Source organism: Oncorhynchus keta, chromosome 15, assembly GCF_023373465.1.
Source record: "Oncorhynchus keta strain PuntledgeMale-10-30-2019 chromosome 15, Oket_V2, whole genome shotgun sequence".
In the NCBI taxonomy this organism is placed as follows: Eukaryota; Metazoa; Chordata; class Actinopteri; order Salmoniformes; family Salmonidae; genus Oncorhynchus; species Oncorhynchus keta.
This window is the reverse complement of record NC_068435.1, coordinates 43,258,911-43,320,783: the sequence shown is the minus strand read 5'-3', so window position 1 is coordinate 43,320,783 and position 61,873 is coordinate 43,258,911. Positions and strand designations below refer to the sequence as shown.

The following is a 61,873-nucleotide window of genomic DNA, read 5'->3' as shown; positions in this document are numbered from 1 at the left end:
AGCAAACGCCCACAGATCAGCATCACTGTAGTACTATTACTTTAACTGAACGACTTGATTAGTTTAGTGTTAGCTAGCTACATAGCTGTCTTTGTATCCAAGATAATTGTGTAGTTTAGAGTGTAGTCTTGGAGTGATTATCTTAATTTACCGAGGTTCGCTAGCCAGCTATTTGTCGCCCTTAACGTAGGAGACTCTGCTAGCTAGCTAACAGCTAACCAACGTCTACTGAATAGCACTCAACAACCCGGTCGCAGTAAAATAATAATAATAATAATAATAATAATAATAATAATAATAATAATAATAATAGTCACAGGTAGTATCACATTTTCATTTCATTACAGTACAACGGTTTGATTTGTTTGATCGTTTGTAGCTACACAGCTAGCTACATAGCTGTCTTTGTATCAAAGATAATTGTGTAGTCTAGAGCGATTTTCTAGGTTAGCTAGCCAGCTATTGTCGTTCTTTAACGCAACGTAACGAGCCAGCTAGCCCCCCGAATAGCAGCACTGCAGAAACTATTATACTCAACGGAACGACTTGATTAGTGTAGTGTCAACAACGCAGCTACTGCCAGCTAGCCTACTTCAGCAGTACTGTATCATTTTAATCATTTTAGTCAATAAGATTCATGCTACGTAAGCTTAACTTTCTGAACATTCGAGACGTGTAGTCCACTTGTCATTCCAATCTCCTTTGCATTAGCGTAGCCTCTTCTGTAGCCTGTCAACTATGTGTCTGTCTATCCCTGTTCTCTCCTCTCTGCACAGACCATACAAACGCTTCACACCGCGCGGGCCGCGGCCACCCTAATCTGGTGGTCCCAGCGCGCACGACCCACGTGGAGTTCCAGGTCTCCGGTAGCCTCTGGAACTGCCGATCTGCGGCCAACAAGGCAGAGTTCATCTCAGCCTATGCCTCCCTCCAGTCCCTCGACTTCTTGGCACTGACGGAAACATGGATCACCACAGACAACACTGCTACTCCTACTGCTCTCTCTTCGTCCGCCCACGTGTTCTCGCACACCCCGAGAGCTTCTGGTCAGCGGGGTGGTGGCACCGGGATCCTCATCTCTCCCAAGTGGTCATTCTCTCTTTCTCCCTCACCCATCTGTCTATCGCCTCCTTTGAATTCCATGCTGTCACAGTTACCAGCCCTTTCAAGCTTAACATCCTTATCATTTATCGCCCTCCAGGTTCCTCGGAGAGTTCATCAATGAGCTTGATACCTTGATAAGCTCCTTTCCTGAGGACGGCTCACCTCTCACAGTGCTGGGCGACTTTAACCTCCCCACGTCTACCTTTGACTCATTCCTCTCTGCCTCCTTCTTTCCACTCCTCTCCTCTTTGACCTCACCCTCTCACCTTCCCCCTCCTCACAAGGCAGGCAATACGCTAGACCTCATCTTTACTAGATGCTGTTCTTCCACTAACCTCATTGCAACTCCCCTCCAAGTCTCCGACCACCACCTTGTATCCTTTTCCTCTCGCTCTCATCTAACACCTCCCACACGGCCCCTACTGGATGGTATCGCGCCGTCCCAACCTTCGCTCTCTCCCCCCGCTATTCTCTCCTCTTCCATCCTATCATCCCTTCCCTCTGCTCATACCTTCTCCAACCTATCTCCTGATTCTGCCTCCTCAACCCTCCTCTCCTCCCTTTCTGCATCCTTTGACTCTCTATGTCCCCTATCCTCCAGGCCGGCGCGGTCCTCCCTCCCGCCCCGTGGCTCGACGACTCATTGCGAGCTCACAGAACAGGGCTCCGGGCAGCTGAGCGGAAATGGAGGAAAACTCGCCTCCCTGCGGACCTGGCATCCTTTCACTCCCTCCTCTCTACATTTTCCTCCTCTGTCTCTGCTGCTAAAGCCATTTTCTACCACTCTAAATTCCAAGCATCTGCCTCTAACCCTAGGAAGCTCTTTGCCACCTTCTCCTCACTCCTGAATCCTCCTCCCCCTCCCCCTCCTCCTCTCTGCAGATGACTTCGTCAACCATTTTGAAAAGAAGGTCGACGACATCCGATCCTCGTTAGCTAAGTCAAACGGCACCGCTGGTTCTGCTCACACTGCCCTACCCTGTGCTCTGACCTCTTTCTCCCTCTCTCTCCAGATGAAATCTCGTCTTGTGACGGCCGGCCGCCCAACAACCTGCCCGCTTGACCCTATCCCCTCTCTTCTCCAGACCATTTCCGGAGACCTTCTCCCCTACCTCACCTCGCTCATCAACTCATCCCTGACCGCTGGCTACGCCCCTTCCGTCCTCAAGAGAGCGACAGTTGCACCCCTTCTGAAAACCTACACTCAATCCCTCCGATGTCAACAACTACAGACCAGTATCCCTTCTTTCTTTTCTCTCAAACTCTTGAACGTGCCGTCCTTGGCCAGCTCTCCCGCTATCTCTCTCTGAATGACCTTCTTGATCCAAATCAGTCAGGTTTCAAGACTAGTCATTCAACTGAGACTGCTCTTCTCTGTATCACGGAGGCGCTCCGCACCGCTAAAGCTAACTCTCTCTCCTCTGCTCTCATCCTTCTAGACCTATCGGCTGCCTTCGATACTGTGAACCATCAGATCCTCCTCTCCACCCTCTCCGAGTTGGGCATCTCCGGCGCGGCCCACGCTTGGATTGTGTCCTACCTGACAGGTCGCTCCTACCAGGTGGCGTGGCGAGAATCTGTCTCCTCGCCACGCGCTCTCACCACTGGTGTCCCCAGGGCTCTGTTCTAGGCCCTCTCCTATTCTCGCTATACACCAAGTCACTTGGCTCTGTCATAACCTCACATGGTCTCTCCTATCATTGCTATGCAGACGACACACAATTAATCTTCCCTTTCCCCCTTCTGATGACCAGGTAGCGAATCGCATCTCTGCATGTCTGGCAGACATATCAATGTGGATGACGGATCACCACCTCAAGCTGAACCTCGGCAAGACGGAGCTGCTCTTCCTCCCGGGGAAGGACTGCCCGCTCCATGATCTCACCATCACGGTTGACAACTCCATTGTGTCCTCCTCCCAGAGCGCTAAGAACCTTGGCGTGATCCTGGACAACACCCTGTCGTTCTCAACTAACATCAAGGCGGTGGCCCGTTCCTGTAGGTTCATGCTCTACAACATCCGCAGAGTACGACCCTGCCTCACACAGGAAGCGGCGCAGGTCCTAATCCAGGCACTTGTCATCTCCCGTCTGGACTACTGCAACTCGCTGTTGGCTGGGCTCCTGCCTGTGCCATTAAACCCCTACAACTCATCCAGAACGCCGCAGCCCGTCTGGTGTTCAACCTTCCCAAGTTCTCTCACGTCACCCCGCTCCTCCGCTCTCTCCACTGGCTTCCAGTTGAAGCTCGCATCTGCTACAAGACCATGGTGCTTGCCTACGGAGCTGTGAGGGGAACAGCACCTCAGTACCTCCAGGCTCTGATCAGGCCCTACACCCAAACAAGGGCACTGCGTTCATCCACCTCTGGCCTGCTCGCCTCCCTACCACTGAGGAAGTACAGTTCCCGCTCAGCCCAGTCAAAACTGTTCGCTGCTCTGGCCCCCCAATGGTGGAACAAACTCCCTCACGACGCCAGGACAGCGGAGTCAATCACCACCTTCTGGAGACACCTGAAACCCCACCTCTTTAAGGAATACCTAGGATAGGATAAGTAATCCTTCTCACCCCCTTTAAGATTTAGATGCACTATTGTAAAGTGACTATTCCACTGGATGTCATAAGGTGAATGCACCAATTTGTAAGTCGCTCTGGATAAGAGCGTCTGCTAAATGACTTAAATGTAAATGGCACAGGCTGGGGAATATCGCCGCCCCAAAGCAGAGCTGGAGGCAGCGAAAGCTGAGCGGTGGCGATATGAGGCAGCACGGCAGTGCGACAGGTACGAGAAGCAGCCCAAAATTTTCTTTGGGGGGCAGACGAGGTGTGGTACTAAGCCAGGTAGCAGACCTGAGCTCACTCCTCGTGCTTATTATAAGCAGCGCATTACTGGTCAGGCACCGTGTTATGCGGTTAAGCGCACGGTGTCGCCAGTACGTGCCCATAGCCCGGTGCGCGATAGGGCAGCCCCCCGAAAGTGCCATGCGAGTGTGGGCATCGAGCCAGGGCGTATGGTGCCTGCTCAGCGTGTCTGGTCGCCGGTGCACAGTTTTGGTCCAGGGTATCCTGCGCCGGCTCTGCGTACTGTGTCTCCGGGGCGCTGGGAGGGTGCAGTGCGTCCTCTGCCTGATCTCCGCTCGTGCCGGGCAAATGTGGGAGTGGAGCCTAAGGGAGAGGTGCGTGTAGTAAGCACCAGATCTCCCGTGCTTACCCACAGCCCGGTTCAACCTGTGCCTGCACTCTGGAGGGTCCGGGCTAGAGTAGTTGTCCAGCCTGGGGAAGTGGTGCCAAGGTTGCGCACCAGAGCTCCCCCACAGCCCGGTCCTTCAGGTGCCTCCTCCTCCTACACACTATGTTATCTTTGCTCGTCCTGGCTCCCCTTCTAAAACTTCTCTGCTCTCCAACCTTCAAGGTCTCTGCAGTGCGGGGGAGGGCTCTTCTGCCTGCCTGTGGCTGTTTTTCACATTCCCAAATTTGAACTACATGCCTCACTGTTTGGCTTTCTAAACTCATGGATTTTCTTTTAGAAAGAACATGTCTATGAGCGGCTTTTCTCTAAAGTCCATAATCAATCTATCTTAATCCTAACAATAATCCTAAATCATCATAGATGTCCTATATTCCTGTTAAATATAATACTATTTACAAAACTTATAATCTAATAAATGCTAACCATATTAAAAATCCTTCCTACACTAACAAGCCCTCTCCTTGGGGACCCTCAGTATTCTATCTGACAATAACATGGATTGAATATGTGTTGCAAAGTGTGGAATAAAACTTTGGTCATGGAAAACAGAGTAAAGCAGAACAAAGCATTTTTATAATCCATCTGGTCCTCTCAGCTATTCCTATCCTGCACCAGGTGGGCACCATGCCACCCTTCACGACAGGGAGAACAACCATACATGGGTCATCCTCAGTCAGTCTCATCCTCCCCTGAAAGCATGCTTCACCTCAGCCTCTCCAACTGGAGCATCAAGCAAAGGCATCATGCCTGAAGCCTTCACCACATCTGTAACAGACTTCTTAAAACACGGTATGATGCAAGCAGCACATCACATCAATAACAAATAATACAAGAATTAGGGTCAGAAATCCAGTAAGCACCATACCAGTGTACTTACCTAACCAGGCTCCCAACTAAGAATAGTCAGACTCCTCCACCCCCGCCATGGTCCTCATCTCAGCAGATAGTGCATCAAGCCCATTAAGGCCCTTAGATATACTACCATCTGGACTGGTGTTATTAGGAATATACGTGCAACATCGTTCACCGAACATCTTGCAGGCACCCCCCTGACTAGCAAGAAGCATATCCTAAGCAAGTCTATTCTGTATAAGACAGCCACAAATTGTCCCTACCATCAAAACCAGTCTCCGTGCCTAATTGATCAATAGCTGAATAGTCTAACATTAATTACCTGAATGGGATGTTTAACACAGTGGTGGCAGGTTCGGTCCAGGGGTGGTAGAGGAGTGTGTCTGGCCCTGGTTCGTCTGGGACCTCTGGTTTTGGCAGCACCTTAATAGAAAACACACCCATCGTGTCTGTCCCGGTCCTTTGTAGTCCGGGGGTGTAAGTGCCTGCATCAGAGAGCTTAATAGTTTTGATGGTTAGTAGGATTTCATCACCTTTACAAAGTTCAACAGTGCTCCCAGGTTTCCCCCATATCATGGAAACCCTATCCACCTTTGTGGGAACCCCTATGCCATAAGGATATCCTCTTCTCCAATCCCAGAACTGTCCCAAGTTGGTTATTACGTAATCCCCATACGGACACCGTCCCCCATTACACAGGTAATGTCCCCCGTCTTTTGACACTCCTGTACACGGGTGTTAAAACCAAACAAAAATATCTCAATTCCTTCCCTGCCCTGTTGGCTCAAAATATGTTATCTTCCCCTATTTATTCTCAATGATAAATATGACTTTCTCTCTGTTACAATACCAAATCCCTAATAGCCCATTCAAAAAACTTAACAGCTAATGTTATAAGACAGAATCCTGAACCATTTGCGGTTCAAAAAGTAATTCTAAGCCCTCAACCAAAACTGCTTCATTTCTAATGAATTTACCTCAATATGACCCCATTCATTATACAAATGACTCTCCCCTGAGGCTGATCAGACCTCAGAAGCCAGTCATGATAAGGTCAAAAGGTCATACCATATTAGGCATAAAGAACCCTTTATCCTTACAATAGAAATAGTCACCTGTATAATTCAAACCCATAAAAAAACATCTCATAAGGTTCCATATGTGAGCGTGCCTCTTTAAAATACCCTTGCACTAAAACAAATCGTTCTAACAGTTGTTTTATATATATATAATTTGCAGACCTTTTTCAATTTGGTCGTTTAAAGCTGCTCTCTCCCCCACTCTCCCCAAAATTATAATCCCAGGAGGCCTCTAAAAGTGAGACACCACACCCCTAACTATCATTCACTAATGCTACCTCGAATCAGAAACTCAATAAGTGAACTATAACTAAAACCTAATGATAATTCCCCTTTGACTCAAATCATTAATCATAAGTTTTAAACATCGTCTACGGATATGTTTACTTAAATGACCATGCTACCTTTAGATACAATTAACCCGATAACATTATTATCCAATGCATTACTTTTTCTCTCTGCCGCAAATGTCATACATTACACAGTGTAAGGAATCCGTAATTTAATCCCAGATATTTAATAAATATGCATTCTCATTCCCTCATGGCTCCTTTAATTGACTTACTTTTGGGTAACTCCCATCCGTCCCAGAACAAAGAGTTCTACCTAAACCCGCCAGAACACACTGTTCAACTAAGTTAAATCAAACCCTAAAATTGACCATAACCAGTAAACAAATTAACAAAACACTTTTATATCAACTTCTGAAAAGTTACTCGAAACCTCGATCCACACACTAACAGCCATACGATTTGCTCCGTTATCCCCAGTGACAAAAGTGCCTCGCTAGTGATGTCATCAAACGCGCTCAACCTGCCAATTCGTAGCGACTTCAAATGAATTGTAAATAATTCTTGTTCGATTAACTAAACCTTATTTATCACAACTGTTCAAATCCTGAATTATAATTTACCACCCCACCCAACATCTCTAAATTCGCAAATTTTATAAAAGCTTTTCGATGGGCATAAATTATAATTGTCTCTTTGTTATCATTTTAGAACCCATTTTGCTCTAAGTAACTGTCTCGTCTTTGACTTAGTATTTTCATTAACTCTCTTCCCAATACGTTATTCACTTGTCTAATTACAAACTCAGACCAGCATTAGTGAGTGTACGCCTTTAAAATGCCTTGTCTCTGGGAACAGGGAAATCCCCTTAACCCAAACTTTCACTCCTACAACGACACCTAATAATTCTGATGATCCCTTCACATCGTTTGTTTTAAAACTCTTGAGGTATCATGTAACTTATTTTTCTATCTTCGAATTGTCGTCCCACAATATTTTTTCCCACTGTCATACACTCAAACCAGTGTGATTGACGTGCAATGTCCCTTTAAGATAAGACATTTTATTTGTTCCCCGCAATGAGAACGGAAAACAGATACTTTTTAGAATACGTTACTTTTTGTTCAAATGCACTGGCGTTACCTTAACCAAAAATCAATACTCGGAAAAACAATCACAACTTTTTACGATTAAACTATTCTTACCTAATTTAGAGTCCAAAGCGTTGCACTATATAGCCCCATTGAGTGTCTAGCAATTCCGTTGCTGGCTATAGCCACAACTCTGCCTGCCTTTGTAAAATATATATTCCCTATTCAGATTGAGTTCAGTTTTAAATTCTAATCATCAGAGTAAACCCAACCAAACTTCTCAACTTACTATACCCTAACATTTAAACGTACCATGTTTTTGCGTTAAACTTCTCATATGTCAATCGATTCATAAATAGCTATAACGTCCGAATAGCCCGAAATTGTATCGCATCTCTCCGTTATCCCCTACATTTAACTTTAGGTAAATACATTTATTTAAATACTTCCACCAGATCATTTTAGGCGAAATAGCGTTTTACGTCAATTGTCTCGCCATTATTTTTAATGACTTCTTTTATCAATTCTATCTAGAACACATAATATCCGTTCAGTTATATCTTTTGCAACACTGGCGACCGTATTTTTCAGGCAAAACATGCAAATAGGTCAATTACGATCTAAAAATCAATTTTAGTTAAAACGCCTCGGCCGGGAACCGAACCGTGGATTACCGTTGGTGAGACTGTTGCGCTCGCCACTTTACTACCAGCACTATGAATTTGACCGAGACTCTCCGCAAATATACCCATTTTTACAGTTATCTGTATTTGTTACTCCGACATCTAGACAACAGAAAATAGCCCCAATTTAACACCCAAAGTTTTCCCTCAGTTAGAATTCTCGTTTTCTGCACGTCTCTTTCTCTTTTTTGCTTCCGAAAGCCAAACTCCGGCTGTGTATAACCCCTGTTTATTCTGCTTTTTCACATTATTACCACATTCAATGTCTTATGTATCTGTTTTATAAGGGATTCTAGCTTTCTACATTTAGACGCGTGCAGTTCATAAATTTGTAATTTACCGTTAGTTACAAAATCATTTTTTTTTTTTTTGATCCATCTTAGACATTCCTTTGAAATCGATGTTTCTCTTGTCTTTCTGTGCCATAGAAGACTTTTTGCTCGTCTCCCCATAGTTCTGGGGCTTCTTTCAGGCATTTCTCCCCATTCTTAATCCTTACCGTTACTAGTAGCAATGTCTTTAAACACTTATCTATGCCTTTCTATATAATTTTAAATTCTATGTGCGTGCAGTTCTATAAATTTGTAATTTACCGTTACTTAGTTACTTCTAGTTACTATCCTGTCTGCCTATGTGTGTGTTCCTTTAAAAATAATCAGTATGTATTTTCCATCCTGTGAACCGCGTCCATAGAAGACTTTTGATCGGACATCACATTTCACCCATAGGATATTCCTTTTGGGACTTTCAATCGTTAATGTCTCGAATCTCACTACTCTAGACTAAGTTGACCTCTCCTGTGAACCACGTCTATAGAAGACTTTTGATCGGACATCACATTTCACCCATAGGATATTCCTTTTGGGACTTTCAATCGTTAATGTCTCAATCTCACTACTCTAGACTAATCACTTATCATTTGATATTAATTTCTTTCAGCATTGTACAGGTTCATTTATTCTGTTCGCCTAGAATTACCCTGCCTTCTCACCAAGCCTAATTTATCCTCACCTGTTTTAACATATCTATCTGCTACTTTCCACAGTCAGCTTCCCATATACAGATAGACTATTAGGTAAACTTTATTTAGGTATGTTTATTGAATTATTGGCCATCCTATTTGTACGGAACAAGCGTCCTAATTCTCCAATGCGTACTATATCACTCCTTAATAATCCTTCTGGCTTGCAAGACCAGGCTTTATTAAGCTCTAGTTTATTTGATGGTAGTGCCCTTTAATTACCTCAGGTCAATTTCAGACCTGCTTCCTTTTGATGTGCATCGATATCCTGGTTAATATTTCCCCAGGTAGAAACCCATTTTATTTGTTCGATGAATATTCAAGCACCTATTATTGATCAAAGGTTCAACTCCTTCATAACATTTTAATCAATAAATATCCTAAATAATCCCTCCCAAATTTGAGAATAAAAGCTACTTTACCTGCTGCCGACTGGGATAAGCATTGTTCGTTTGAATCTTTGAGTCACCCTCTCTGTCCTCTGTGATAATAAAACGCAGGCCTGTTTCAATTTTAACCTCAATTCAGAGTTCAGGTCTTTAGTAAAACACCATGGGAGTCAAACTCGTCCGTGCACGATTTTCAGCGTATTACAGAACTTCAGATAACAGGTAGAAAACGATATTTAGATCCGGCACCTCGAAGGACCAAATTGATAGAGGAATAATGTCCTCTGGTCTGATTATAAATTCCTTTATGTTTTAATTGCCTAAACCAATTTCTTTGCTGCAGCACTCGTTTCTAATTCATTAATTATGTGTAAGTTCATTAATTATGCATGAAGTAGATTGAGACCAGTCTTAAAAGCCAGGTAAGAGCGTTTAATTCCAGAGAGTACTGAAGCATACACATTTTTCCACAGGTTATAAACTGAACATGACATCATCAGTTTCCCACCCTCTCTCTCCGACTACACACCCAGGTTCGATCCCAGGCTTCTCACAAGAGCCCATTGTTTATTAGGTCTGGAACATCTCCCAGACATTTCTTATCTGTCTGAAAAGCCATAGCATCGCAGAGGATGCATGATGCCCTTTAACCTCCCAAGAGACACAGACAATTAATTCGTTCTGCTTATATTTTCAGTAACAGCTTAACCAATAACTTTTACTTTTCATACCATAACATAATAGTATTAGAATAAATGGTTCTAATCAATAATGTATACATAATTAATCCTCTCAACCACAATTTCCTCTAACATCCGAAGAAAAAATAGTTTTTTCACAGTCATCCAACTCGGAATTGCAACTCTGGAACTCAAGCCTCTTTCTGGAACTATGACTTTCCAACCTTAAGATCACTGACGTCATGATTTGACCTCGTATTTTTCAGTGTTCCTAGTTGTCTTGAAAGCACCATACAACTCCATGGTACCCTTCAACAGCTCATATGTGTGAAGCTGGATTCATTTCTCTCGTTTGCATTCAAACCAAATATCGCTCCAGGTTGGATGTGACAGCAGAGATGAGGACCAGATAAGAGACATTATGCCAGACCAATTCGCAATTGACAGTCATAGCCCCACATTAAAAGTATGTAATGGTGAGTTGAGAAGACAATCAGAAATACTATTACAATGTTTTTGAATTGACCGTCATAGCTCCAAATAAAAAACTTAACATTGGCTGTTAGTTTAATCATTTTAGGCCAAGGTGCAGCGTGGTGAGCGTACATTTTATTTTATTTATATAAAATGTCACCAAGAAATAACAAAACAACCGTGAAGCTTAACTTTGTTTGTGGCACTTAGCCCTGTTAACTACCCACAATGAAAGGAGGGGAAAAGGGCTACCTAAGTATGATTCCTAATCAGAGACAACGATAGACAGCTGTCCCTGATTGAGAACCATACCCGGCCAACACATAGAAACACAAATCATAGAAATAAAGGACATAGAATGCACACCCAAATCACACCCTGACCAAACCAAAAAGAGACATAAAAAAGGCTCTCTAATGTCAGGGCGTGACAAACGAGGGACAGATAGTTCGTGGAAGTATGCCTTATCTACTTTGAAAAACTTGTCAAATTATTTAGTCAGACAGCTCTGTAGGTTGTCGGTACCAGGTGGCTTGTCCTTATTGATAGATGGCAACAATTTTTTCACCTCTTAAACACCAACTTTCCAGAACTCAAAACTACAGTTCTTGTAATTAATTATTTGATGTTACGCATGAATATGAATGCTCAGTGTTTGTTCTTTGCATGTCATGCCTAAGTATGCTAATCGTGTCAACAAAAAAAGTTATTAAAGTGGTTATTTTTGTTAAGCTTAGTTAAGTGATTTCTCAATTTACTGTATGTTTGAGAATCTGCTGTTTTATCAGACTTATTTGCTATTCCCTTTGCCTCTCCCCTCAGCCATACAGTTTCAATTCATCATCTCTCCATGGGGAGTTGGCGGTGCCTATCAGTAACAGGAAGGAGCAATTTCATAAATGCTTCAAGTTTGTTGTAGTTTCAAGTCATAGACTGTTCTCTCTGTTACCTCACGGCAAGCAGTACCGGAGCGCCAATTCTACTTCCAAAAGGCTCCTTAACAGCTTCTACCCCCCAAGACATAAGACTGCTGAACAATCAATGAAATGGCCACCCAGACTATTTGCCTATACTTTGCTGTTTATTATCTATGCATAGTCACTTTACCCCTATCTACATGTACAAATTACCTCAATTAACCTGTACCACCGCACATTGACTCACTACCAGTACGCTCTGTATATAGCCTCGTTATTTTATTGTATTACTTTATTTATTTAGTAAATATTTTCTGTACTCTATTTTCTTAACTGCATTGCTGGCATTTCACTGTTGTATTCGGAGCATGTAACAAAAAACACTTTATTTGGATACTGCTTTAGAGAAGATGTACACATGCATGATTTATTTCCTGTTCTGTTTGTAAAAACCCTGGTTGGTTGACTGATAACCTGAACCAGATTGCAGGCATCAGTTACTGTAATGAATACTCAGGGAGAAAAAGGTGTAGATTCACGCTCAGTGCGAGGCAGGTGTTTATTCAGCCTTCACAGAAGGGCAGGAATTGTGGTCACAGGCAGGCAGTGGTCAAACACAGGTAGACAGTCAAAAACAAACAATACCTCACAACCATACAAACAGAAAGAACTGAACTAAATAGGGAGCTGATGAGACCAGGTGAGAAACAAACGCAAGTGAAATCAATAAACAACTGAAGGACAGGGCTATGTTCCAGAACACAAAGAATCAGGGCTACGTTCCAGAACACAAAGAAACAGGGCTACGTTCAAGAACACAAAGAAACAGGGCTACGTTCAAGAACACAAAGAAACAGGGCTACGTTCAAGAACACAAAGAAACAGGGCTACGTTCCAGAACACAAAGAAACAGGGCTACGTTCCAGAACACAAAGAAACAGGGCTACGTTCCAGAACACAAAGAAACAGGGCTACGTTCCAGAACACAAAGAAACAGGGCTACGTTCCAGAACACAAAGAAACAGGGCTACGTTCAAGAACACAAAGAAACAGGGCTACGTTCCAGAACACAAAGAAACAGGGCTACGTTCCAGAACACAAAGAAACAGGGCTACGTTCCAGAACACAAAGAAACAGGGCTACGTTCCAGAACACAAAGAAACAGGGCTACGTTCCAGAACACAAAGAAACAGGGCTACGTTCAAGAACACAAAGAAACAGGGCTACGTTCAAGAACACAAAGAAAAAGAACACAAGGTTGACTAAGAAAAGAAAAGCAGAACCTTACAGTTATAGCTTAAAGCTTTTTTTTGGAGTAGACAGCTTGATGACAACCAATCAATTTTTATGTCACCCAGAATATATACCTCTGTTGATATCACATACATTTCACACATATAGTCCAAATACTGACTTTTAGCAACTTCCTACGAGAATAGGCTTCACATAAGGCAGATTAACCTGTAGCCATCATGTGAAGAGATTGTCTCTGAGCCTAAAAGGAATATGACTCTGGACATACACTGAAAAAAAGAGCATGTAAAGTGTTGGTCCCATGTTTCATGAACTGTAATAACAGATCTCAAAAATGTTCCATACGCACAAAAAGCTTGTTTCTCTCAAATGTTCTGCACACATTTGATTACATCCTTGTTAGTTAGCATTTCACCTTTGCCAAGATAATCCATCCACCTGACAGGTGTGGCAAGTCAAGAAGCTGATTAAACTGCATGATCATTACACACTTGCACCGTGTGCCGGGGACAATAAACAGGCCACTCTAAAATGTGCAGTTGTCGCACAACACAATGCCACAGATGTCTCAAGTTTTGAGGGAGCGTGTAATTGCAATGCCGACTGCAGGAATGTCCACCAGAGCTGTTGCCAGAGAATTGAATGTTAATTTTTCTACCATAAGCCACCTCCGTCGTCATTTTAGAGAATTTGGCAGTACGTTGAACCTGCCTCACAACCGCAGACCATGTGTAGGCATGCCAGCCCAGGACCTCCACATCTGGCTTCTTAACCTGCGGGACCGTCTGAGACCAGCCACCCAGACAGCTAATGAAACTGTAGGTTTGCACAACTGAAGAATTTCTGCACAAACTGTCAGAAACTGTCTCAGGGAAGCTCATCTGCATGCTTGTCATCCTTACCAGGGTCTTGACCTGACCGCAGTTCGGCGTCGTAACCGACTTCAGTGTGCAAATGCTCACCTTCGATGGCCACTGGCACAGTGGAGAAGTATGCTCTTCACGGATTAATCCTGGTTTCAACTGTACCGGGCAGATGGCAGACGTGTGGGCGAGGGGTTTGCTGATGTCAATGTTGTGAACAGAGTGCCCTATGGTGTCGGTGGGTTTATGGTATTGGCAGACATAAGCTATGGACATGAACACAATTGCATTTTATCGACGGCCATTTGAATGCACAGAGATACCGAGGTGAGATCCTGAGGCCCATTGTCGTGCCATTTATCCGCTGCCATCGCCTCATGTTTCAGCATGATAATGCACGGCCTCATGTCACAAGGATCTGTACACAATTCCTGGAAGCTGAAATAGTCTGCACACCCAGTTCTTCCATTTCCTGCATACTCACCAGACATTGAGCATGTTAGGGATCCTCTGGGTCGACGTGTACGACAGCATGTTCCAGTTCCCTCCAATATCCAGCAACTTCGCACAGCCATTGAATAGGAATGGGACAACATTCCACAGGCCATAATCAACAGCCTGGTCAACTCTATGTGAAGGAGATGTGTCGCGCTGCATGAGGGAAATGGTGGTCACACCAGATACTGACTGCTTTTCTGATCTACACCACTACTTTTTTTTCTTTTTAAGATATCTATTCCCAGTCATGTGAAATCCATAGATTAGGGCCTAATGTATGTATTTCAGTTGACTGATTTCCTTATATGAACTGTAACTCTGTAAAATCTTTCTAATTGTTACATGTTGCGTATATATTTTTGTTCAGTGTATATAGAAACACCTCCTTCATTTGCATTTCTATCTTTCCTGTGTAACCATGTATAGCTACTACTGCATTAAAGGAATTGTGTGTGTTTCAGAGATGGCTAGAATATAAAAATATTCTGCTGTTAGTAAATTGACAATTTCATGAACCTTGTTTTGCAGGCTACATATGTTAATATGGGTTATTTTTTTGTTCATTTATTTTGTTTTTAGTACTATTCTGAAAGGCTGATCTGAGGTAGACATGGGTTGTCTTGCTGGAAGATCCACTTGCGGCCCACTTTCAGCCTCCTGGCAGAGGCCTCTAGGTTTTTGGCTAAATGTCCTGGTACTTGGTAACATTCATGATGCTGTTGACCTTAGCAAGGGCCCCAGGACCAGTTGTAGCAAAATTGCCCCAAAACCTCAAAGCTCCACCACCATATTTTTACAGTAGGGTTGAGGTATTTTCTGCCTATGCATTGTTATTTTGAATGACAAACTCACTTAACTTGGAAAGGTTTTTTCGCCTGGTCATATACATATGATGTGTTGTGCATTGAAGTCCACAAGCGAAGGGAAAAGGTGAGAGGAGGAGAGCATGTAGATGCGAGACGTGGCTGCTATGAAAGGGAACTGTTTTTACCTGTGATCAGGGATGTATTCATTCCGCCGATTGTTGAAAAACGTTCATTAAATAGAAGCAAACGGAAGGGGATAAACATACCTGAATTTGTCCAATAGAAACTCTCGTTTGCAACTGTTGGACTAATGATTACACCCTAGATCAGCTAGATGTAGGCACGAGTTTGCATGGCGGTATTGAATGCGTCACAGTCTGTCCATGTGTCACTGTCCATCGCCTCAAATTTTTCTCTCCACCTGTGTGCACCTACGTTGTAAACTTTCATTCATAGGCTAGGTTGTGGCAACCTCATGATGGGTATAGGGAAGATTACAATGAACTGGGTGAATGGAATATGAAGGGTCCTCCCTCATCTTAAACGGCACCGACCGCCACTGCACTGTATATATTAGTCATAAAAATGCACTCTCCAAAGCCACGCTTTTTCATTTTACTTCTTTAATACATTAAATGTATCACACCAACGTGAACTTGAAAACAAGATGTATACACATGTAGATAATTCCAAGAGTCGTAGATGCTTTTCTGCAAAGTAACTTACAGTGTACAGTGACTTGACATAATATGTAAGTATTATAAACATGCTATAAAAGTGGATAATAATGCTATAGAGAGGGACAGAAAGGAGAAAGGAGAGATATATATAGTTGTTACATTTTGACGTAAAGTAAAAACAAAAACAAACAAAAAAAGGAATGTCACTTTAGCTCAGTCGAGAGCCAACCAAGAGTTTGCGTCCCGGGTGGCACAGAACACATAGTTCAAAAACAACAAACGACAAACGATGTTCGCTTCAGCCCGGTCCAGTGGCCACCCATAGCTTTTATCCAAAGTGTAGTGACAATACATAATAAGTATTATAATCATGTTATAAAAGTGGATAATGATAAAGAGCAGCAGAGAAAGGGGAAAAGATGGGGATATAGTTGTCACATTTTGACAAAGTAAAAACAAATGTCACCAGCTCAGTCCAGAGCCAGCCAAGAGTTTGCATTCTGGGTGGCACAGAACTCACTCTGCCCTAACTTGGATTGCAGTTGGCTCTAGCAGGCTACTAGGAGGCAAATGTAGTGTTTGTGAAACTAGCTAGCTGGAACTAGTAGGCATCATGCAGTGAAGTCACCCTCAATAAGTCGCTTTGGATAAAAGCATTTGCTAAATGGATATTATTATTATCTTAGGTCAATTGTTTCTCACAGTCACAAGCTTGGTCTGCCAGTACAGTTGACTTCAGAGCCAAGTGTTGTGTACGGAGGGTGGCGATGGAATTCTGTACAGCGACACTTTGATGCTTAATTTGCCTTCTAAAGTTTATCTTAAGAGTATGAGTGATGATCTAGGATTAGGTCCTCCCTATTTTATTTATTATGATCTGAAAGGCAAAACTGATCATAGATCAACACTCCTACTCTTGAGAATAGGGGCCCAGGTTTAGGAGAGCTACAGCCATATTCCTATTCCAACACATTGTTACGAACGATTAACTAGCCTACTGATTTTGCTACACTCATGATGTCCAGAGGTCCTTGGCCTACTTACTTAACTACCAAACATATTCCAGAACACCTGCCCCAACAAGAAAACAAAACCTCAGTTACCACTATCTATTTTCCAGAATTTTTTCAAACTGTTAATCTTTATTTTTTTACTTTAATAAAACTTCCTTAACTAAGATACCAATATGTACACTAGTGCTGAGGGATTAGCCGAAATGTTGGTTTATTTTCAGTTTTAAAAAACTGATTCAATTATTTAAATTCTATTTTTTTGTGAGCTCAAAGCGGAGTTTTTAGAGAGAAATCAAATCAAGTAGCACAAACAGTGGGACTTAGTAGGAAGTTGTGGTTTTCAACAGGCAAATATTCAACAGTTTACCACAGAAAAACTTGGGAATTAACTAGTAATTAACTCAACAGAAAATGTTCCGGAAAAACACTCACCAGTCCTACAGTAGATAACGAACACCAGCTGGAAACAATTGGACTAACCTCTTGGCTGACAGCCCAAAATGTTTTGTTGACCAATAATATCAGCTATCTTGCTAACTAACAAACTGAAAACCACACTAGTGCTGCTGGAAACCTCTCCTAGCATGCGAGCTCGACACAAACACTTGCTACAAAACATTCTCAACAAATGCACCACCACAATCCCAAACCGGTTCAAATCCCCCCAGACTTAACACCTGCCCCACATAAGCACCCAAATGCCAACATTTATGCCTGGACAAGCTCCAATTATGTTATGAAACCGATTAACTACCCTACTGACTTTGCTACACTCATTATGTCTAGGGCTCCTAGGCCTAGCTAAATAATCTGTAACCTGATGTAATGTGTGCATTTATGTAATAAGTAAGAGTATGCAAACTGTGTGGTTTGCATGTGCCCCCTAGAGACAGCAACCTTACCTTGGTCCAGCTCAGTAATGTTTCCTTGGGTCGGCAGCCCAAGCTGATTCTTGACTTGTCCAGTTCATGGTGACAAAATAAATATATACAAAAACGATAGTACAATAAGGCATGCCCAAAACGAAAAAGGAAACTCAAACAAAAAATGGCAGGCTACTAGCCTCCTGATTACCTGCACCTGTGGGCTTACCAAAGCCTTGCTCAGCACCTGGACCCAGTTGCTGCTGCCCCCTGGGGATGGAGTGTGGAAATGCCAGTGTTGTGTCCAAGTGTGTTCATGCTTACTTAAATAACAAACACCTTCTCCATAACACATCCTCCAAAACGAAAATATATTTTTTTTAAACTCACATAGTCACGACTATGTATTTCCAGAATTTTTCCAAACTTTACTTTACTTACTCCCCCCCCTTTTTATTTTGTGTTCCTACAACTAAACTACCTCACCTATACTATAACAACATCTACAAAAGAGCAAAGACATATAGGGAAGTTGTTTCTGTAAAAATATATATATATGATAACCTCAAATGACTGTGCCTTTAGTTACTAACTACTACTACTGTAGTTACTGGTATCAGCAGCCTGGTCTCATAGACTAGACATAACATACTAAATGTACATCTGTAACCCTGAAATTAAGGTTTTGGCATGGTTATGTAAGACAGAAGATTACTTGAAGAAAAAAATGGAAGGAGGGTGGTTGGATGGGCGTATAACGCAAACGTCTAGCAACCCAAAGATTGCATGTTTGAATATCATCATGGATAAGTTTAGCATTTTGGCAACTTTTCATCTACTTACTACTTTTTAGCTACTTTGCATGTTAGCTAACCCTAAACTTAACCCTTTAACCTAACTCCTAAACCCTAGCCTAGCCTAGCCTAGCTAACGTTTTCCAGCTGGCAAACATTAGCATTAGCCACCTAGCTAATGTCAGCCACAACAAATTGGAATTCGTAACATATCATCTGTTTTGCAAATTCGTAACATATTGTACATTTTGCAAATTTGTTAAATATATAATCCATAACATATACAAATTGTTATTTGTAACATATCATATGAAATGGATGACGGACATTCACAAATACAGTTGAAGTCGGAAGTTTACATACACCTCAGCCAAATACATTTAAACTCAGTTTTTCACAATTCCTGACATATAATCCTAGTCCTAGTCACTGTTTTAGGTCAGTTAGGATCACCTCTTCATTTTAAGAATGTGAAGTGTCAGAATAATAGTAGAGAGATTTTTTTTTTTTCAGATTTGATTTATTTCATCACATTCCCAGTGGGTCAGAAGTTTACATACACTCAATTAGTATTCGGTAGCATTGCCTTTTAAAATGTTTAACTAGGGTCAAACGTTTTGGGTAGCCTTCCACACGCTTCCCACAATAAGTTGGCTGAATTTTGGCCCATTCCTCCTGACAGAGCTGGTGAAACTGAGTTAGGTTTGTAGGCTTCCTTGCTTGCACACGCTTTTTCAGTTCTGCCCACACATTTTCTATAGGATTGAGGTCAGGGCTTTGTGATGGCCACTCCAATACCTTGACTTTGTTGTCCTTAAGCCATTTTGCCACAACTTTGGAAGTATGCTTGGGGTCATTGTCCATTTGGAAGACCCATTTGCGACCAATCTTTAACTTCCTGACTGATATCTTGAGATGTTGCTTCAATATATCCATGTAAGTTTCCTTTCTCATGATGATATTTTTTTTTGTGAAGTGCACCAGTCCCTCCTACAGCAAAACACCCCCACAACATGATGCTGCCCCCCCCCCGCTTCACGGTTGGGATGTTATGCTTCATAGTTGGGATAGTGTTCTTCGGCTTGCAAGCCTCCAAACATAACAATGGTCATTATGGCCAAAAAGTTCTATTTTTGTTTCATCGGACCTGAGGACATCGTACTCCAAAAAGTATGATCTTTGTCCCCATGTGTAGTTGCAAACCGTAGTACTTTTTTATGGCAATTTTGGAGCAGTGGCTTCTTCCTTGTTGAGCGGCCTTTCGGGTTATGTCGATATAGGACTCGTTTTACTGTGGATATAGATACTTTTGTACCCGTTTCCTCCAGCATCTACACAAGGTCCTTTCCTGTTGTTCTGTGATTGATTTGCACTTTTCGCACCAAAGTGCATTCATCTCTAGGAGACAGAACACGTCTACTTCTTGAGCGGTATGACGGCTGTATGGTCCCATGGTGTTTATACTTGCGTACTATTGTTTGTACAGATGAACGTGGTACCTTCAGGCATTTGGAAATTGCTCCCAAAGATGAACCCGACTTGTGGAGGTCTACAATTTCATCTTGGCTGATTTCTTTTGATTTTCCCATGTCAAGCAAAGAGGCACTGAGTTTGAAGGTAGGCCTTGAAATACATTCACAGGTACACCTTCAATTGACCCAAATTATGTAAATTAGTCTATCAGAAGCTTCTAAAGCTATGACATCATTTTCTGGAATTTTCCAAGCTGTTTAAATGGCACAGTCAACTTAATGTGTGTAAACTTCTGAGCCACTGGAATTGTGATACTGTGAATTATAAGTTAAATAATCTGTCTGTAAACAATTGTTGGAAAAATTACTTGTGTCATGCACAAAGTAGATGTCCTAACCGACTTGCCAAAACTATAGTTTGTTAACAAGAAATTATGGAGTGTTTTTTTCAACCACTCCATCATTTCTTGTTAACAAACTATAGTTTTGGCAAGTCGGTGAGGACATCTACTTTGTGCATGAGTAGTTTTAATGAAACCAACCTAAGTGTATGTAAACTTCCGACTTCAACTGTAAATACCATTCGAAATGTAACATATATGGGGTGTATCGAAATTTACGTAAAGAATAATACGAAATACTGAGACCAGGTTGGTATCACCTGTATCTCATTCTTCTCTCAGATTGAATCCTGGAGAGGGCTTGGGTCAGTGTTTCCCTGTTAAGCCTTTGGTCGAGTTTGGTTCTTTGTCATTGTGTCACAGGTGTGACGAATGCCCTATACTGTGCATGCTTTAGCACAGGTGCTCCTAATTTAGTATTTGTTAACTCCGTGATTAAATGAAAGATGCGATTGTCGCCCTGTGTTTCCCCGCCCCATTATAACCCTTTCTGTTTGGGGTGTGGCTACCTTGGGGGAGGTGCAGGTGCATGTCTAGGGAAGCTGTGTTTGTGTTGAAGCTTTGGCAGAGCTCCTTCGGGAAGCTTTGGTTTTACTAAGTATTACCTTGTTGCAATGCTTTACTTCCACCTGAACTGAAACCTGTTTTTGTTATGTGATGGTGTTACTTGTTTTATGGAGTATCCTCCATCTTGTGCCGAACAAAAGCTTATGCTAATGTGGTTCACGGAAACTGAGATTGACCACTCTTCCATGTTATTCTACTTAAACCCAAACTAAAAGAACCGGTGTTGTCTAATGGTAGAACTGTGCTTCAGAGCTCCCTATTCTTAGTGTAAACATAGATCAGACGACACCACCCTATGATACTGACTGAGTTTAGTCACAGCCCCTCTCGTCCAGGGTGTGACAATTGGGCATCTCATTCCCCCCTGAATCTTCCAAAGACTTATTGTCCTCATCTGCGTCAATGTCCTTAATGTGTTGGCATTGACTGATCTCATCACAGTAGTCTTCGCGGAGGCTATTCAGGTCAACATCCTTCATGGGTTGGCATCGACTGATCTCATCACTGTAGTCTTCGTGGAGGATAGAGGTTCACACCACTACTCATGCTCTTATCTGAGTCACGAGGGAGCTCTTCAAAAAACTCTTCATAGCTCTTCAAACTGTTTGATTGTTGGCACCTTGCCATGACTCCTGTTTCACTGACGTTTTTCCTACATCTACCATCGACTGTAGACAGTAGTTCCTTTACCATCACATCGGAACATTTCTCCCTACAAAGTCTTTTCGTTTTCAGGTGCTTCTTCAAATCAGTGTGGAACACAAAACTCTTCGGACACACCGGGCACTTGATGGGGCCATCGTAGTGTTTTAACATGTGTCTTCGCATGTCACATGTCTTCGAAGTTGTTTTCCCACAAACATGGCACTTTCTGGAACAGTCTTTTGTGTGTCCTTTCAGATCATGTGGGAACTGGAAAGTGTCCCCACAGTGAGGACACTTGTATTCACCCGGGTTGGATTGATCAATCTCCTTTATGGGTTGGTATTGATTGACCTCCTGACTGTAGTCTTCGTGGAGGCTATTCAGGTTAACCTCGCTGCTCATGCTGATGTCGGAGTCATGAGAGAGCTCTTCAAAGAACTCTTCAAAGCTCTTCAAGCCCGATCGTTGAAGGCCCACCTGTGTTGCTCGAGCTTGGTTGTTGGCACCTTCTCACGACTAGATCTACCATCTACGGAAGACAGTAACTCCTTCTCCATTACATCAGAACATTTCTGCCTACAAAGTATTTTTATATTCAGGTGCGTCTTCAAATCAGTATGGAATATAAACGTCCTTGGACACACCGGGCACTTGTATGGGCCATTGTTGTGGTGTTTTAACATGTGCCTTCGCATATCCAGCATTCGAGCAGTAGTTTTCCCACACACATGGCACTTTCTGGAACAGTCTTTTGTGTGTCCTCTCAGATCATCTGGGAGCTGGAAAGTGTCCCCACAGTAAGGACACTTGTACTCACCAGGGACAGATTCGAGGTGGAGCCCGGTAGTAATGACTTCATCAGAACATTTCTCCCTGCAAGATCTTTTTGATCTCAGGTGCGATCTCAAATCAGCATTTGATATAAAAGTCTTTGGACACGCAGAGCACTTGTATGCTCCATTGTTGAAGTGAATTAGAAGGTGCCTTCGCAAACCCAGCATACGAGTAGTTATTTTCCCGCACACATGGCACTTTATGGAGCAGTCTTGCGTGTCTCCTCTCACATGTTGTTTTAGGTCTCCTTGCAGATCACTCTTTTTTTTTTCAATTCAGTTTTTGCTGGACACTTTCTCCACAGTAGTCGTCCCCATTGTCCTCGCCGTTCTCGTTATTGTTCCCTCCATCCTCAGTCTTCTTCTCCTCACAGCTACTCTTCTGGTGGTCCTTCACTGAATTCAAAATCTATCCCACACTGGGTGCATTGATGTGGCATCTGCTCAATGTGAGATCGCATGTGTCTTGTCAAGCCCGGTGTGTCAGTGAAAGTCTTGCCACAGAAAGAGCATGCTTTTGACGCGTTGGCTTCTCTTGTGAGAGCTGTTGGATGGCTCAGGAGTTAGAGAGTCCCGAGGTTCACTCTCTGACCGTTCCTCTCTGTTCTGCCCTTTGGCCATATGACCACTGTGCTCCTCTGAGTGAAAGTTCTGTATGGGCTGTTGCAATTCTTTCCTCCCTCTTATGAGATGATGGACAATGAGGAGAAGGACGGACTCCACCTAGTGTTGAAAAGAGAGAAGTGAGCAAGACATCTCCATATTGGCATGAACTCAAATGAAGTCAAAGAGAACAGCTTAGTTCTTGAAGCGTAATACAGTAAAGGGATACTGAACTTTCCTCAAACATCAAGAAGTAAGAAAAACGTCTAAAAATTGACATGAACTCAGTCAGAAAACAAGACGGATCCAGTGCTTCATAACAATAGAATAGAATACACCTCAATACAGGTACGAATAGTATAAAGTGAAGCGATGCAGAAAACTCCTCAAAAAAAACATCAGTGAGCTCCAAAAGTATTGGGACAGTGACAATTTTGTTGTTGTTTTGGTTCTGTACTCCAGCATTTTGGATATGAAATGATACAATGACTATGAGGTGAAAGTGCAGACGGGCCCGCTTTAATTTGAGGGTATTTTCATCCATATCGGTTGAACCGTTTAGAAATTACAGCACTTTTTGTACATAGTCCTATTTTAGGGGACCAAAAGAATTTGGACAAATTCACTTATATGTGTATTAAAGTATTAAAAGGTTAAGCATTTGGTCCCATGTTCATAACACGCATTGAGTTTATACATGCATTTGCTGTTTGTTTTGGGAAGTGTTTCAGATTATTTCGTGCCCAATTGAAATGAATGGTAAATCATTTATTGTGTCATTTTGGAGTCTTATTTTATTGTAAATAACAATGGAATATGTTTCTGAACACGTCTACATTAATGTGGATGCTACTAGGGTTGGGGCAGTATCCAGATGTCCACATCGTCATACCCAGTGGTGGTTCTAGCTTGTATGGCTCCCTGGGCGAGCCCCCCCCCCCCAACAACAACATAAAGCACCATTCTGCACTAACTGTCCTTTTTATTACAAAACAAATAAATAATAAATCATTTAAAACGATATAAATATAAAAATATATTTAAAAAATAAGACTCATAAATATCAAAAAGAAGTAACAAAGACAAATAGAAACAAACTGTAGTATATACATACAAATAAAAAAAAATGGAATTATGACCACATTACCCTAACAAAAAACACACAAATAAAACTAAATTGCACAAATCCTATAACACACAAATACACAAATGGAATAACACACTTATAAAGAAGAGAACCTGATATTTACACTATTGCACTTCAAACAAGAAACACACAAACTAAATTGCACAACTAATTGCATTAGTACTGTACAAAGTTAGAGGTGCACTATTTGATAGATTCCCCCCCGCTCCCCCTACCGCAGGCTTCCAGTGGGGAGACCTGAGGTCAACCTACCCCCACCAGTTTAGTACACAAGGGGGCGCCAAAGCATGCTAAAAAGACCATTGGGCGTCTGTTAATATGCTAACAAAATTAGCACAAGTAATAGCGAATGTCCATAGAGGCTGCTAGCTAAATATGATGAGAGCAAACAAGAGACATTGCGCAAATGAACATGCTTGTCTGAAGGAAGAACTGTCTCTGAAGCAGCATGTGTACACACTGTGTCTGTATGGAGTCTGGAGTCTCTCGGGCAATAGGCCTGCCTGCTCTGCTTGGTGAAGATGGGGGAGGAGCAGACTGGCCAAGAATGGAGAGGAGAAAAAATGCAAGGAAATCAAAAGATCGCAGTGGCAGCTGTACAAAGAGCTTTGACTTCTCAAACACGGCAGAAATCTTACACAATATGATTCCCCCTTAATTCAGTAACTTACTTTGATAACTAGCAAGTTAAACTTGGGGGTCACGTTGACGCAGAATTCTACATATTTCACGCAGGAAAAAATGAATGCATAAGAAATATCTTGCTGTGTTTTGTAAATCAGATCTAAAATGCTTGTTATTGTAATTTCAGTCCATTGTTTTTGCTTCCGTTGCAATTCACTCAGATGAGAATTCACGAACGGGCATTCTGTCAGCAGACAGCACTCTGACTGATGTGGAGCTATTTTTCTCTGGTACTTTTCTCTGGTAAAATGCGAGATTAACTTTAGGAAATAGCTGTAGCTGGCTACATTCTTTCTGTGATAAACATTAGAAATATGACGGCCATGCATCGTTTTTTGCAAAAAATGCTTTTTCATTGTAAGTTCATTTACTTGTGCGGCTGCAAACAAAATAGCATTGCACTTCTGTTGTCATCCGATGAAAATGAAGCTATTTTCTGCCAAATGTGTTGCACTAATATATTTTCTGTGAAGGAAAACTATAGTTGAACGTGCCTGATCACTCTGTTGACTTTCAAGATGAAAAGCGACCCGTCAATACACAGCTGGACTCACCAGCTCCCGCTTTCTCCCGTTGTGCTATTTACAAACAAACACGTAACTGTCTCATCTGTTCATGGGGAATTATGATAAGCTTCATAATGTAAAATAATGTGACCTGGGAAATGAAGAACGCAATCTGCTAACGTATTGTAAAATAATGTGACCTGGGAAATGCTAACGTATCGCAAGCACGAGTTGACCTGCAGGTATGGACTTAAAAAGTGTCTGCAAATATGAAAATGTATTCAAAAAAAGTTTCAACGGTATTAAAAAAAACGGTAGCTATTTCCAAATACCACGGTAAACGCTATATATGGTATACCGCCCAAGCCTAGCTGCCATGATTACGGATAATCTTGAATGAATCTTGAATAATGATGAGTGAGAAAGTTACAGACGCACAAATTTCATACCCCCCCCCAAAATGCTAACCTCCCCTGTTATTGTAATGGTGAGAGGCTAGCATGTCTTTGGGGTATGATATAAAATGCTAACCTCCCCTGTTATTGTAATGGTGAGAGGCTAGCATGTCTTTGGGGTATGATATAACATGCTAACCTCCCCTGTTATTGTAATGGTGAGAGGTTAGCATGTCTTGGGGGTATGATATAAAATGCTAACCTCTCCTGTTATTGTAATGGTGAGAGGCTAGCATGTCTTTGGGGTATGATATAAAATGCTAACCTCCCCTGTTATTGTAATGGTGAGAGGCTAGCATGTCTTTGGGGTATGATATAAAATGCTAACCTCCCCTGTTATTGTAATGGTGAGAGGTTAGCATGTCTTGGGCATGTTATTGTAATGGTGAGAGGTTAGCTTTTGGGGTATGATATAAAATGCTAACCTCCCCTGTTATTGTAATGGTGAGAGGCTAGCATGTCTTTGGGGTATGATATAACATGCTAACCTCCCCTGTTATTGTAATGGTGAGAGGTTAGCATGTCTTGGGGGTATGATATAAAATGCTAACCTCTCCTGTTATTGTAATGGTGAGAGGCTAGCATGTCTTTGGGGTATGATATAAAATGCTAACCTCCCCTGTTATTGTAATGGTGAGAGGCTAGCATGTCTTTGGGGTATGATATAACATGCTAACCTCCCCTGTTATTGTAATGGTGAGAGGCTAGCATGTCTTTTGGGGTATGATATAACATGCTAACCTCCCCTGTTATTGTAATGGTGAGAGGTTAGCATGTCTTTTGGGGTATGATATAAAATGCTAACCTCCCCTGTTATTGTAATGGTGAGAGGTTAGCATGTGTTGGGGGTATGATATAAAATGCTAACCTCCCTGTTATTGTAATGGTGAGAGGTTAGCATGTCTTGGGGGTATGATATAAAATGCTAACCTCCCCTGTTATTGTAATGGTGAGAGGCTAGCATGTCTTTGGGGTATGATATAAAATGCTAACCTCCCTGTTATTGTAATGGTGAGAGGTTAGCATGTCTTGGGGGTATGATATAAAATGCTAACCTCCCCTGTTATTGTAATGGTGAGAGGCTAGCATGTCTTTGGGGTATGATATAAAATGCTAACCTCCCTGTTATTGTAATGGTGAGAGGTTAGCATGTCTTGGGGGTATGATATAAAATGCTAACCTCCCCTGTTATTGTAATGGTGAGAGGTTAGCATGTGTTGGGGGTATGATATAAAATGCTAACCTCCCTGTTATTGTAATGGTGAGAGGCTAGCATGTCTTTGGGGTATTATATTTGTGCCTCTGTCACTTTCTCACTTCATTCAGGATTATCCGTAATCATTGGAACATCCACATTAATGCAGATGTTTTTAGAAACATATTCTACTATTATTTACAATAAAAGTGACTTCAAAATGACTCAATACATTATTTACCATTAATTTCTATTGGGCACAAAATAATCTGAAACACAACTGAAACAAACAGCAAATGTATCCAACAGATTTGTAGTCACAAGCTTGATGTAGTCATTGCATGCTATGAATATGGGACCAAATACTTCACTTTGTACTACTTTAATACACATAAGTGAATCTGTCCCGATACTTTTGGTCCCCTAAAATGGGGCACTATGTACAAAAAAAGGTTGTAATTTCTATATTGTTCAATCGATATAGATTGATTTTTTTTTTAAATTACAATTAAAGCGGACACTCTACACATAGTGGTACCACTGTACCATTTCAAATCCAAAGTGCTGGAGTACAGAGACAAAAAAAAATACAAAAACTGTGTCACTGTCCCAATACTTTTGGAGCTCCCTGTAGATGCAGGGAAAGTGTTTACTGAACTCGCATGGGTATGATAAGCACTAGGCATGAATAGCATGGACGTTTAGGTATAGGCACCATTTTCTCCGCATCTTTAATGCTGTCCTTTACAGTTTGTTCTTTATTTCAGAAGTTCTGCATGAGGAGCTCGACGTTCAGTGTTCTAAACACTAAGGAACACTCCTTACCAGAATCATTGACAGTGGTCCTTTCATTGACAGAGGTCCAAAGTTCTTTATCTGATGGTTCAGCATCTTCCCTGAGGACAGACCAAAATGAAAGTCAGGTATGATTTTCAATGGGTAAGTTCACTGCAAAAAGTGAAATCTAAGCACGCCATAATATCTTATATTGAGTGATAAGCTAAATTATATAACGTCATTGGCCAATCATTTGGCTTATGTTAACCAAAAAAAAGGCATAATAGAAGTAATTTCAATATTTTTTACCTTAATAACATTGACATTTTAGCAGACGCTCTTATCCAGCGAGACGTACAGTTGTGAGTGCATACTTGTTCAGATTTGTTCTCTTTTTCGTACGGGTCCCCCGTGGGTATTGAACCCACAAGCACCATGCTCTACCCAACTGAGCCACACAGGACCATATCTTGTATTAAGCCTTTGTTAAAGTTAAAATAAGCAAAATGATCTGCCAATGACGTTAAATAATTGAGCTTGGTAGAGAAAAACAAATAAAAAATGTTTAAGTGAATTATCCCTCAATATATTATAGCTTGCTTTCGATTTCACTTCCTGCAGCGTAGCCACCACTGTGTAGCGACATTCAAATCTGTTTTTCATCCTTCCCCTAAAACCCCTCGAATCAGTGACCGATTCAGTCCTCTCTGTACACTACGTGACTGTATTCTCTGGTCAATCAATTATATGAATAATTCAATTTACTACCTGGGAGAAAAGAAAACCAGCAGCACTTGCAGACCTTGAGGCCTGATTTTGAATACGTCTGTTCCACAGCTGACACTCACTCAGTCTCAGGTGAGTGCTCTCTTTTCACACCCTTTGCCTCGGTCTTCTCATTTCTGACACCACGTCCTCTTCTCTGTTTCCTCTTTCTGCCTCTTCCTTTCTGTCCTTGGGAACCCGTTGCCTCAGCCTGCAGTTTCCCTCTCTGTATACAATATATATGATAGTCATAAAAATGCACAGTCTGACTCAAAGCCATGCCTTTTCATATGTTTTCTTTAATGAATTTAAATGTATCACACCTATGTAAAACTTCAAAACAAGGCGGATAAACATGTCGATAATACTAGATAGATAATACTAGACGGCGTAGACACTTATCCAAAGTAACTTACAGTAGTATACAGTGACATCACATGATATTAACGTGTTATAAAAGTGTTATAAAAGTTGGACACTTAATGATAGCGAGGGAGAGAAAGGGGAAAGATATAGTTGTCACATTTTTACATGAAGTAAAAACACAAAACAAACAACAAAAAGTAATGTCATTTCAGCCCAGTCCAAAGGCAACGCAGAGTTTGCCCCCCAGGTGGGGACAAAACTCACTCTGTTTACAATGGTGCCGTGACTCAAGATTACAAAATCGGCTGTAGCAGACTAATAGGGAGTGAGTGTAGTGGGTGTGGAACTAGCAGGCTGGAATTGGTAGCCGTCATGGGGTGATGTCACCCGCGCCGAGATGTCACGGCAACTATTTCTCATTGAGTAACAAGCTCCGTCTGTCAGCACGGTTGACTTCGGTGCCAAGGGTCGTGTACAGAGAGAGGATGAGATGGAACTCACTCGGTGACAGCAACATGTTGGTGCTCCGTTTGCCTTCCAATCTGGGCCCATATTCCTAATGCTTCTCAGAGTCGGAATGCTGATCTAGGATCAGCTCCTCTTAGTTATTCTGATCTGAAAGGAAAAACTTATTCTAGATCCCTTCTACTCTGAGACACTTTGTGAATACATCCCCAGGTTTAGGAGAGCTATGGCCATACAATACAATGAGATATATAGGGAAAGTGGTAGGAAGATGTTGCCGTCCATCATTTTCTTAAAACCTCAAATTGCAGTGCCTTTAATATTGTCGTATCTATTGTTGATACCGGTATCACCTGTATCTCGTTCTTCACTTCTCCGCTCGTCTCTGATTGAGAATCCTGGAGAGGGCATGCCTCAGTGTGGGACACCTGCTCCTCTGTTAAGCATTCGGTTGAGTTTGGTTCTTTGTCATTGGCCATCTCATTTCCCCCTGAATCATCCACAGACCTTCTGTCCTCCACTGGGTCAACGTCCTTAACGGGTGGGTATTGACTGATCTCAGCCTGACTGTAGTCTTCATGGAGGGTATTCAAGTCAATGTCCTTAACGGGTGGGTATTGACTGATCTCAGCCTGACTGTAGTCTTCATGGAGGGTATTCAAGTCAATGTCCTTAACGGGTGGGTATTGACTGATCTCGTCACTGTAGTCTTCAGTGGTCATGATGGAGTCTTCGTGGAGGCAATTCAGGTCAACATCCTTCATGGGTTGGTATTGACTGATCTCGTCACTGTAGTCTTCGTCGAGGCTATTCAGGCTATTCAGGTTCACTTCACTACTTATGCTGTTATCGGACTGCTGCAAGTCATGAGAGAATTCTTCAAAGAACTCTTCAATGCTCTTCAAAGGCCTGGCTGTGTTGTTAGAGCTTGGTTGTTGGCACCTTGTCATGACTCCTGCTTCATTGACATTTTCCCTACATTTACCATCTGCTGAAGAGAGTAATTCATTCATCATTACATCAGAACATTTCTCCCGACAAAGTTTTTTTGTTTTTAGGTGCATCTTCAAATCAGTATGGGATATAAACGTCCTTGGACACACCGGGCACTTGTATGGGCCATTGTTGTTGTGCTTTAACATGTGCCTTCGCATATCCAGCATTCGAGCAGTAGTTTTCCCACACACATGGCACTTTCTGGAACAGTCTTTTGTGTGTCCTCTCAGATCATCTGGGAGCTGGAAAGTGTCCCCACAGTAAGGACACTTGTACTCACCAGGGACAGATTTGAGCCCGGTAGTAATGACTTCTTCAGAACATTTCTCCCTGCAAGATCTTTTTGATCTCAGGTGCGATCTCAAATCAGCATTTGATATAAAAGTCTTTGGACATGCAGAGCACTTGTATGCTCCATTGTTGAAGTGAATTAGAAGGTGCCTTCGCAAACCCAGCATACGAGTAGTTATTTTCCCGCACACATGGCACTTTATGGAGCAGTCTTGTGTGTCTCCTTTCAGATCAGGTTTTTTGTCCCCTTCCAGATCAGGTTTTTTGTCCCCTTTCAGATCAGGTTTTTTGTCTCCTTCCAGATCAGGTTTTTTGTCTCCTTTCAGATCAGGTTTTTTGTCTCCTTCCAGATCAGATTTTTTGTCCCCTTCCAGATCAGGTTTTTTGTCCCCTTTCAGATCAGGTTTTTTGTCTCCTTTCATATCAGGTTTGTTGTCTCCTTTCAGATCAGGTTTTTTGTCTCCTTTCAGATCAGGTTTTTTGTCTTCTTTCAGATCAGTTCTTTTGGCTCCTTTCAGATCAGGTTTTTTGTCTCCTTTCAAATCAGGTTTTTTGTCTCCTTTCAGATCAGGTTTTTTGTCCCCTTCCAGATCAGGTTTTTTGTCCCCTTCCAGATCAGGTTTTTTGTCCCCTTCCAGATCAGGTTTTTTGTCCCCTTTCAGATCAGTTTTTTTGTCTCCTTTCAGATCAGGTTTTTTGTCTCCTTTCAGATCAGGTTTTTTGTCTCCTTTCAGATCAGGTTTTTTGTCTCCTTTCAGATCAGGTTTTTTGTCTCCTTTCAGATCAGGTTTTTTGTCTCCTTTCAGATCAGATTTTTTGTCTCCTTTCAGATCAGGTTTTTTGTCCCCTTTCAGATCAGGTTTTTTGTCTCCTTTCAGATCAGGTTTTTTGTCTCCTTTCAGATCAGGTTTTTTGCCTCTTTTTAGATCATGTTTTTTTTTCAGATCAGGTTTTTGCTGTACAGTTCTCCCACAATAGTCATCACCATTTTCCTCACTATTATCCTTTTTGTTCATCTCACAGCCATGCTTCTGGTGTTCCTCTAAGTCCTCACTGAATTCAAAGTCTTGCCCACACTGGGTGCATTGATGTGGCATCTGCTCAATGTGAGATCGCATGTGTCTTGTCAAGCCCAGTGTGTCAGTGAAAGTCTTGCCACAGAAAGAGCATGCTTTGACGCGTTGGCTTCTCTTGTGAGAGCTGTTGGATGGCTCAGGAGTTAGAGAGTCCTGAGGTTCACTCTCTGAGCGTTCTTTTCTGTTCTGCCCTTCTGCCATATGTCCTCTGTGCTCCTCTGAGCGAAAGCTTCTTTTGTGAGAGCTGTTGGATGGCTCAGGCGTTAAAGAGTCCTGAGGTACACTCTCTGACCGTTCCTCTCTGTTCTGCCCTTTGGCCATAGGACCACTGTGCTCCTCTGAGTGAAAGTTCTGTATGGGCTGTTGCAATTCCTCCTCCCTCTTATGAGATGGTGGACAATGAGGAGAAGGACGGACTCCACCTAGTGTTGAAAAGAGAGAAGTGAGCAAGACATCTCCATATTGACATGAACTCAATCAAAGTAAAAGAGCACAAGACAGATCTGGTGCTTGATAAAAAATAGAATAGACCACAGTTGAACAAAGCTCAATAAAGTGAGGGATACAGAACTTTCCTAAAAATAAAGAACAAGGTACTGCAGCCTTATAGATGCAGAGAAAGTGTTTACTGAACTCGCAATGGAATGATAAGCACTTAGCTACTCTCACAGCAGAATACCATGGACATTTAGGTCTAGTAACCACTTTCTTTGCATCTTTAAGCCTGTCATTTCTAGTTTCTTCTTCTTTATTCAGGAGTTTTGTCTCTCTAAGGAGCTTGATGTTCATTGCTCTACACTCACTAAGGAACTTCTCTTACCAGACTCATCGACAGTGGCCCCTTTATTGACAGTGGTCCAAAGTTCATTATCTGATGGTTCGGCATCTTCCCTGAGAAGAGTCCAAATATCAAAGTCAGTTATGATTTTCAATCGTCGAGTTCATTGCCAAGGTCCTACCCAGCAAACTGAGAACATTCCCAGAACATAAAGCTAGGGTTTATAAATAACATTAGGTTAACATTCCAAAAACATTGAAATTAATGTTTTTCATAGGTTTTTTGTTGTTGTTCAGAAAACGTATTAAATGAAATACCCATGGAATGTTCTAACATTTACAAAAATGTTTGTGCACAACATCTGTAACAACCACCACAGAACATTCCCCAAACGTTCTCCAGGTTATGTAAGGACAACATGTACCAGTAATGTTTTTCAGAACAGGCAGCAAAATATAAGAGCAACGTTCTGGGAACGTTCTTGCAACAGCAGGCGAATATTTTATACAAACATTGTAAAATCATCAGTACAACTGGACAATTTTTGTGTTATGAGAACATTTGTGGCAACCTAACAAATATTCTGGGAACTTTCATTGAACCAATTTAGTTTGCTGGGTAGCCAATACTGTAGGGGCCTTCAAATCTGGGTTTTGAGGTCTGCACCACTGTTGGCTTTCATCCTTCCCCTAAGAGCCCTCGAATCAGGGACCGATTCAGTCCTCTCTGTACACTAGGTGACTGTATTCTCTGATCAATCAATTATATTCATAAGTCAATTTACTACCTGGGAGAAAGTAAAACCAGCAGCACTGCAGACCTCGAGGCCTGGATTTGAATACGTCTGTTACACAGCTGGACACTCACTCAGTCTCAGGTGACCGCTCTCTTTTCACACCCTTTGCTTCAGTCTTCTCATTTCTGACACCACTTCCTCTCCTCCATTTTTTCTTTCTGCCTCTTCTTTTCTGTCCATCTTTTCTGTCCGTTGCCTCGGCCTGCAGCTTCCCTCTCCTTATGATCAGCTTTAGCGAGGTCTTGGGCAATGACATATCGCTAATGTCAAGCGTATGTACTCCAACCTTTTCGATCTTTAACCTTGTGATACCAGGTCCCATTTTCTGTCCTTTCTTTCTGCCTCTCTTTCTCGGTACCTGGGAACTCGTCGCCTCAGCCTGCACTATCCCTCTCTTTAGGGTCAGTGTTAGTGATGACTTTGGTAGCGGCGTGTCGCTTACGTCCAGTGTGTCTGTTTCAATCTGCTCGTTTGCAACACCACGTCCTCGTCTCCGTTTTTTCTTCCTGCCTCTTCTTTTCGGTCCTGGGCGTCTCGTCGTCTCAGCCTGCAGTCTCCCCCTCCTTAGAATCAGTGTTAGCAAGGACTTGGGGAACGGCATATTGTTCATGTCAAGCCTGTTCAAACGCAGTACAGGCTGACGGCGCAGACAGGCAGCTGTCAAGCGGCTGGTTTTCAGCCCGCTGCGTGTCTGAGGGCAGAGAACAGCTTCTTCTCTCCTAGTCTCTTTGATCGACTCTTTGAAGATTGTCTTGCGTTTAACCATTATATCAGTGGCGTCGTCTATAGTCTCGACCTCCACAGAAGCAGAACCAGCTGGTGGCTTTACAGTCCAGACCCTACAATCTGCCATTCTGCAGTCCCAGCTCATCTCTGGTTCATCACATGGGAAAGGGCTTTGATATCCCTGCATGGTGGGATAGGACTGTCTCTCTGGGCCAGCTTGGTAAGAGGCACTTTCTTCCTTCACAGAGGAAGGGGAAGACAGTGAAGAGAGGATGTAGTCACCACCAGTGGACCTTAGAGCTAGAAACAAGGAGAGCATCACGAGTAAACATCAGGAATAACTATTGAGATCAATGATAACTTTTTTTCTTCATTTCCTGCATTTCCTCAGTTCTACCCATAAATATAGAAATTCAGGCAAACAGGCAAGTCAATTATTTCCAAATCCTGTACCCCACCTACCATTGGTGTCTAACTGTTTTCCATTTTTATGGTGATGGAGGAGAGCCTGTAATGGCTCAGGGTGAGCCACCGACTGCACACACTCCTCTAAGAGAGCAGGGGCCAGGTTGAGCCACGATGCAGTCTAAGAGGTGGAGAAAGTAAAAATGGCGTTTCAAGGTCTTGCCGGGAATCAAAGGCACTTTGGGCCAAATAATTACTTGAGATCCGCATGCATACTGGGTATGGTGCGCAAGCACTTTATTCAAGGTTTTGTATTTGATTGCTAACAATCAATGTACAAATTCGATTAAGTAGCAGTCGACATTAAAACCACGGACAACATTTCAAACTCCAAGACGTGTTCGTTATTTGTGGGATATGTGTCAAGTGCAGTGAAAATGCTACATTTCGTTTTCAGTTGTATCAGAACAACCAGAAATTGTAGCAAAACCGATAGCATACCATAAACTTGTTGCATTCATCCCACTTTCACGCTGACATGTAAGTAAGTACTTGAGCACTCAAACATCCGTAATGCATACCTCAAATTATGTACAGTACACAATAATACCTGTTTAATGTTTGGAAGAGGAAGCAGTTTGTCCAGTCTGGACAGGAACTCCCACACAAGAATCTGCAGTGTTGAGTCATACTTGGGGCCAAACTCCTCTGGAAAAACATTCTAAAATACAGGACAAGCAGATGACAGTCAAAAGTACATATGTACATCAATGTACGTCTCTATTAACACAAGCCTAGAAATACGGTTATTGGGTTGCTATTCATGGGGGGGGGTGAGTTCCATTGAAATGAATGGCTCACTGGCACCAGATTGGAATCGGAAGCAATGAAATGCAATCATTTCACTTTCCCCCAGCATATTTTGACACTGGCCGTGTCCAAAATCTGTCTCGCCTACTACTTACTAAAACAATACACTGTGTACTAATCATGCTACATTACTAATTAGAACCTACTGTTACTAATTAGAACCTCACCGAATGTTCGATTGAGTCGATTCCTGCTGTCGGTTAATTTTGATACAGCGCATCACCTTATCTTGATTATCTTCCTCGATCGTGTGCAGCGAATTCTACTAAGACGAAAAGCCGCAATGAGTATGACATCCTGGTGTTTTAAAATATACTACATCTTTTGAACACCTGACCTAGGTTTCTGTTAGCAATGAGGCCTCCCTAGTGCACTCGCGATGGCCGATGCTTCATTTTGCACGCTTTGGATTTCAAAGCCATATCAGATATCTTGACGGTAAAATTGTGTGCTTTGAGCTCAAGAATGATCGTTTGGAAATACAAAAGTTGTACCTAATTGCATTTTGAAATGTTATACACTCACGGGGGGGTGGGGGTGGGGGGGACATTACAGAACTCACTCATTACAGCAGCTGGCTCCAGCGAAACAGGAAGGTACAGCGGCAGGGCAGACCGTTTTATTACAGGAATCATGAGGATTATGCAATTGACTGTTGATCAAATTCATGGTTTTATCCGCCCCGAATATAGGACGTTTTGATTGAGGTGACCAGGTAGAATGTGAAGCTCGCAGCAGTTTCATTCCCAGTGCCAATGCCGTTTAGCAAACTCCAGGGGACTCATTTATCAATATTACGTTGTAACTATTCTAAAACAATACATACGGAAGGAATTTAGAATATTCGTATGCATAGTGATTTATCAAACAATCCTACGAGCGTCATACACACACACACACACACACACACACACACACACACACACACACACACACACACACACACAGAGGTGGTAGATTACTATTGTTTTCAGCCCCAGTGCTTGTGCACAGCCTTTGCCATTTGCATTTTGAAACTCCCATAGTTAACCATTATATGATGAAAATCATCCCTTTTAAAGCCTGTTGTGAATATACAACCCCGTACCATGAAATACAATGTTCTCAACCACAAAAATAAAATATTTCTGTTGATCCAACACTGTAATAAAAGCTGCTAGTGTTAGAGGTTAACATTTTACTTGGCTCGCTCAGTTGTGGCTTGACCGGGAAAAGTAGAAACGTAGTGTGGGAGAAAGTAGGAATTGCAGTGAATGCTGCCTCTTCAGAATGCCGGTAAGCAGTGGAGAAAATGTAAAGTGGTTTGATCTTAAGTTAAATGCCAAAAAGGCTCTAATAGGCACGAGTAGTGCCTTAGGTCCAGTACATGACTGGGGCCAAGCTTCCTGCCATCCAGGACCTCTATACCAGGCGGTGTCAGAGGAAGGCCCGAAAATGTTCAAAGACTTCAGACACGCTAGTCATAGACTGTTCTCTCTGCTACCGCACGGCAAGCTGTAACGGAGCGCCACGTCTCGGTCCAAGAGGCTTCTAAACAGCTTCTACCCCCAAGCCATAAGACTCCTGAACATCTAATCAAATAGCTACCCAGACTATTTGCATTGCTGCTACTCTCTGTTATTATCATCTATGCATAGTCATTTTAATAACTCTACCGACATGCACATATTACCTCAATTACCTAGACTGACCTCTACCCCCGCACATTGACTCTTTACCAGTACCCCCTGTATATAGCCTCACTAGTGTTATTTTACTGCTGCTCTTTAATGATTTGTTACATTTATTTCAAAACATTTGTAGGTATTTTTCTTAAAACTGCATTGTTGGATAAGGGCTTGAAAGTAAGCATTTCACTGTAAGGTCTACTACGCCTGTTGTGTTCGGCGCATGTGAAAAATAACATTTTATTTGAGTGAGGTTAGCCTCTCTCCTCTAGAACACAGAATTGCCGGCATCATACGAGATACGCCAGTGGTTCCCAACACTTTTCCGGTTACTGTACCACCAACTGAATTGTGCTCTGCCCGGTGTACCCCTGAAGTACCCCCTAATGTGCATTTTACCAGTAAGCCTATGGTCTTATGAATCTTCTCTAGTACCCCCCAATGGATTGATCAAGTACCCCCAGGGCTCCTAGTACCCCTGGTTAGAACCACTACTGTAAGGGATACTACTGGGGGCCATCGCAAGTTCAGGTTGAAGGTAAGGATACAGCATATCAATTTCATTCAATTCATATTTATTGATCACGATATTGAAAACAAACTTTTTTTTCGTTGTCCTGTGTTTAAAACGAATAATTGTAGGCTAATGATTCGGAACAAAAATGAATCAAACAATAACACGACAATGTCGCAGAGATCCAGTCCCCGTGCCACCCGGGGGGAGTTAACTGGTGACAGTGCCAACCAGGGGAAGTCAACTCGTGCCAGTGCCACATCGAGTCGGGAACCAACGGTGCCGGCTGACGCGGTCCTGAAAAATACAAGACGACATCAATAACTCCATCCTCTAAATAAATAATCAATTGAGTCAGGCATTAAATAACATAAATGATTTACTAAAGCAACTGGTCACATGTGCAAATCCAATGTTTTCATTGGATTTTTTATAAATCATCTAAAATACAAAATGTCATTTATGCATAGGGTCGTCAGTTCGGTCCACCTGCTGTAGAGGGAGGCCAGGCTTGATGGACATATTTTGGAGCACACTACAAGCCATTACCATATGGCAAAGCCTTTTCTGGTCAATATCGGGGTGGCAGGTAGCCTAGTGGTATGAGCGTTGGACTAGTAACCGAAAGGTTGTAAGAACGAATCCCCGAGCTGACAAGGTAAAAAAATCTGTCGTTCTGCCCCTGAACAAGGCAGTTAACCCACTGTTCCTAGGCCGTCGTCGACAATAAGAATTTGTTCTTAACCGACTTGCCTAGGTCAAATTAAAAATGAAAAATATTGCAAAGCGCCCCCCCCCCACAGAAGACAAGCACAGTCCCTTGAGCATGCCAATTGTGTGCTCCGCCATGGACCTTGTAAGTGCATGGGCCGCCATCATTAGTGGGGTAGGAAATTAACACCGCCAAATGAGGGTAGATTTTGTCTTTGGCGGTTAGAAAGTATATTTCACACGCCACGTGGTCACAGAGTGGTATTAGTTTTATCCAAAGCCCACATGTAGAAGGCTACTAAAGGCTACTAAAGGCTACTAAAGTGGCCTTGGCTCTTGTTTCTTGGCCAGTTGCATTGTTTTGTTCACATGCCAGGTTGTTTTTCAATGTTCATTTCCTGCAACAGTCTGCTGCTGGGAAGACATCTCACAGTCTTGAGATTTGTTTTTAAATCAAGTTACCCAAGTTACCACAGTAGCAGCCTGTTCCTTGAAAGGCCAGCTGAAACATTTTTGTCTCATCTAATGATTGTGCTTGACTGAGAATGGATCACTACCAAAAACTTCTATTCATTAACTTTTAGTCTAAGATGTCTACTTGGGAGCACATCATGTACTTGTGAAAAATGTCAGCGTAGAGCCCTGAGCTATGATAATAAATAAGTCATATCACTCAGCATTTGGCGGCAGGGCAGGCACTTTGTTGATTCTTGATGTTCAGTTGTAGACGTTCTTGATGTTCTTGTTTTTATCATCGGACCTAAATGATTTATTTTAAACATACATTGGTTAAAGTCATAAAAATGAAATGAAGCAATACCCCATTACGTCTTACTAGTACATGTATTGCCTTTGAAACATTAGAAAGTGTGCTCATCCATGTTTTTGTGATTTTCTTTGGTGTAATTATGGAAAAAACATTTTGTCTGATAAAAAAAATCTGAGTGGCTGGTGGATTTGTTTTCATATACCTGCCACAGTGGCTGGTGGATTTGTTTTCATATACCTGCCACAGTGGCTGGTGGATTTGTTTTCATATACCTGCCACAGTGGCTGGTGGATTTGTTTTCATATACCTGCCACAGTGGCTGGTGGATTTGTTTTCATATACCTGCCACAGTGGCTGGTGGATTTGTTTTCATATACCTGCCACAGTGGCTGGTGGATTTGTTTTCATATACCTGCCACAGTGGCTGGTGGATTTGTTTTCATATACCTGCCACAGTGGCTGGTGGATTTGTTTTCATATACCTGCCACAGTGGCTGGTGGATTTGTTTTCATATACCTGCCACAGTGGCTGGTGGATTTGTTTTCATATACCTGCCACAGTGGCTGGTGGATTTGTTTTCATATATACCTGCCACCGTGGCTGGTGGATTTGTTTTCATATACCTGCCACAGTGGCTGGTGGATTTGTTTTCATATACCTGCCACAGTGGCTGGTGGATTTGTTTTCATATACCTGCCACAGTGGCTGGTGGATTTGTTTTCATATACCTGCCACAGTGGCTGGTGGATTTGTTTTCATATACCTGCCACAGTGGCTGGTGGATTTGTTTTCATATACCTGCCACAGTGGCTGGTGGACCAAAAAGTTAATTTCCCACCATTGTCATCAGCCAGGGTTTTAACAGATAACCTCGGTCTCCTACAAAGAGAGAGAACCATTAGGACAAATCAAGTTGCTTTAGCAATGTCACATATACTTCAAATGAGTAGGCAACACTCACCAATAAAGCCATCCATCCTCAACAGCTCCCTCCTGTAAGTGAAGGCCGTCATTGCTGTTCTGCAGAATGAGCGAGTCTTGTGTTCCACCTGGCCACCACATTCAGCAGCGTCCTTTTGGGCATCACATATGACATTCATTGCGCGGAAAACCTTTGTGTTCATAGTTGAACCCGTTTTGGGATGGTGCTTTTATTGTGGGTATCATCTATTGCTCTGATCGTATGAGAAACCGTTGATGGAAAACAAACCCCTCTTGACTTCAACCTTTTGTGCGACGGTGTCTGGAAATTGGATGCAACTGTAACCCTTGCTGATGATTACATCCAAAACAGCTGGCATGAATCAGCTCATCTAGGATGGTGAGATGCCAAACCAATGGCAAGCTCCAGCTGAAAAATGCTGTTGCCAAAAACCAGAGAGTGGATAGCACTTGGATGTGCACCGGAATGGCATGCGTTTTATTTGTTTGCCTTTCTAAAGTAGGTATTAAATCTGGGCATAAATCCAATAATATTGGCCTTGGGAAATTAAATCTGTAATTCCTGCAACATAAAAAGTCCCACCCGCCTAAAAACACGCTCTCTGCGAAATGCAGCATGTGACACATTTTCCAACAGAGCGAGATCAGCCATCTCCCATTCGATTCCCCATTATCTCAGTCTTTTATAGTATTTCAACAATGGTTTCACATGTCCCTCTAATTTGACAATTTATTGTACTTTATATGGATTACTATCGTAACAAATGTGGTCAAATTATATTAAACAAAAATATATATAGAGCACACAGATTAGTTTCCCCGAGTTTGTATCTGACAGTTTGGGCAGAAATTCTTCGGATGTGCAAACCCACAGTCTAATAAGCTTTCTGGGTGGCTGGTCTCAGACGATCCCGCAGGTGAAGAAGTCGGATGTGGAGTTCCTGGAATGGCGTGGTTATATGTGGTCTGCGGTTGTAAGGCCGGTTGAAAGTACTGACAAATTCTCTAAAATGACATTGGAAGTGGCTTATGGTAGAGAAATTAACATAAAATGATCTGGCAACAGCTCTGGTGGACATTCATGCAATCAGTATGTCAATTGCATGCTCCCTCAAAATTTGAAACATCGGTATCATTGTGTTGTGACAAAACTGCACAGTTTAGAGTTGCCTTGTGTCGCCAGCACAAGGTGCACCTGTGTAATGATCATGCTATTTACCCTGTAAGTAGACTATGGACAAGGTAAACCAATGTCACTATCCCTTTAATTGTTGCCCTAATAGTGGTAAGTGAACCCAATGCCTGATTTATGAAGGTCAACACCCTCTTTGTTTGTGAGTTCTTTGCCTTTTCCCATGGTGATGGATGACAAGGGGACTTTGACCTGTTGCCTCATTTTTATACCACAGTGATAAAGGGGAGCCATGGAAGGCCACAACACAGTTCCTTAAAGTGAGATTAACTTTAAAAAGTAGAATGTTAATGCTGATTTTATGCACAAGCTTCTGAAGCTAAGATATGATACAGCAATATCCACATGTTACGGATATCATAAAAGATACTGACGAGGAAAAGAGAAATAAAACAATAAGTCTTGTCACTAAACCTCGACTCCGAGTCCAAGTGCTCAGGTCAGTAGGTCTGAGTTTACAAGCTTCTCTTCTACATTTACATTTACATTTAAGTCATTTAGCAGACGCTCTTATCCAGAGCGACTTACAAATTGGTGCATACACCTTAGTTTTCTGTTACATATTTGACATTGCGCCACCCACTTTGCAACAGCTGCTGGACAAACATTTCAAAGCAAAACAAATGATTCAGGGTTCTTTAGATTTGGCTCGGATTTGGTAGAATAAATCTGCCCAGCAACAACTACTGGCGGGAAGAGCATTGGAGTAACGCAAAGATTTTCCTCCCTGCCCAATGGTCATAATTGCCTGCAATATGCAATAGCCTATGAAACTAATTAAGTCATTCAGGTTCACACACATTTTATTTTAACAATGTTGAATAGTTGTGTCAAATCAATAAGGATATTTTGAAGGGATAAATGGTCTCCATACGGAATTGGCTATTGCGCCTGTCAGATTGATGAGATTATTATTTGCAATAGTTGTAACAGCTTCTCAGCTACATGTTTGTAATCGCCCACTGACATTTGTGGATGTTCTTTTGTTTATTGCAGAGTGAAAACTAAAGGGAGACTTGTCAGAAGAAACCTGGCTATGGGATGCAGGGGGGGAATTGAGAGAGCAGAGCGACAAATTGAAATACTTTTTTTTCTCTAGGAGAGAGAGAAACAAATAGCTAGACTGTTGTTTTACAATTAAACTCAATACTATTGTTTTCAATTTCGTAAAGCAGTTTGTGTTTCTTAACCAGTTGTGGCTACCCAATAAGCACTGGGTCCATTCCATCAGCCCCATTGTGACGAATGACGTTGTTTTGATAGCTACACTACATATATACATAAGTATTAGTGGATTTGGCTATTTCAGCCACACCTATTGCTGACAGACGTATAAAATTGAGCACATGACCGTGCAATCTCCATAGACAAACATTGGCTGTAGAATGGCTTTACTAAAGCACTCAGTGACTTTCAATGTGGCACCGTTATAGGATACCACCTTTCCAACGAATCAGTTGGTCAAATGTTTTGCCCTGCTAGAGCTGCCCCGGTCAACTGTAAGTGCTGTTATTGGGAAGTGGAAACGTCTAGGAGTAACAACAGCTCAGCTGCAAAGTAGTAAGCCACACAAGCTCAAAGAACAGGACCGCCGATTGCTGAAGCGTGTTGCGCGTAAAAATAGTCTGTCCTCAGTTGCAACACTCACTACCGAGTTCCAAACTGCCTCTGGATGCAACATCAGCACTTACCTATTCATCAAGTGCATCATAAAAATGGGTTTCCATGGCAGAGAAGCCGCACACAAGCCAAATATCACCATGTCCAATGCCAAGCGTCGGCTGGAGAGGTGTAAAGCTTTCTGCCATTGGACTCCGGAGCAGTAGAAACGCATACTCTGGAGTGATGAATCATGCTTCACCATCTGGCAGTCGGATGGATGAATCTGGGTTTGGTGGATTCCAGGAGAATGCTACCTGCCCCAATGCATAGTGCCAACTGTAAAGCTTGGCGGAAATTGAATAATGGTCTGGGGCTGTTTTCATGATTCAGGCAAGGCTTCTTAGTTCCAGTGAAGGGAAATCTTAATGTTACAGCATACAATGACATTCTAGACGATTCTGTGCTTCCAACTTTGTGGCAACAGTTTAGGAGAGGCCCTTTCCTGTTTCAGCATGACAATGCCCCTGTGCACAAAACGAGGTCCAAACAGATATGGTTTGTTGAGATCGGTGTGGAAGAACTGGACTCGCCTGCACAGAGCCCTGACCTCAACCCCAAAAAACACCTTTGGGAGGAATTGGAATACCGACTGCGAGCAAGGCCTAAACGGCCAACATCAGTGTCCGACCTTTTGTTGCTGAGTGGAAACAAATCCCTGCAGCAATGTTCCAACATCAAGTGGAAAGCCTTCCCGGAAGAGTGGAAGCTGTTATAGTAGCAAAAGGGGGGACCTACTTCATATTAATGCCCATGATTTTGCAATGAGATATTCGACGAGCAGTTGTCCACATACCTTCTGGCATGTCAGGCTCTACGTGGCTACGTTAGTGTCAACTATGAGTAGCTACCACAAGAGATTGGACTTCTGTTAACATTATGTCCTTGTTAACAATGGACCCTGTGTGAATTGGGTATCCCATGATCATACTACCAAATTCACACAAATTCAAACGACTAAAGGTAGCTATTTGGCTGTTATGGAAAACTGTTTGTCAGCAACTGGAAAATAACTAGCTACTTCCGGGGCGGGGACAAAGTACACTGTGTACCGGTTTCATAGCTAGCTAGTTACTTCCCTCATTGTAACGTTAAAGGGTAGGTAGCATGAGCTTTTACTAGGGGTGTGCCGAACTTGTCATACTCGTATTCATAATCTTATCCGTTTTTACAGTGCCTTCGTAAAGAATTGAGACCCCTTGACTTCCCCCCCCCCAAAATAATTACATTATTCTAAAATGTATTAAATTAAAAAAATTACCTCAATCCACACACAATACCCAATAATAACAAACCAAAAACAGGTTTTTAGAAAATAAAATAAAAAATACCTTATTGAAATAATTATCCAGACCCTTTGCTATGAGACTCGATATTAAGCTCAGGTGTATCCTGTTTCCATTGATCATGCTTGAGGGAGATGACCAAGAACCTGATGGTCACTGACAGAGCTCCAGAGTTCCTCTGTGGAGATGGGAGAACCTTCCGGAAGGACAACCATCTCTGCATCTGCAGCATTCCACCAATCAGGCCTTTATGGTAAAGTGGCCAGACGTGGCCCACAATGCACTATTTCTCAACATCATATGGAGAACCAGTGCTACTTAGCTAGTTCCAGCTGGCTAACGTTAGTTACTAGCCATGCTAGCATGTCCATGTCTGGTGAGCTATGTACATCAACGAAAAATGTTTTTTTCCCCCCTGTGCGTTTGGTAGTGGGAGTCGAGCGAGAGTTCTAATAGCTTTCAGTCATTTGTAGCTAGTACTGTAATACTAGTACTAGCACTGTAATACCAACAAAGACTGGGTTACTCATTTGTGGCCTAAAATGAAAAGCTAGTTTTGAAGTGGGACCGGTTTGTTTGGTTCAAGCAAGCGGATTGGAGAATGGAAACAGTGAGCACCTCTACTGCATGCCGTTACTCATTTCACAGCAGAGGACTTTGATTGCTTAGTACAACCAGTGGAAGGTAGGATTCGGAATGAGACTGACTGAGAGCCGAGCGTGAATGTGAAGCCTGCAACCTCTCTACATTTTCCTCTTCTGTCTCTGCTGCTAAAGCCACTTTCTACCACTCTAAATTCCAAGCTTCTGCCTCTAACCCTAGGAAGTTCTTTGCCACCTTCTCCTCCCTCCTGAATCCTCCTCCCCCTCCCCCCTCCTCCCTCTCTGCAGATGACTCCGTCAACCATTTTGAAAAGAAGGTCGACGACATCCGATCCTCGATTGCTAAGTCAAACGACACCGCTGGTTCTGCTCACACTGCCCTACCCTGTGCTCTGACCTCTTTCTCCCCTCTCTCTCCAGATGAAATCTCGCGTCTTGTGACGGCCGGCCGCCCAACAACCTGCCCGCTTGACCCTATCCCCTCCTCTCTTCTCCAGACCATTTCCGGAGACCTTCTCCCTTACCTCACCTCGCTCATCAACTCATCCCTGACCGCTGGCTACGTCCCTTCCGTCTTCAAGAGAGCGAGAGTTGCACCCCTTCTGAAAAAACCTACACTCGATCCCTCCGATGTCAACAACTACAGACCAGTATCCCTTCTTTCTTTTCTCTCAAAACTCTTGAACGTGCCGTCCTTGGCCAGCTCTCCCGCTATCTCTCTCTGAATGACCTTCTTGATCCAAATCAGTCAGGTTTCAAGACTAGTCATTCAACTGAGACTGCTCTTCTCTGTATCACGGAGGCGCTCTGCACCGCTAAAGCTAACTCTCTCTCCTCTGCTCTCATCCTTCTAGACCTATCGGCTGCCTTCGATACTGTGAACCATCAGATCCTCCTCTCCACCCTCTCCGAGTTGGGCATATCCGGCGCGGCCCACGCTTGGATTGCGTCCTACCTGACAGGTCGCTCCTACCAGGTGGCGTGGCGAGAATCTGTCTCCTCACCACGCGCTCTCACCACTGGTGTCCCCCAGGGCTCTGTTCTAGGCCCTCTCCTATTCTCGCTATACACCAAGTCACTTGGCTCTGTCATAACCTCACATGGTCTCTCCTATCATTGCTATGCAGACGACACACAATTAATCTTCTCCTTTCCCCCTTCTGATGACCAGGTGGCGAATCGCATCTCTGCATGTCTGGCAGATGACGGATCACCACCTCAAGCTGAACCTCGGCAAGACGGAGCTGCTCTTCCTCCCGGGGAAGGACTGCCCGTTCCATGATCTCGCCATCACGGTTGACAACTCCATTGTGTCCTCCTCCCAGAGCGCTAAGAACCTTGGCGTGATCCTGGACAACACCCTGTCGTTCTCAACTAACATCAAGGCGGTGGCCCGTTCCTGTAGGCTCATGCTCTACAACATCCGCAGAGTACGACCCTGCCTCACACAGGAAGCGGCGCAGGTCCTAATCCAGGCACTTGTCATCTCCCGTCTGGATTACTGCAACTCGCTGTTGGCTGGGCTCCCTGCCTGTGCCATTAAACCCCTACAACTCATCCAGAACGCCACAGCCCGTCTGGTGTTCAACCTTCCCAAGTTCTCTCACGTCACCCCGCTCCTCCGCTCTCTCCACTGGCTTCCAGTTGAAGCTCGCATCCGCTACAAGACCATGGTGCTTGCCTACGGAGCTGTGAGGGGAACGGCACCTCAGTACCTCCAGGCTCTGATCAGGCCCTACACCCAAACAAGGGCACTGCGTTCATCCACCTCTGGCCTGCTCGCCTCCCTACCACTGAGGAAGTACAGTTCCCGCTCAGCCCAGTCAAAACTGTTCGCTGCTCTGGCCCCCCCAATGGTGGAACAAACTCCCTCACGACGCCAGGACAGCGGAGTCAATCACCACCTTCCGGAGACACCTGAAACCCCACCTCTTTAAGGAATACCTAGGATAGGATAAGTAATCCTTCTCACCCCCCCCCCTTTTAAGGTTTAGATGCACTATTGTAAAGTGACTGTTCCACTGGATGTCATAAGGTGAATGCACCAATTTGTAAGTCGCTCTGGATAAGAGCGTCTGCTAAATGACTTAAATGTAAATGCTAGTGTCAGCATTGATGGAGATAAACCAGATCAATTCAATGTGGATTTACATCACTATATCGCTATTGGATTAGCTAACTCTCCCTCTGAAGGCCTCTCCTTGGCTCTTATTTAACTCAGTCGTCAATTGATAAGTCTTCTCTCTCTACTTTTTATCTGCTGGCTTTTTTGTTGTTGTGTTCTGTGGGTCCCTGCCTGCGCTAGACTAGTTGTTCTCTGGCTTACTACTTAGCTATGTCGACCGTGGTGGTTGGCTAGCTAGGCTAGTTAGCTGGTTAGACTAGCTAGCAGGCTAAAGTAAACCTCAGCTGGCTGGCTTGCTGGATAAGATAACTGCATATACCGGTAACATTATTTGATAACTGGTTAGATTTTATTTATTTAACTAGGCAAGTCAGTTACGAACAAATCCTTATTTTACAATGACGCCTGCCCTCCCCTAACCCGGACGACGCTGGGCCAATTGTGCGCCGCCCTATGGGACCCCCGATCGCGGTCGGTTGTGATACAGCCCAGGATCGAACCAGGGTCTGTAGTGACGCCTCTAGCACTGAGGTGCAGTGCCTTAGACATTAAAAAATAAAATTTCGCAAACTTTGGTTTACTTTAATGAAGGTGTAAGCTAGGTGTTGATTGCAACTGGCTGACTCACGCAGTGCTAACGTTAGCAGGTTGGTAGGGCGAATGTTAGCAGGCTACTTGGCTAGCAACCTTAAGCTGATTTGTATCAAATTGCATTGGGACTTTTGATGCGCATACTAATGCAAATCCATATGTTACGTTTATACTACCTACCCTTTAACAGAAATCAAAACTCACGGTAGCTACCCTTAGTTGATGCTAATGTAGCCATGTAGAGCAACGTAGCTATCAAAACAAGTCCTTTGTCACTATGGGGCAACAATAGACCCCATGCATACTGGGTAGCCACACAGGCAAAATCAAATAGTTGACTGGTGATTATGGGGAAGCAAGAGTCGCTTGTGTGATGTGAAGCATATGATCGGAGGCGGAGCCTGTCTGCCCCAGTCATTGCTTGCTTCAGTGCAGCTCACCAGCTGATGTGTTCTGCACCCTTCCCACTGCTAGAGAACAGAACCCTCGCTGCTCTGCACACCCAGTGCTGCTAATATTCTGCCTATTCAGTTCAAGTGCAAATATAAGTCACTAGTGGTCGAGTTACAAGTCCTGAAAATCGGGACTCAAGTACTACAACACTGTCAATTATAGACCATATAAAACCTTGACGAACGTCAGCTATACTGAGAAAGTTTCAAGATCCGACGAAAGGTGCAACCTAAAGAAAACCGTCATGAATGTAACATTTCCTGTCCAATTCACCCCCTATCTTTACAAGACTGTAGAACATGCAAACAAAATCAACTTGGTTTGGATTGTTTCATTAACATCTCATCTTTTGTAACTAATACTGGGAGACAGCTGTGTGTGGAAAAACAAGCTCAGTGAGCCCTGTCTAAAAGCCATGAAATATGATTGTCTGAAAATTCTTTTTTGAGACTACTGTGTAATGGTCAGAATTCATGGAATTTCCCACTGAAAAGCATATCAAATAAAGCCTGAACTCCAACATATTGACTTCAAGGATAATTATGACATGGTTTCATTTGGAAATTAACTTTATTTGTGCATGCTCAGATTAACTTTTACACAGACACAGCCACTGACCTGGAAGAAGAGTTCCCTCTCCTTTGGCTCCTCCATTAGGGTTTCAATCAGCTTCCTGAAGCTCGCCTCTGATGCTTCCACATTTGGATCTGAAACCTGCAGCAAGAATGCACAGTGGATAAATATAGCAACATAGGTTAATCCTTCACAATGTTTATCCATAATGCCATTTAGCAAATATACTTACAGCCTTACATACTGTATACTTAGTATTTTGAGGCGAATGTGGGAATAAAACCCACATTATAAGCACGGTGATCCATATTACAAGGACCACACTCCAACCAACTGAGCATTTGAATCACGATTCCTTCTCTGAGTAGTCCTCACCTCTCCCTTATGATTGGAGACACAGCTCCTCATCCTCTTCAGGTGTGGCTGAACGGTGTCAGGGCGACACAACTCATCATCACAGCGACATAACTCTAGGACCAGCTGTCAATAAAATGAGAATTGAGTATTCATGGCAACAGGTGTGTGTGTGATCGTTGAGTTTAATGTTGAAGTAGATTGAGGTTTCCCCTAGATACTTATCTAAGGTAAATCTTGCGTTTCCTTCAATAAAGCTTCAGATTTGACGGTACACTGATCCTAGATCTGTGCCTAGCGGTAAATTCTACATCTTTCCCTCTTGTCACCCCCACTCACCCGTGCTCTTAGTCCCAGGAGGAGCTGGACCCTCTCTCTGTAACTCATTAGCTCCGGGACTATTTCCAACACGGTGGTGGCAAACTCCTCTAGCAGCCCATAGTCCATGATGTCTCTCCGCTCGATCACCTGCCACAGAGCTGCACACACCAGCCGCAGTGGCGGAACAAAAAGACGCAGAGACGACAGAGGAAGAGGGGGACCTAGAAGAGAAGATGATGTGCATTCAAACATAACTTGAATGAAAGAGCAAGCTAGCTACTATAACTTGGACAGTACTGTATATAATGCCCCAGCCCTTTCTGCACTTGTTCACACCCCTTTCCAGCTCTTCTAGATACAGGCAGGTGTAAACAACAGTACCCTCCCTCCATGTCAGATATATAATGAGTAACAGTGGGAGGGAACACCTTTTTGGAATAAAATTGAACCTTGATCAACGAGGAAGCCATAGAGAACCTATTAAATTATTAGAATTCCTAATTCTATGGAGGAAATTACAGTATATAACTACACACATTACACTAGGCTACACACATTACACTAAACAAACATTACTGTCTGAGCTGCACAACATTTCTAATGACGCATATTCTTGAGTTCTTATACTAATGCATGCTTTTATATCTGGTTATGGGTATTTTATTAAATTGGTTATGGTTTAATTAAACACGTTCCAAGGCTCAAGCCAGGGCCCAGCTTCAGCTTCAGGCTGAAGAAGTGGGGAAGGGCTATAGTTCTGACGTGCAAAACTGGCCAAAATCTATAACTGACCCTTACCTTAACAAACCCTTAACCTTGACCCTAACCAAATGTTTTACCAATTCTCTGATTAAATATTTAATTAAGGTCCGTATATGCCACTAAATAAACCATCTTTGTTATAGAACATTTCCGCGAGAATACTGCCAAAGATGGTGGTTGGCTAGCTAGCTAGCTTGAAATTGAAGCAGCAATGCAGACTGGAACATGTCACCCATACAGTTAATTGCAATATATTAATAATTTACCCTGTTCCTCCCGGAGCGTTTGCATTTTGTGCTTTCGTAAACATTAGCTACACCAAAAACAGTGGATCTCTTCACAGATCTGTCCGTGAAAATCTTGTTTACAGCATCACACGGTGCATAGTACGACATTAATAACGCCTGTTTTTCTGTACCATGTTATCATCTTCAACGTTACAAATGTTTAAGCTACACAATTGTTATTTGTAATATGTCCTATATAATGATACGTTAAATTCTGCAACGGTGTTTATGTAGATAATCGTTTAAACAAATGGTTCAAACTGCAGGCAAAATTGTAGAAAGACAAATGGGGGCCTTACAAACACGTGATTTTTAAGTGCGGAAAATGTGATTTAAAAAGACGAGGGAAAACGTGAGTGAAGATTTGTTTTTGTTTTACGGGTGTAAAATAACAAATTGTGGATGACGAGGAAAATCCGTAAAACGATCTTGCAGGTAAATTGTAAAATTGAGAATACTTCATTCCAGGCAGTCAGTTTACCACATAGCTGGGGTGGTCTCATGATGCATATTCTGTTGCAAAAAACTTTCGTCTCTTGCAAAACGTTTTGCAACAGAAACCGTTGACACAAAATGCTGTTGAGTTCCGTTTTGTTCTTAAACGGAAGTTGTAGTTCAGTCTTGTAGTCCAGTCTTGTCTGCCCCCCGCTTTCAAGGTTCAATTCAGTGGTGGAAAAAGTACCCAATTGGAATACTGGAGTAAAAGTAAAGATGCCTTATTAGAAAATGACTCAAGTCAAAGTCACCCAGTAAAATACTACTTGAGTAAAAGTCTAAAAGTATTTGGTTTTAAACATAATGAAGTATCAAAAGTAATTACTAACACTTTACTTTTGATACTTAAGTATAAGTCATTTCAAATTCCTTATATTAAGAAAACCAGATGACACTACTCTTTAAAAATATATATATATTTACTGATAGCCAGGGGCACACTTACAAAGGAAGCATATGTAAGAATGCTGTTCATTGAATACAGCTCAGCATTTAAAACCATAGTGCCCTTGTCATTAAGCTCGAGACCCTGGGTCTCAACCCCGCCCTGTGCAACTGGGTCCTGGACTTCCTGACGGGCCGCCCCCAGGTGGTGAGTGTAGGAAACATCTCCACCCCACTGATCCTCAACACTGGGGCCCCACAAGGGTACATTCTCAGCCCTCTCCTTTACTCCCTGTTCACCCATGACTGCGTGGCCATGCACGCCTCCAACTCAATCATCAAGTTTGCAGACGACACTACAGTGGTAGGCTTGATTACCAACAATGACTAGACGGCCTACAGGGAAGAGGTGAGGGCCCTCGGAGTGTGGTGTCAGGAAAACAACCTCCCATTCAACGTCAACAAAACCAAGGAGATGATCGTGGACTTCAGAAAACAACAGAGGGAGCATCCCCCTATCCACATCAACGGGAGAAGGTAGAGAAGGTTAAATGTTTTAAGTTCCTTGGCGTACACATCACGGACAAACTGAAATGGTCCACCCATACAGACAGCTTGGTGAAGAAGGCGCAACAATGCCTCAGGAGGCTGAAGAAATTTGTCTCGTCACCGAAAACACAAACTTTGACAGATGCACAATCGAGAGCATCCTGTTGGTCTGTATCACCACCTGGCACGACAACTGCTCCGCCCACAACGCGCAAAGCTCTCCAGAGGGTAGTGCGGTCTGCACAACGCATCCCCAAGGGCAAACTACCTGCCCTCCAGGACACCTACAGCACCCCATGTCACAGGAAGGCCAAAAAGATCATCAAGGACAACAACCACCTGAGCCACTGCCTGTTCACCCCGCTATCATCCAGAAGGCGAGGTCAGTACAGGTGCATCAAAGCTGAGACCGAGAGACTGAAGCTGTTTTTCACTCTCAAGGCCATCGGACTGTTAAACAGCCATCACTCACATCGAGTGGCTGCTGCCAACATACAGACTTAGATCTCTTGCCACTTTATTACATCCTCTTATTTAATGTATTAAATGTATCACTAGTCACTTTAAATAACGCCACTTAATGTCTACATATCCTACATTACTCATCTCATATGTATATACTGTATTCTATACCATCTACTGCGTCTTGCCTATGTCGCATCTATATATTTATATGTACATATTCTTATTCATCCCTTACATTTTTGTGCGTATATAACACTGATATTCCTGTCTTGCAGGAAATCACGCACAGAACGAGCAGTATGGCTGGTGGCATTTTCATGCTGAAGGGTCATGCCAGGATGAGCCTGCAGGAAGGATACCAAACGAGGGAGGAAGATGTCTTCCCTATAACGCACAGCGTTGAGATTGCCTGCGTTCACGACAAGCTCAGTCCGATGATGTTGTGACACACCGCCCCAGACCATGACCTTGCACCTCCAAATCGATCCCGCTCCAGAGTACAGGCCTCGGTGTAAAGCTCATTTCTTCGACGATAAACGCAAATCTGACCATCACCCCTGGTGAGACAAATCCGCGACTTGTCAGTGAAGAGCACTCTTTGCCGGTCCTGTTTGGTCCAGCGGCGGTGGGTTTGTGCCCATAGGTGACGTTGTTGCCAATGACGTCTGGTGAGGACCTGCCTTACAACAGGCCTACAAACCCTCCCTCCAGCCTCTCTCAGCCAATTGTACCTGTCCCGCAGGTGTGCTGTTCTGATGTACCGATCCTGTGCATGTGTTGGTCTGCCACTACGAGTACGATCAGTTGTCCATCCTGTCTCCCTGTAGCGCTGTCTTAGGCGTCTCACAGTACGGACATTGCAATTTATTGCCCATGTACATCTGCAGTCCTCATGCCTCCTTGCAGCGTGCCTAAGGCACGTTCACGCAGATGAGCAGGGACCCTGGGCATATTTAATTTTTGTGTTTTTCAGAGTCAGTAGAAAGGCCTCTTTTAGTGTCATAAGTTTTCAAAACTGACCTTAATTGCCTACCGTCTGTAAGCCGTTAGTGTCTTAACGACCGTTCCACAGGTGCATGTTCATTAATTGTTTATGGTTCATTGAACAAGTATGGGAAACAGTGTTTAAACCCTTTACAGTGAAGATCTGTGAAGGTATTTGGCTTTTTACGAATTATCTTTGAATGACAGGGTCCTGAAAAAGGGACCTTTCTTTTTTTGCTGAGTTTAGAAGCACAAGCATTTTGCTACACTCTCATTAACATATGCTAACCATGTGTATGTGACCAATAACATTTGATTTGTGTTTCGTAAATCTGCCAGATCAGAGGCAATCAATCAAATGTAATTATAAAGCCGAATGATGTACTGAAACCCAGCCTAAAACCCCAAACAGCAAGCAATGAAGGTGTAGAAGCACAGTGGCGAGGAAAAACTCCCTAGAAATGGCCATAATTTTGGAAGAAACCTAGAAAGGACCCAGGCTATGAGGGGTGGCCAGTCCTCTTCTGGCTGTGCCGAGTGGAGATTATAACAGAACATGGCCAAGATGTTCATAGATGACCAGCAGGGTCAAATAATAATAATCACAGGAAAAAATGTCAGTTGGCTTTTCATAGACTGGGGACAGAAATGCGTCATCAGGCCAGGTAATCCTGAGGCATGGTCCTTGGGCTCCGGTCCTCCAAGAGAGAAATAGAGAGAGCATACTTAAATTCACACAGGACACCAGATAAGGCAGGAGAAATACTCCAGATATAACAGACTGACCCTGCTCCCCCCCACACAAACTACTGCTGCTAGCTAATTTGTCCTGGGATATAAACATTGAGTTATTATTTTACCTGAAATGCACAAGGCCCTCTACTCCGACAATTAATCCACACATAAAACGGTCAACCGAATTGTTTCTAGTCATAGTTTTGATGTCTTCACTATTATTCTACAATGTAGAAAATTGTATAAAATCAATAAAAAAACATTGAATGCGTAGGTGTGTCCCAAACTGGTATGCATGTGCATAAGTACGATCATTTTATATGGATACAGCAAATAGTGTCTTATAAGCGCAATCGTATAATCAATATGGTAAAATTCCACTTCGACTATCAAGGCAATATGAAGTTACTGCTATGGATTTTGTCCCAGAGCAGACAGTTCCACATTCCTCCACCGGGTGGCACTGTGCACCATGTGTATGCATGCGCTATTTTACTCTCCGCCAGGACCCTAAATCTAGCACACTTTTTTTTTTTTAAACGAGACTATCTCTCTAAAAGCACACACACAGCATCTCTCAGACAATGACTCATGAATAATTCAAAGGCTCTTAGATGTAACTGTTATTTTATTTCGGTGGATAAATTCCCAGTTTTCCTCTTCAGAGTGTTTGTGAGAAGATGATGGGAACTCAGGGGACCGCTGGGGAAAGATTGCCATGAACCTCGTGTGTGTGTGTGTGTGTGTGTGTGTGTGTGTGTGTGTGTGTGTGTGTGTGTGTGTGTGTGTGTGTGTGTGTGTGTAAATGCCTGTGCCTAGTTCTTTTATTTACGAAAAGACACCATGGGACTTATTAGACATGTATGGATGCCTGTTATTCTAACGCTGCTGAATCTGAGCCATTATGGTTGTATTTTTACTCTAATCATTGGTATGCAAAGCTTCACTACTCAAACAAGTTTGAGAATGCTGGTAGTGTTCAGTCATTTCACAGAGGAGAAGGTTCAGTCAGAAACCCAAATAAAGACAATATTGACCAATAACAGTCCACAGAATGTGTTAATCCAAGCTTACCAACGAAACACACACACGCAGAGAGCCAATGGCCATAGAGTGGGGGTATTCTTCCCCATTCTGCACCTGGGGTAAAGGGGTTGGCTCATTGTGTTGGAGGGATCAGGGTCTGGGCTCCATTCAAAAGTGTCCTTGATGATTTGCTCCCTCGAATTTGATAGGACTGAAAGACAGATGGACAGACAAGGTAAAAGCTCTATTCAGTGTTTTCGGACCATCACTTGCTCTTACCTACTGTAGTGTCTCTTTCAGAATTCAGATCTACCTGGGGGTTCACCAAGGGCAGAGGGAAGGCAAAAAATACTGTTTGGTTTGGAATGTGGCCATGTGGGATGAGAACAGGAGCAGATGTGAGGAGCTCTCGCCAGAAATGGAACCAGGCCCTAGGGACCTCCCGAGCTGAGCGCAGGTCTCAGTCCAAACTGCTGCTTCTGTTTTGTGATTGTCTCTCGAGACACGTATGTCCTCCCCTGTATCTCTCAATATACTATGTACCTTACTATGCCATGTGCTCACTGACTGATAGGGACATCGTTGCATTTTGTGAATCATCATTCAACGAGCGCATTAGCTCTAAGGAGACACATTAACAACAGTATATTATTTAAACGAAAATGCTATTTTCTAAAAGACAACATTTTGCCTAACTTTATTCAGGAATGCTTTATCAGATAACATTTTACATTTGAGTTGTTTAGCGGACACTTATCCAGAGTGACATACAGGAGCAATTAGGGGTAAAGTACCAACCAGTTACCTACTTGTCCAATTCTTTAAGTGCTAGAATACCTGTCACCGTATGTAGCTTAGCATCAGTGGTGGAAAAAGTACCCAATTGTCATACTGGAGTAAAAGTAAAGATGCCTGAATAGAAAATGACTCAAGTGAAAGTCACCCAGTAAAATACTACTTGAGTAAGTCTCTCAAAGTATTTGGTTCTAAATACGCTTAAGTATCAAAAGTAAATGTCATTGCTAAAATGCACTTAAGTATCAAAAGTATAAATAATGTCCGATTCCTTATATTAAGTCAACCAGACAGATAGCCAGGGGTCTCACTCCAACACTCTCAGACATAATTTACAAGCAAAGCATTTTTGTTTAGTGAATCCGCCAGATCAGGTATTAGGGATGACCAGGGATGTTCTCTTTATAAGTGTGAATTGGACAATTTTCCTGTCAAAATGTAACGAGTACTTTTGGGTGTCAGGGAAAATGTATGGAGTAAAAGATACATTATTTTCTTTATGAATGTAGTGAATTAAAAGTAGAAGTTGTCAAAGAATATAAATAGTAAAGTACAGATACCCCCCCAAAACTACTTAAGTAGTACTTTAAAGTATTTTTATTTAAGTTGTGGTTGATCGGATCAATGAAATCAATCATAGCAACCCCTGAGAGAAAGAGCTGATATACAGTACACAGAAAAACACACATAATACTTTTATGAAGATAAGAAGATCATTTAGAGCACATATGTCAGAGTCAAGGCCTCCGTTAGCGGGCCAATCCGCCTGCTGAGAATTTTTTGACGGCCCCTGGGATGATCTTGATTTATTATTAAACACGTGCCCGCAGACCGCCAGCAAGCGGCAGCCCTACAGATCTTTTACAGCACCAATACTACATTTCCCACAATGCAACGGTGACCCACCGAGCAGTAGGCTTCATTTCAATATTTATTGGCACAGCAGTTGTCAGCATCACAGTAAAATTAACTTTCAGATACCCATCAAAAATGGCAAAACGGAAGGTGGACACTGAGAACCGGGGTTTCAAACAAGGTGGGAGTCGGAGTATTTGTTCACGGAGGTAGCTGGAAAACCTGTCATATCTTCTGTGTGGAAAATAAATGCAACTGAAAGTGTATAATCCCATGTTTAATGATCTGAATTATGAAATATCCTAAAACGTTCCACAAAAACAAGAATATTTACATGGAACAAAAGCTACAAACTGTTGCAGAGGAATTAAACATCCTTGTTAGGCCTCAAAATCCATCCACAGGCTCTGTTCAAAAAGCCAAAATCACAAGGCCAGGCTGCTGTGGACAATAAATGGCCAGTTTTATTTTGCAGAAGAGATCACTAAATCAGCCCGGCCATTTGGAGGGTGTAATTTCATCAAAAATGCATGATTAAAGTTTGTGACGAAGTTTGCCCAGAAAAAGGCAACTCTTTTTAAATGTGAGTCTGAGCAGAAACACCATTGCCGAGGCAGAGTAGACCAGTTGTCCATCAATCTAAACAGAGTGCCTCAGCTTGTGAAAATAGGGAAAAAATTTCATTGCATATTCCTTGGCTGTGGATGAGAGCACCGACATTTCTGACATTGCCCAGTTGTCAAACAACATCCGCAATGGAAATTAGACCGGTGGACTCCAGCCTAAGCGTGACAGAGGAGTTTTTGGTTCCCGTCCTGTATGCATGGCACAACTACGGGGCATGATTTGTATGAAGAGTGTCAAGATGTGTAAATGAGATGGAGGCTGCCTTCCTGGGGAAACTGTCAGTGGGTTTTTACAATTCAAGGCACACCTGCCAGCTGGACACAGGATTCTGCGGACTGGTGGCGATCCCATCTGGTTTATACGGGAAAATCATTTGTTTTTCAACAGGAAAATCGCGACAGGTGAGCTGACAGCTTATCATTGTATCATACACCAGGAAGCGTTGTGCGGTAAAGCAACTTGAAAATGGAGCATGTAATGAGCATCATCACCGCACAGTTAACTTTATCAGAGCCAAAGGTTTGAATCACCGCCAGTTCAAGGCATTTCTGACGGAGTTAGAACCAACAAGCATGGTGATTTGCCTTATCACACAGAGGTGCGATGGCTAAGCCAGGGAAAGGTAAATCAAAGATGTTTCGAGTCCCCCTAACCAACAACGAGGAGATTTGTCTGTTCTTGGACAGCAACAGGGAAAATAAATCAAATACACAACTCCGAGAACCAAATGTTTCTGTAAATGAAATGGCTTTTCTGTGTGACATTACGAGTCATCTGAATGCAATGAACTTGCAGCTGCAACAACGGGATAAAAATGTCATCTCTGATATGTACAGTACAGTGAAGGCATTTAAAACCAAACTGACTCTGTGGGAGACCAGATGCGGAAAGAAAATTTGAGCCACTTTCCCCCTGCCAGACCATGAAAAAAGCTCAAATCTACCAGTGCGTTCCCCTAACGCACAGTTGGTGATAAAATAGGTATGCAAATACAACGCTGACTTTCGAGTCCCCGATTTGCTGACTTTGAAGCACAAAAAACCAGGTTGGAACTGCTCGGTAACCCATTTGCTGTTGACGTGGAAAGCTCACCACCAAACCTCCAAATGGAGTTGATTGACCTCCAATGCAATGATGCACTGAGGGCAAAATATGCGGCAGTGGGTGCTGCGGATACAACCGTTTCCTCCCCTACAATGCCCCAGCTCAGTTAAAGGCTGCTCAAACGTTGTCTATGTTTGGCAGCACAACTCAGTTAAAAATAAATCAACAACTGTTTTCTTTGATGAACTTGAACAAAACATCACACAGAATAAATCAAATACAACCTTACTGCTGAACACCTCCACTCACCAACTGAGGATTTCCTCAGCTCAGAGCCCCCCGAACCAACAATGAACTTGTGGAAAAGATGGGACACCACCAAGTATCACCCTCAACCTCAAACAAGTGAACATTACTGTGCAATCACATATTTAGAGTTTTTAACCAACAACTCAGTTCAAGTTTAAAAATTAAAGTTTAATATTTGTTTAACTGCATGTTACTTCTCCTTAAACAAAAATACAACCTTACTGTTTCAGTTTTGATTAATAGATTTTGCACTTTATTTTATTGTATTTCAACCAACAATTATATTTTAAAAATATTTCAGTTGAGTGGATGATACCAAAATTGCTATTATTGTTTTTTTCTTTGAAGTAAATTTAGCCCACTTTTGCTAAAATAAAAAATATAGGCTACTGATGGTGCCTTGAATAACAACGGTTTCTTTCAAATAATGTTCATGTTATGGGGATTTTTATATAAATAAATTTGTCTTTTGTGTCTGTTGAAAAATTAAAGATTACTGACAGAGCCATAAGAAAATATTGCCTTATTTATCTGATCATATTGGAATAAATATTTGTTAGGTTTTCCAGTAGGTTCAATTAGGTTCACTAGACTATACAACGCATTTAAAAATAAATCAAATACAACATTCGAACAGTCCCCCGCCAACAACGGCTTAAGAATAAATCAAATTTGGCCCTCCGTCCATTTGACTTTGAACCAACAACGAGTTAAGAATAAATCAAATTTGCCAGTTACCTCCGTTAGCGGGCCAACAGCCTGCTGGGTAATTTATCTAAAACCTTTTACGCCAGAACAACGAATCTAAAATAAATCAAAACACGTGCCAAACGAACACCCCCCTCCAAATGAACAGCAGTTCATGACCAAATACATTTGATCATCTGAGTAGAGCATGAGGCAACAGGGGATAAAGGATCCTGTGGATAAGCCCCTTGTGAAAACGCTTAAGAATAAATCATCATTCTTTCGTTGGTTTTCACATTCTGTGGGCTAACATGGTCAAATACAACCATGGTCCCCCTAACCAACAACGGTTCAAATAAATCAAATACAACCATTGGTGCCGTAACTCAGATCAACGCAGTTAAGTTAAATCAAATACAACTGCTAGATCCCCCTTCCAACAACTGTTAAGGCAAATACAGGGGGTACGGCAAGGGGCGGCTCCCAACGCAAAAATCATATACTCTGACCAAAAATATAAAAATAAACATGTAAAGTGTTGGTCCCATGTTTAATGATCTAAATGAAATATCCTAAAAATGTTCCCCAACCAAAACGCTTATTTCAAATCACTGTTGTGTCCCCTAACTTTACAACCTTGTTAAAAATAAATCAAATACAACTTTTGCCTAGATAATCCAACCAACAACGCAGGTGTAAAAATAAATCAAATACAACTGATTAAATAGCATGATCATTACATAGTCAAATACACCTTGCTATGGACCCCTAACCAAAACGCCACTTAAAATAAATGCAAATGTCAACCTTACAATGCCACCAATGTCTCAAGTGTTGGAGCGTTAATTTGAAATACAACCTGCAGGAATGTTCCCTAACCAGAGCTGTTAAGAAATTTTAATATTCATTTATCTACCATAAGTCCCCCTAACCAATGTCGTTTTAAAAATAAATCAAATACAACCATCCGGCCTCAACCAACAACGCAGTTAAAAATAATCAAATTGCTGACCCCTCAACGTTAAGAATAAATCAGAGTGCCTCCTGGTGGCGGTGGGCAGTTATGGTCAAATACAACATAGGCTACGGACCCCAAACACAATTGCATTAAGAATAAATCAAATACAATTTGAATGCATAGAATAACGTGATGAGATCCTGAGACCAACCTTGTGAAGTCCCCTAAACAACAACGCAGTTAAGAATAAATCAAATACAACCTTACTGGAAATCTGTCCCAACAACGGTTAAGAATAAGTCCAAATGTAACCTTTTTACGGTTCCCAACACTGTATCTTTGAGACCCCCCGCAGAACGCAGTTGAAGGATAAATCTCCCTTATGTGTAGTCCCCCGTGAAGCAACAAGGAGTTGAATAAATCAAATACAACCTGCTTTCCCCTGGGGACACTGTCAGTTAAGAATAAATCAAATACAACCACACGAGTCCCAACCAACAACGCTTAAAAATAAATCAAATACAACCTGCTTAGCGAGTCCCAACCCATCTGGTTTGTAAATCAAATGGGACCTATCATTTGTTTCCCCTAACCAACAACGAGTTAAAATAAATCAAATACACCTCCAGGCTGTGTAACAACGCAGTTAAAAATAAATGAAATAGAACCTGATGGAGTGCTGCCAACAGAGTTAAAAATAATCAAATACAACCTTACAATCACCTGACCAACAACGCAATTGAGATGGTTTGGGATGAGTCCCCAGAGTGAAGGAAAAGCAGCCAACAAATGCAAATCAGCATATGTGGGAACTCCTTCCAACAACGCAGTTAAAAAAAATCAAATCAACCTTAGCGTTCTCAACAACTGATTGAAAATAAATGCCAAGAGTATGCAAAGCTGTCATAAATCAAATACAACCTACTTTGAAGTCCCCCTAACCAACAAATATTAAAATATAAATTGGATACAACAGGTTTTTGGTTACTACCCCGATTCCATATGTGTTAAAAATTCATCATGTTGCTGTCCCCACTAGTATTCAACAATTAAAAATAGTTTTTAATAAACTTTTTAAAAACTTGAATGATTAAAAATCAAATCAACCTTTTATTAGTCCCCCCGAACCATGCGCAGTTAAGAATAAATCAAATACAACCTTACTTACGAGTCCCCCTAACCAACAACGCAGTTAAAAATAAATCAAATACAACCTTACTTACGAGTCCCCCTAACCAACAACGCAGTTAAAAATAAATCAAATACAACCTTACTTACGAGTCCCCCTAACCAACAACGCAGTTAAAAATAAATCAAATACAACCTTACTTACGAGTCCCCCTAACCAACAACGCAGTTAAAAATAAATCAAATACAACCTTACTTACGAGTCCCCCTAACCAACAACGCAGTTAAAAATAAATCAAATACAACCTTACTTACGAGTCCCCCTAACCAACAACGCAGTTAAAAATAAATCAAATACAACCTTACTTACGAGTCCCCCTAACCAACAACGCAGTTAAGAATAAATCGAATACGGATAAGAATAAGAGATAAAGTAATTAAAGAAATTAAGTGGGTTCAAACTGTTGACTGGTGTGAACGGTTTCTGTCATGAACAGGGCTTGTGCACATAGAAATAGATGTGGTGGGGGGCGCGGGATGTTCCCCAAATGCTGGAAGGGGGGCCCGAGTGGAAAAAGTTTGGGAACCTCTGTGTTTGATTGAG

At 42.4% G+C, this 61,873-nt stretch overlaps 2 protein-coding genes across 4 annotated transcripts; one reads left to right on the top strand and one right to left on the bottom strand.

The window, feature by feature from the left end:
* Window positions 1–20,564: 20,564 nt before the first annotated feature.
* Window positions 20,565–50,345, bottom strand: LOC118395015 (uncharacterized). Of its 3 annotated transcripts, none has more exons than XM_052464193.1 (12): window positions 50,208–50,345; window positions 49,198–49,400; window positions 48,880–48,984; window positions 48,550–48,645; window positions 35,160–35,270; window positions 34,607–34,730; window positions 33,490–34,444; window positions 32,665–32,735; window positions 29,835–32,266; window positions 28,734–28,876; window positions 27,934–28,004; window positions 20,565–23,241 (listed from the first exon to the last, which is right to left on the bottom strand). In XM_052464193.1, exons 1-12 carry the CDS (start codon window positions 50,230–50,232, stop codon window positions 23,099–23,101), a joined length of 4,479 nt encoding a protein of 1,492 aa, XP_052320153.1. In that variant the 5' UTR covers window positions 50,233–50,345; the 3' UTR covers window positions 20,565–23,098. The 3 variants fall into 3 exon arrangements, with proteins under 3 accessions (XP_052320153.1, XP_035644662.2, XP_052320154.1); XM_035788769.2 differs by lacking the exon at window positions 20,565–23,241 and adding an exon at window positions 24,084–24,805; XM_052464194.1 differs by lacking the exon at window positions 20,565–23,241 and adding an exon at window positions 24,818–25,530.
* Window positions 50,346–50,630: 285 nt separating this feature from the next.
* Window positions 50,631–54,111, top strand: LOC127907695 (uncharacterized). The gene is made up of 3 exons (XM_052464276.1): window positions 50,631–50,646; window positions 51,499–52,038; window positions 52,397–54,111. Exons 1-3 carry the CDS (start codon window positions 50,631–50,633, stop codon window positions 52,522–52,524), a joined length of 684 nt encoding a protein of 227 aa, XP_052320236.1. The 3' UTR covers window positions 52,525–54,111.
* Window positions 54,112–61,873: the final 7,762 nt, after the last annotated feature.

Bases quoted from the DNA above. Each gene is read 5' to 3' on its own strand.
- LOC118395015 (XM_035788769.2), bottom strand. From the start codon at position 50,232: ATGCAAACGCTCCGGGAGGAACAGG. The intron at 34,731-35,159 runs GTATTATTGTGT...TCCACCTCTTAG, and splicing joins CTCTTCCAAACATTAAACAG to ACTGCATCGTGGCTCAACCT. The intron at 34,445-34,606 runs GTAGGTGGGGTA...CCTTGTTTCTAG, and splicing joins AAAACAGTTAGACACCAATG to CTCTAAGGTCCACTGGTGGT.
- LOC127907695 (XM_052464276.1), top strand. The intron at 52,039-52,396 runs GTCAGTACAGGT...CCTGTCTTGCAG, and splicing joins GCTATCATCCAGAAGGCGAG to GAAATCACGCACAGAACGAG.